Source organism: Ambystoma mexicanum, chromosome 7q, assembly GCF_040938575.1.
Source record: "Ambystoma mexicanum isolate Mex_15411 chromosome 7q, UKY_AmexF1_1, whole genome shotgun sequence".
NCBI lineage: Eukaryota > Metazoa > Chordata > Amphibia > Caudata > Ambystomatidae > Ambystoma > Ambystoma mexicanum.
Genome location: NC_090941.1, coordinates 665,195,384 through 665,267,472, shown reverse-complemented (window position 1 = coordinate 665,267,472; position 72,089 = coordinate 665,195,384).

The window sequence follows — 72,089 nt, the reverse complement described above, 5'->3', positions numbered from 1 at the left end:
TTTGGCGGCAATGATGGGCACATCGGCCTGCACATCTACTACCCTTGATATGTACACACTCCCCAGCCCATCACTGTGACTGTGGCGGCAATGATGGCCACATGGGACTGCATATCTACTACCCTTGCCACGTACACTCCCCAGCCCATCACTGCGACTTTGGCGGCAATGATGGCCACATCGGACTGCATATCTACTACCCTTGCCATGTACACACTCCCCAGCCCATCACTGTGACGGCAATGATGGTCACATAAGACTGCATATCTACTACCCTTGCCATGTACACTCACCAGCCCATCACTGCGACTTTGGCGGCAATGATGGCCACTTCGGACTGCATATCTACTACCCTTGTCATGTACACACTCCCCAGCCCATCACTGCGAATGTGACGGCACTGATGGTCACAGCGGACTGCGTATCTACTACCCTTGCCATGTGCACACTCCCCAGCCCATCACTGCGACTGTGGCGGAAATGAGGGGCACATCAGCCTGCGTATCTACTACCCTTGCCATGTACACACTCCCGAGTCCATCACTGCGACTGTGGCGGCAAAGAGGGGCATATCGTCCTGCATATCTACTACCTTTGCCATGTACCCACTCCCGAGCCCATCACTGTGACTGTGGCAGCAATGAGGGCCACATCGGCCTGCATATCTACTACCCTTGCCATGTACACACTCCCCAGCCCATCACTGCGACTGTGGCGGCAATGATGGCCACATCGGCCTGCATATCTACTACCGTTGCCATGTACACACTCCGTAGCCCATCACTGTGGCGACAATGATGGCCAAATCGGACTGCATATCTACTACCCTTGCCATGTACACACTCCCCAGCCCATCACTGCGACTGTGACGGCAAAGATGGTCACATCGGACTGCATATCTACTACCCTTGCCATGTACACACTCCTGGGTCCATCACTGCAACTGTGGCGGCAATGAGGGGCATATCGGCATGCATATCTACTACCCTTGCCATGTACACACTCCCGAGCCCATCACTGTGACTGTGGCGGCAATGAGGGCCACATCGGCCTGCATATCTACTACCCTTGCCATGTACACACTCCCCAGCCCATCACTGCGACTGTGACGGCAATGATGGTCAAATCGGACTGCATATCTACTACCCTTGCCATGTACACTCCCCAGCCCATCACTGCGACTGTGGCGGCAATGATGGCTACATCGGACTGCGTATCTACTGCCCTTGCCATGTACACACTCCCGAGTCCATCACTGCGACTGTGGCGGCAATGAGGGCCACATCGGCCTGCATATCTACTACCCTTGCCATGTACACATTCCCCAGCTCATCACTGCGACTGTGGCGGCAAAGATGGCCACATCGGCCTGGATATCTACTACCCTTGCCATGTACACACTCCCCAGCCCATCACTGTGACTGTGGTGGCAATGATGGCCACATCGGCCTGCATATCTACTATCCTTGCCATGTACACACTCCCCAGCCCATCACTGCAACTGTGGCGGCAATGATGGCCACATCAGCCTGCATATCTACTACCCTTGCCATGTACACACTCCCGAGCCCATCACTGTGACTGTGGCAGCAATGACGGCCACATCGGCCTGCATATCTACTACCCTTGCCATGTACACACTCACCAGCCCATCACTGCGACTGTGGCGGCAATGATGGCCACATCGGCCTGCATATCTACTACCGTTGCCATGTACACACTCCCCAGCCCATCACTGTGACTGTGGCGGCAATGATGGCCACATCGGACTGCATTTGTACTACCCTTGCCATGTACACTCCCCAGCCCATCACTGTGACTTTGGCGACAATGATGGCCACATCGGACTGCATATCTACTACCCTTGCCATGTACACACTCCCCAGCCCATCACTGCGACTGTGACGGCAATGATGGTCACATCGGACTGCATATCTACTACCCTTGCCATGTACACTCCCCAGACCATCACTGCGACTGTGGCGGCAATGAGGGCCACATCGGACAGCGTAACTACTACCCTTGCCATGTACACACTCCCCATCCCATCACTCCGACTGTGGCAGAAATGAGGGGCACATCGGCCTGCACATCTACTACCCTTGATATGTACATACTCCCCAGCCCATCACAGCGACTGTGGCGGCAATGATGGCCACATCAGCCTGCACATCTACTACCCTTGATATGTACACACTCCCCAGGCAATCACTGTGACTATGGCGGCAATGATGGACACATCGGCCTGCAAATCTACTACCGTTGATATGTACACACTCCCCAGCGCATCACTGTGACTGTGGCGACAATGATGGCCACATGGGACTGCATATCTACTACCCTTGCCACGTACACTCCCCAGCCCATCACTGCGACTTTGGCGGCAATGATGGCCACATCGGACTGCATATCTACTACCCTTGCCATGTACACACTCCCCAGCCCATCACTGTGACGGCAACGATGGTCACATCGGACTGCATATCTACTACCCTTGCCATGTACACTCACCAGCCCATCACTGCGACTTTGGCGGCAATGATGGCCACATCAGACTGCATATCTACTACCCTTGCCATGTACACACTCCCCAGCCCATCACTTCGAATGTGACGGCAATGATGGTCACATCGGACTGTGTATCTATTACCCTTGCCATGTGCACACTCCCCAGCCCATCATTGTGACTGTGGCGGAAATGAGGGCCACATCGGCCTGCGTATCTACTACCCTTGCCATGTACACACTCCCGAGTCCATCACTGCGACTGTGGCGGCAAAGAGGGGCATATCGGCCTGCATATCTACTACCTTTGCCATGTACCTACTCCCGAGCCCATCACTGTGACTGTGGCGGCAATGAGGGCCACATCGGCCTGCATATCTACTACCCTTGCCATGTACACACTCCCAGCCCATCACTGCGACTGTGGCAGCAATGATGGCCACATCGGCCTGCATATCTACTACCGTTGCCATGTACACACTCCCCAGCCCATTACTGTGAATGTGGCGACAATGATGGCCACATCGGACTGCATATCTACTACCCTTGCCATGTACACACTCCCCATCCCATCACTGCGACTGTGACGGCAAAGATGGTCACATCGGACTGCATATCTACTACCCTTGCCATGTAAACTCCCCAGACCATCACTGCGAATGTGGCGGCAATGAGGGCCACATCGGACTGCATATCTACTACCCTTGCCATGTACACTCCCCAGACCATCACTGCGACTGTGGAGGCAATGAGGGCCACATCGGACTGCATAACTACTACCCTTTCCATGTACACACTCCCCAGCCCATCACTGCGACTGTCGCAGAAATGAGGGGCACATCGGCCTGCGTATCTACTACCCTTGCCATGTACACACTCCAGAGTCTATCACTGCGACTGTGGTGGCAATGAGGGGCACATCGGCCTGCATATCTACTACCCTTGCCATGTACACTCCCCAGCCCATCAATGTGACTTTGGCGGCAATGATGGCCACATCGGCCTGCATATCTATTACCCTTGCCATGTACACACTCCCCAGCCCATCACTGTGACTGTGGCGGCAATGATGGCCACATCGGCCTGCATATCTACTACCCTTGCCATGTACACACTCCCGAGCCCATCACTGTGACTGTGGCAGCAATGAAGGCAACATCGGCCTGCATATCTACTACCCTTGCCATGTACACACTCCCCAGCCCATCACTGTGACTGTGGCGCCAATGATGGCCACATCGGCCTGCATGTCTACTACCGTTGCCATGTACACTCCCCAGCCCATCACTGCGACTTTGGCGACAATGATGGCCACATCGGTCTGCATATCTACTACCCTTGCCATGTACACACTCCCCAGCCCATCACTGCGACTGTGACGGCAATGATGGTCACATCGGACTGTATATCTACAACCCTTGCCATGTACACTCCCCAGACCATCCCTGTGACTGTGGCGGAAATGAGGGCCACATCGGACTGCGTAACTACTACCCTTGCCATACACACACTCCCCATCCCATCACTCCGACTGTGGAGGAAATGAGGGGCACATCGGCCTGCATATCTACTACCATTGCCATGTATACACTCCCGAGTCCATCACTGCGACTGTGGCGGCAATGAGGGGCACATCGGCCTGCATATCTACTACCCTTGCCATGTACACTCCCCAGCCCATCACTGTGACTTTGGCGGCAATGATGGCCACATCGGACTGCATATCTACTACCCTTACCATGTGCACACTCCCCAGCCCATCACTGCGACTGTGACGGCAATGATTGTCACATCGGCCTGCATATCTACTACCCTTGCCATGTACACTCCCCAGCCCATCACTGTGACTGTGGCGGCAATGATGGCTACATCGGACTGCATATCTACTACCCTTGCCATGTACACACCCCCGAGTCCATCACTGCGACTGTGGCGGCAATGAGGGCCACATCGGTCTGCATATCTACTACCCTTGCCATGTACACACTCCCCAGCTAATCACTGCGACTGTGGCGGCAAAGATGTCCACATCGGCCTGGATATCTACTACCCTTGCCATGTACGCACTCCCCAGCCCATCACTGCGACTGTGGTGGCAATGATGGCCACATCGGCCTGCATATCTACTTCCCTTGCCATGTACACACTCCCGAGTCCATCTCTGCGACTGTGGCGGTAATGAGGGGCACATTGGCCTGCACATATACTACCCTTGCCATGTACACTCCCCAGCCCATCACTTTGACTTTGGCGGCAATAATGGCCACATCGGACTGCATATCTACTACCCTTGCCATGTGCACACTCCCCAGCCCATCACTGAGACTGTAACGGCAATGATGGTCACATCGGATTGCATATCTACGACCCTTGCCATGTACACTCCCCAGCCCATCACTGCGACTGTGGTGGCAATATTGGCCACATTTGACTGCATGTCTACTACCGTTGCCATGTACACACTCCCCAGCCCATCACTGTGACTGTGGTGGAAATGATGGCCACATCGGACTGCATATCTACTACCCTTGCCATGTACACTCCCCAGCCCATCACTGCGACTTTGGCGACAATGATGGCCACATCGGTCTGCATATCTACTACCCTTGCCATGTACACACTCCCCAGCCCATCACTGCGACTGTGACGGCAATGATGGTCACATCGGACTGTATATCTACTACCCTTGCCATGTACACTCCCCAGACCATCCCTGTGACTGTGGCGGAAATGAGGGCCACATCGGACTGCGTAACTACTACCCTTGCCATACACACACTCCCCATCCCATCACTCCGACTGTGGAGGAAATGAGGGGCACATCGGCCTGCATATCTAGTACCCTTGCCATGTGCACACTCCCCAGCCCATCACTGCGACTGTGACGGCAATGATGGTCACATCGGCCTGCATATCTACTACCCTTGCCATGTACACTCCCCAGCCCATCACTGTGACTGTGGCGGCAATGATGGCTACATCAGACTGCATATCTACTACCCTTGCCATGTACACACTCCCGAGTCCATCACTGCGACTGTGGCGGCAATGAGGGCCACATCGGTCTGCATATCTACTACCCTTGCCATGTACACACTCCCCAGCTAATCACTGCGACTGTGGCGGCAAAGATGTCCACATCGGCCTGGATATCTACTACCCTTGCCATGTACGCACTCCCCAGCCCATCACTGCGACTGTGGTGGCAATGATGGCCACATCGGCCTGCATATCTACTTCCCTTGCCATGTACACACTCCCGAGTCCATCTCTGCGACTGTGGCGGTAATGAGGGGCACATTGGCCTGCACATATACTACCCTTGCCATGTACACTCCCCAGCCCATCACTTTGACTTTGGCGGCAATGATGGCCACATCAGACTGCATATCTACTACCCTTGCCATGTCCACACTCCCCAGCCCATCACTGAGACTGTAACGGCAATGATGGTCACATCGGATTGCATATCTACGACCCTTGCCATGTACACTCCCCAGCCCATCACTGCGACTGTGGTGGCAATATTGGCCACATCGGACTGCGTATCTACTACCCTTGCCATGTGCACACTCCCGAGTCCATCACTGCGACTGTGGCGGCAATGAGGGCCACATCGGCCTACATATATACTACCCTTGCCATGTACACACTCCCGAGCCCATCACTGTGACTGTGGTGGCAATGATGGCCACATCGGCCTGCATATCTACTACCCTTGCCATGTACACACTCCCCAGCCCATCACTGCGACTGTGGCGGCAGTGATGGCCACATCGGCCTGCATATCTACTACCGTTGCCATGAAAAACCCTCCCCAGCCCATCACTGTGACTGTGGCGGCAATGATGGCCACATCGGACTGCATTTGTACTACCCTTGCCATGTACACTCCCCAGCCCATCACTGTGACTTTGGCGACAATGATGGCCACATCGAACTGCATATCTACTACCCTTGCCATGTACACACTCCCCAGCCCATCACTGCGACTGTGACGGCAATGATGGTCACATCGGACTGCATATCTACTACCCTTGCCATGTACACTCCCCAGACCATCACTGCGACTGTGGCGGCAATGAGGGCCACATCGGACTGCGTAACTACTACCCTTTGTCATGATCTCTGCTTCCAAAAGGTCAGGGTTTTCCCAACTCCCTTGGAAGCAGATCCATAACCCAGGTTCCGAGTGCCAACCAGTCCCAATTGGGACCTTTTGGACCCAGTCCTGGCGCCAGTGGCACCAGGCTCATAAATATGCCCAGTTCCAGCGCGGAAGCGCCGGGCTCATAATGCTTGGGTGGACTTACCTGCAGCAGGAAGCCCCTCAATATCAAGTAGGGGATCAAGTCTGGTTATCCACCAAATATCTACCTCTAAAAGGGCCACGCACATTCAACCCAAGATACCTTGGTCCCTATTCCATCACTACCATAGTAAACCCAGTAGCGGTCAAGTTGGACTTGCCTCCGCACATGAAGATACATCCGGTCTTCCACGTCTCTCTATTAAAACCTGTGCAACCTCAAACCCGACTAACTAAATCTCCAAAACCTATCCTAGTTGATAGAGAACTCGAGTTTGAAGTCAAAAGCATTCTGGACTCCAAGATCTCCAAATCTAAACTATTTTACCTAATTGACTGGAAAGGCTACGGCCCCCAAGAGAGATCCTGGGAACCTGCTGAATATGTCCACGCTCCTCGCCTAATCAAAAGATTTCACCGAACATTTCCTGACAAGCCAAAACCCCCGGAGAAGCCCGGTTTGGGAGGGGCCTTGAGGGGGGGTACTGTTATGATCTCTGCTTCCAAAAGGTCAGGGTTTTCCCAACTCCCTTGGAAGCAGATCCATAACCCAGGTTCCGAGTGCCAACCCTTCCCAATTGGGACCTTTTGGACCCAGTCCTGGCGCCAGTGGCACCAGGCTCATAAATATGCCCAGTCCCAGCGCTGGAAGCGCCGGGCTCATAATGCTTGGGTGGACTTACCTGCAGCAGACCATGCTGCTTACTTGCCTGCCAGTTGAGCCTCTGATCCTCTTCTGTTTGGAACTACTTTTCCTGTTGGGTGGGGCAGGAGCCACTCCCTAGATTCAGAACACTGGAACTCTTCTGGAAAGCAGGAACTCTTTTCTTACCTAGGCGTGGCTGTGGAAGGAGACACCTAAGCACTACAGGAGGCTATTTAAACCACACCCGATGGATGAATCTTGCTTTGCGTTATTCTGCTTCCTCTGCAGCAGAACGCTCATCGTGTCTTCTGCATCTGATCCTGGGCCTAAGGAAAAAGGCTTACCATCCTGAATCCAGTCTTCAGCAACACCTATAAAGACAAGAAAGAACAGGTTAGCATTACGGTCTTCAGTGACAGCGCTTCACTTACCTGGTCCATCGGCTGTCACCAACGCCTCGCACTGCATTCCGGCATCTGAAAGACAAAAGCTTACCAACTCTTCGCACGCTCCGGAGGCCTTCGGCGCTGCATCCCGCATCTGAAAGACAAAACAAGGTGCGTTTAAAGACATTGGGGAACTTTAATACTCACGTGCCATTACTGCTTTCCACATCTAACCCAGTGGGTATTCCGGCACCCTGCAGCCGCTCCGAACTTGTACCTGCAAAATAAAAAGACAGTTAGAGCGCATCGTGAAGCAGGCAACAAGCGCTTACTTACGTGCTTCCAGGCGCTTCTATTCATCACACGGGCTCCATCTTCAACTCACTTCAGCCCGTCATCCGCCATCGCCGGAACCCTGCAAAACAAGAAACATCATTACTAAAGACTTTAAAGACATTAGAATTACTCGAAACTTACCGTTCGTGCAGTAAACGACGGACAGCAGTCCTCTGAAGTCAAGAGGCCTGCTCCCCTTATCCAGTGAAGAAACTGGTTACAGCACCCTGCCCCGAGGCAGATGGAGAGCACGGCGTTCACTTACCTAAGGTGAGAGCGTTAACCTTTGGGGTTCTACAGGAGAAGAGAAAGGGAAGAAGAGAGAGACATTCAATAACCCAGTTCCTTAATCCCATATTTTCTATCTGCAGACATCTTACCCTTCAAGTCAGACATACAGTGCACAGAGGTCCAGCCCAAAGAGCCAGCCGTGTGTTACACATCACCTTTGCAGATACGGTATACGCCCAGTCAAGACCGGCGCCTCTACGGGAATCAGGTGAGCGTTACAGAACGCAAAGCCTACCACAAAACTCCCGTCCAGGCGCTATGGAAACCTCGGATACCGACCAGCTAGCCCAGTTACTTGGGGAACTAAGGGCAGAAGTGCATGCAGCCCGTCAGGAAACGAACGCTCTAAGAAGGGAACTGATTATTTCCAAGGAGCGAACAGAAGATCTCGCTAGACAATTGCTACAGTCACAAGCCGGACAGACCCCGTTACCCGCATCTGGGGGAAATCTTCCTTCTACATCCTCTGTGAATCCAGTGCAGATCAACCTACCTGGGAATGTACCTCTGGCTCCGCCCGAACGATTTTCTGGTGACCCAAAGAGGTTTGCAGTATTTATCAATCAGTGCCGGTTGCATTTCTTATGCCGGCCAGCAGCCTTTCCAACTGATCAAGCTAAAGTAGCTTTCGTGCTTTCGTACCTTAGTGGCAAGGCGGCAGACTGGTCGATCCCTCTAGTAAATCAAGATGATCCGGTCCTCCATGATTTTCAAGCTTTTCAGCTCAGTATGGAAAAACTGTTCGCAAGACATTCACAGGGGCAGGCCTTGGACAATGAGCTTCTTTGGTTGCGACAAGGTAATCAAGACCTTTTGGCTTATATTGCGTCTTTCAACAGACTGATAGTGGAAACTCAATGGCCTGAGGACAAAAGGATTACGCTGTTTTATAGAGGTCTACGTGGAGAGCTCAAAGATGTGTTAGCCCAAGTAGTGAATCCCCCACAAGATTGTTCGGACTATATAGACTTAGTCGTTCAAATAGATCACAGACTGCAGAACAGGAAGGCCGATCGTTCCAAGTTTGATGCTGGAGTATTTTCCAAACCGCCAACTCCTTCCAACGGAGTAGACCCCGGGGAACCCATGCAAATAGGGGGTCTGAAAGGTCCTCTAACACAAAAGGAGCGGGAAAGGAGAAAACAGTTGCAATTATGCCTCTATTGCGGAAACTCAGGGCACTTTCTTCGAAACTGTCCGGTGAAACCTGCCAAGAAGGCAGTAGGAGCTGCAGTTACCAAAGTTACAAACTCTGAGCAGGGAAACGACCTCGCCCGACAAGAATAGAGGTCCTCTTGCCGAGCGTGAAAACCAGTTCCGTGACCCGTCATTTCGTGATACCTATGGTCCTCATTAGCCCTGATAATCCGGATCGATTACATGCAATTGAAGCTTACGTCGACAGCGGTGCCATCGGCAATTATGTGGATCATGAAATGGTTTTGAGGATGAATCTAACTCTTTGTCCCAAGGCTGTAAAGGACGTCATTACTACGGTGGATGGTACGGAGATAGCCTCCGGGCCAGTAACGCATACCACTCAAGAGGTGACGCTAGTAAGTCAAGATGGACACCATGAGAAGATCGTGTTCGATGTGATCAATGCCCCTCAGTTTCAGATTAGTCTAGGAATACCTTGGTTAGAGAAACACAATCCTCTGATCGATTGGCGAGCAAGAACGGTCCAGTTTCCAGAATGTGTCTCTACTTGTCACCCTCCACCTGGCAGCAATTTCTTCAGAGACTCCCCAGTTACCTCCCGAATACCTAGAATACCAAGATGTTTTCCGGAAGGATCAGGCTAACTCTCTACCTCCTCATAGGTCTTATGACTGCCAGATAGACCTGATACCTGGATCTACTCCTCCTTGTAGTAGAATTTATGCCCTCACCGAGCCTGAGAACCTTCACCTTCGACAATACCTGGATCAATACCTGGCAAACGGGTTTATTCATCCTTCCAAGTCCCCTGCTTCTTCAGCTTTGTTCTTCGTTCCAAAAAAGGAAGGAGACCTTAGAACTTGTATAGATTATCGCTCCCTGAACCAGATCACCGTTAAGAATAGATATCCGTTACCTTTGATCCCTGAACTCCTGGACCAAGTCAGAAAAGCATGCATATATACAAAGCTGGATCTTAGAGGAGCTTACCAATTGGTACGAGTAAAAGAGGGTGATGAATGGAAGACGGCCTTCCGCACCAACTATGGACTATTTGAATATCAGGTCATGCCCTTCGGACTTTGCAATGCCCCGGCCGCCTTTCAATATTTTATGAACGATGTCCTCAGAGAGCTCATAGATGTGTGTGTTGTTGTTTACATTGACGACATCCTCGTTTATTCTTCATCGGAATCTGAACATCGGAAACACGTGAAAATGGTCCTCGAAAGATTGCGTCAACACAAACTTTTCGCTAAGTTGGAAAAATGTGTGTTCAACGTGACTGAAGTTGAATTCTTGGGATTCATATTATCACCTGGCGGAGTGCGTATGGATTCAAAGAAGGTCGATGCAGTTCTCAAATGGCCATCACCATCCTCCGTAAAAGGTGTGCAAAGCATGTTAGGCTTCGCTAACTTTTACCGCAGGTTTATCCCCGAATTCTCTCGAATAGTCCAGCCCATCACTGCCTTGTTAAAGAAAAACAAACGTTTTGAATGGTCTACCGAGGCGGAACAAGCTTTCCAGGATTTGAAGACTAAATTTATCTCTGCACCAATCTTAAAACACCCTCGCCCCGAACTTCCCTACATCGTGGAAACTGATGCTTCAAGCCTTGCCATGGGGGCAGTTCTATCACAAAAGGACCCGGTAACCAATCAGTTGCATCCCGTGGCATTTTGGTCCCGCAAATTCTCGCCTCCTGAAATCAATTACACGATTACTGACAAGGAACTTCTGGCTATCAAGTCTGCCTTTAAGGCTTGGCGGCATTATCTGCTGGGGGCCCGACACACCGTTACTGTGATTACGGATCACCGAAACCTGCAATATTTGAAAACCGCAAAAGCCCAATCCTCTAGACAACTCCGTTGGGCATTATTCTTTGCCGAGTTTGACTTCATAATTACCTATCGACCTGGTACAAAGAACGGTAAAGCTGATGCCCTTTCTCGGATGGGTGTGGAAAAACACTTGATCAACCCTAAACCTGTACCAATCATTCCCGAACAAAGAATTCTGGGTGTAATCGCCACAGAATCCATAGAGGAAGTTAAGGATAAGGCCAGGCAACTTGTAACTCCAGCAGACATACAGAATTGGCATCTGCAGGGAAAGGACTTTGCAGTAAAGGACAACTTATTGTATTTCCAAGAACGATTATACCTACCCAGCACAGATTTACAGAAAAAAGTAATCTCTTGTTATCACGATTCTTTAATGGAAGGACATCCCGGTATGGCCAAGACCTCAGAAAAGATCAAGCGCTACTTCTGGTGGCCGTCTTGGAAAAAAGATATCAGAGACTTTGTAATGTCCTGTGGAGTATGCGCCCAAAACAAGAGTCAAAAGGAAAGACCAGCAGGCCTCTTACGCCCTATTGACATCCCACCTCGCCCTTGGCATACGCTTTCTATGGACTTCATCACCGATCTACCTCCATGCTCCGGATACAATACGATTCTAGTAATCGTGGACTTATTCTCCAAGATGGCGCATTTCATTCCGCTCAAAGGCTTGCCAACAGCAGCAACTCTGGCCCGAGAATTTCTCGAAAACATCGTCCGACTGCACGGTTTTCCTTCGGTTCTAATTTCGGATCGAGGTAGTCAATTTATTTCGCATTTTTGGCGAAGTTGCTGTCGGTCGGCTCAAATTGATGTGAGACTATCGACCAGTCACCACCCTCAGACCGACGGACAAACCGAGAGGACCAATCAAACTCTGGAACAGTATTTACGCTGCATGCTGCAACAAACTGAAAAAACTTGGAAAGACATCCTTTGGATAGCCGAATATGCCTACAATAACTCTGTCCATTCGGGAACTGGGAAAACCCCGTTTTTTCTTTTGTACGGCAGTCACCCTCGAACCTCGGTGTTGGATCCCCTCCAAGATCTTGAAACACCAGCAGGAGACTACCTGCATTCTACAATCACCCAAGCCTTTAAGGAAGCTGTTTCTCACCTTCAAAGGGCTAAAGAACAATACAAGAAAGGAGCAGATCAACATCGGAAGGAAGCCCCTCAATATCAAGTAGGGGATCAAGTCTGGTTATCCACCAAATATCTACCTCTAAAAGGGCCAAGCACATTCAACCCAAGATACCTTGGTCCCTATTCCATCACTACCATAGTAAACCCAGTAGCGGTCAAGTTGGACTTGCCTCCGCACATGAAGATACATCCGGTCTTCCACGTCTCTCTATTAAAACCCGTGCAACCTCAAACCCGACTAACTAAATCTCCTAAACCTATCCTAGTTGATGGAGAACTCGAGTTTGAAGTCAAAAGCATTCTGGACTCCAAGATCTCCAAATCTAAACTATTTTACCTAATTGACTGGAAAGGCTACGGCCCCCAAGAGAGATCCTGGGAACCTGCTGAATATGTCCACGCTCCTCGCCTAATCAAAAGATTTCACCGAACATTTCCTGACAAGCCAAAACCCCCGGAGAAGCCCGGTTTGGGAGGGGCCTTGAGGGGGGGTACTGTCATGATCTCTGCTTCCAAAAGGTCAGGGTTTTCCCAACTCCCTTGGAAGCAGATCCATAACCCAGGTTCCGAGTGCCAACCAGTCCCAATTGGGACCTTTTGGACCCAGTCCTGGCGCCAGTGGCACCAGGCTCATAAATATGCCCAGTCCCAGCGCTGGAAGCGCCGGGTTCATAATGCTTGGGTGGACTTACCTGCAGCAGACCATGCTGCTTACTTGCCTGCCAGTTGAGCCTCTGATCCTCTTCTGTTTGGAACTATTTTTCCTGTTGGGTGGGGCAGGAGCCACTCCCTAGATTCAGAACACTGGAACTCTTCTGGAAAGCAGGAACTCTTTTCTTACCTAGGCGTGGCTGTGGAAGGAGACACCTAAGCACTACAGGAGGCTATTTAAACCACACCCGATGGATGAATCTTGCTTTGCGTTATTCTGCATCCTCTGCAGCAGAACGCTCATCGTGTCTTCTGCATCTGATCCTGGGCCTAAGGAAAAAGGCTTACCATCCTGAATCCAGTCTTCAGCAACACCTATAAAGACAAGAAAGAACAGGTTAGCATTACGGTCTTCAGTGACAGCTCTTCACTTACCTGGTCCATCGGCTGTCACCAACGCCTCGCGCTGCATTCCGGCATCTGAAAGACAAAGGCTTACCTACTCTTTGTGCGCTCCGGAGGTCTTCACACTGCATTCCGGCATCTGAAAGACAAAAACTTACCAACTCTTCACACGCTCCGGAGGCCTTCGGCGCTGCATCCCGCATCTGAAAGACAAAACAAGGTGCGTTTAAAGACATTGGGGAACTTTAATACTCACGTGCCATTACTCCTTTCCACATCTAACCCAGTGGGTATTCCGGCACCCTGCAGCCGCTCCGAACTTGTACCTGCAAAATAAAAAGACAGTTAGAGCGCATCGTGAAGCAGGCAACAAGCGCTTACTTACGTGCTTCCAGGCGCTTCTATTCATCACACGGGCTCCATCTTCAACTCACTTCAGCCCATCATCCGCCATCGCCGGAACCCTGCAAAACAAGAAACATCATTACTAAAGACTTTAAAGACATTAGAATTACTCGAAACTTACAGTTCGTGCAGTAAACGACGGACAGCAGTCCTCTGAAGTCAAGAGGCCTGCTCCCCTTATCCAGTGAAGAAACTGGTTACAGCACCCTGCCCCGAGGCAGATGGAGAGCACAGCGTTCACTTACCTAAGGTGAGAGCGTTAACCTTTGGGGTTCTACAGGAGAAGAGAAAGGGAAGAAGAGAGAGACATTCAATAACCCAGTTCCTTAATCCCATATTTTCTATCTGCAGACATCTTACCCTTCAAGTCAGACATACAGTGCACAGAGGTCCAGCCCAAAGAGCCAGCCGTGTGTTACACATCACCTTTGCAGATACGGTATACGCCCAGTCAAGACCGGCGCCTCTACGGGAATCAGGTGAGCGTTACACCCTTGCCATGTACACACTCCCCATCCCATCACTCCGAATGGTGCAGAAATGAGGGGCACATCGGCCTGCACATCTACTACCCTTGATATGTACACACTCCCCAGCCCATCACAGCGACTGTGGCGGCAATGATGGCCACATCGGCCTGCACATCTACTACCCTTGATATGTACACACTCCCCAGACCATCCCTGTGACTGTGGCGGCAATGAGGGACACATCGGACTGTGTAACTACTACCCTTGCCATACACACACTCCCCATCCCATCACTCCGACTGTGGAGGAAATGAGGGGCACATCGGCCTGCATATCTACTACCCTTGCCATGTATACACTCCCAAGTCCATCACTGCGACTGTGGCGGCAATGAGGGGCACATCGGCCTGCATATCTACTACCCTTGCCATGTACACTCCCCAGCCCATCACTGTGACTTTGGCGGCAATGATGGCCACATCGGACTGCATATCTACTACCCTTACCATGTGCACACTCCCCAGCCCATCACTGCGACTGTGACGGCAATGATGGTCACATCGGCCTGCATATCTACTACCCTTGCCATGTACACTCCCCAGCCCATCACTGTGACTGTGGCGGCAATGATGGCTACATCGGACTGCGTATCTACTACCCTTGCCATGTACACACTCCCGAGTCCATCACTGCGACTGTGGCGGCAATGAGGGCCACATCGGTCTGCATATCTACTACCCTTGCCATGTACACACTCCCCAGCTAATCACTGCGACTGTGGCGGCAAAGATGTCCACATCGGCCTGGATATCTACTACCCTTGCCATGTACGCACTCCCCAGCCCATCACTGCGACTGTGGTGGCAATGATGGCCACATCGGCCTGCATATCTACTACCCTTGCCATGTACACACTCCCGAGTCCATCACTGCGACTGTGGCGGTAATGAGGGGCACATTGGCCTGCACATATACTACCCTTGCCATGTACACTCCCCAGCCCATCACTTTGACTTTGGCGGAAATGATGGCCACATCGGACTGCATATCTACTACCCTTGCCATGTGCACACTCCCCAGCCCATCACTGAGACTGTAACGGCAATGATGGTCACATCGGATTGCATATCTACGACCCTTGCCATGTACACTCCCCAGCCCATCACTGCGACTGTGGTGGCAATGATGGCCACATCGGACTGCGTATCTACTACCCTTGCCATGTACACACTCCCGAGTCCATCACTGCGACTGTGGCGGCAATGAGGGCCACATCGGCCTGCATATCTACTACCCTTGCCATGTACACACTCCCCAGCCCATCACTGCGACTGTGGTGGCAATGATGGCCGCATCGGCCTGCATATCTACTACCCTTGCCATGTACACACTCCCGAGTCCATCACTGCGACTGTGGCGGTAATGAGGGTCACATTGGCCTGCACATATACTACCCTTGCCATGTACACTCCCCAGCCCATCACTTTGACTTTGGCGGCAATGATGGCCACATCGGACTGCATTTCTATTACCCTTGCCATGTGCACACTCCCCAGTCCATCACTGCGACTGTAACGGCAATGATGGTCACATCGGATTGCATATCTACGACCCTTGCCATGTACACTCCCCAGCCCATCACTGCGACGGTGGTGGCAATGATGGCCACATCGGACTGCGTATCTACTACCCTTGCCATGTACACACTCCCGAGTCCATCACTGCGACTGTGGCGGAAATGATAGCCACATCGGCCTGCATATCTACTACCCTTGCCATGTACAAACTTCTGAGCCCATCACTGTGACTGTGGCAAAAATGAGGGCCACATCGGCCTGCATATCTACTACCCTTGCCATGTACACTCCCCAGACCATCACTGCGACTGTTGCGGCAATGAGGGCCACATCGGACTGCATAACTACTACCCTTGCCATGTACACACTCCCCAGCCCATCACTGCGACTGTCGCAGAAATGAGGGGCACATCGGCCTGCTTATCTACTACCTTTGCCATGTACACTCCCAAGCCCATCAATGTGACTTTGGCGGCAATGATGGCCACATCGGACTGCATGTCTACTACCCTTGCCATGTGCACACTCCCCAGCCTATCACTGCGACGGTGACGGCAATGATGGTCACATTGGATTGCATATCTACTACCCTTGCCATGTACACTCCCCAGCCCATCACTGCGACTGTGGCGGTAAATGATGGCCACATCGGACTGCGTATCTACTACCGTTGCCATACACACACTCCCGAGTCCATCACTGCGACTGTGTGCGGCAATGAGGGCCACATCGGCCTGCATATCTACTACCCTTGCCATGTACACATTCCCCAGCTCATCATTGCGACTGTGGCGGCAAAGATGGCCACATCGGCCTGGATATCTACTACCCTTGCCATGTACACACTCCCCAGCCCATCACTGTGACTGTGGTGGCAATGATGGCCACATCGGCCTGCATATCTACTATCCTTGCCATGTACACACTCCCCAGCCCATCACTGCAACTGTGGCGGCAATGATGGCCACATCAGCCTGCATATCTACTACCCTTGCCATGTACACACTCCCGAGCCCATCACTGTGACTGTGGCGGCAATGACGGCCACATCGGCCTGCATATCTACTACCCTTGCCATGTACACACTCCCCAGCCCATCACTGCGACTGTGGCGGCAATGATGGCCACATCGGCCTGCATATCTACTACCGTTGCCATGTAAACACTCCCCAGCCCATCACTGTGACTGTGGCGGCAATGATGGCCACATCGGACTGCATCTGTACTACCCTTGCCATGTACACTCCCCAGCCCATCACTGTGACTTTGGCGACAATGATGGCCACATCGGACTGCATATCTACTACCCTTGCCATGTACACACTCCCCAGCCCATCACTGCGACTGTGACGGCAATGATGGTCACAACGGACTGCATATCTACTACCCTTGCCATGTACACTCCCCAGACCATCACTGCGACTGTGGCGGCAATGAGGGCCACATCGGACTGCGTAACTACTACCCTTGCCATGTACACACTCCCCATCCCATCACTCCGACTGTGGCAGAAATGAGGGGCACATCGGCCTGCACATCTACTACCCTTGATATGTACACACTCCCCAGCCCATCACAGCGACTGTGGCGGCAATGATGGCCACATCGGCCTGCACATCTACTACCCTTGATATGTACACACTCCCCAGGCAATCACTGTGACTATGGCGGCAATGATGGACACATCGGCCTGCACATCAATTACCGTTGATATGTACACACTCTCCAGCGCATCACTGTGACTGTGGCGACAATGATGGCCACATGGGACTGCATATCTACTACCCTTGCCACGTACACTCCCGAGCCCATCACTGCGACTTTGGCGGCAATGATGGCCACATCGGACTGCATATCTACTACCCTTGCCATGTACACACTCCCCAGCCCATCACTGTGATTGCAATGATGGTCACATCGGACTGCATATCTACTACCCTTGCCATGTACACTCACCAGCCCATCACTGCGACTTTGGCGGCAATGATGGCCACATCAGACTGCATATCTGCTACCCTTGCCATGTACACACTCCCCAGCCCATCACTGTGAATGTGACGGCAATGATGGTCACATCGGACTGCGTATCTACTACCCTTGCCATGTGCACACTCCCCAGCCCATCACTGTGACTGTGGCGGAAATGAGGGGCACATCGGCCTGCGTATCTACTACCCTTGCCATGTACACACTCCCGGGTCCATCACTGCGACTGTGGCGGCAAAGAGGGGCATATCGGCCTGCATATCTACTACCTTTGCCATGTACCCACTCCCGAGCCCATCACTGTGACTGTGGCAGCAATGAGGGCCACATCGGCCTGCATATCTACTACCCTTGCCATGTACACACTCCCCAGCCCATCACTGCGACTGTGGCAGCAATGATGGCCACATCGGCCTGCATATCTACTACCGTTGCCATGTACACACTCCCCAGCCCATCACTGTGAATGTGGCGACAATGATGGCCACATCGGACTGCATATCTACTACCCTTGCCATGTACACACTCCCCATCCCATCACTGCGACTGTGACGGCAAAGATGGTCACATCGGACTGCATATCTACTACCCTTGCCATGTAAACTCCCCAGACCATCACTGCGAATGTGGCGGCAATGAGGGCCACATCGGACTGCATATCTACTACCCTTGCCATGTACACTCCCCAGACCATCACTGCGACTGTGGCGGCAATGAGGGCCACATCGGACTGCATAACTACTACCCTTGCCATGCACACACTCCCCAGCCCATCACTGCGACTGTCGCAGAAATGAGGGGCACATCGGCCTGCGTATCTACTACCCTTGCCATGTACACACTCCAGAGTCTATCACTGCGACTGTGGTGGCAATGAGGGGCACATCAGCCTGCATATCTACTACCCTTGCCATGTACACTCCCCAGCCCATCAATGTGACTTTGGCGGCAATGATGGCCACATCGGCCTGCATATCTACTACCCTTGCCATGTACACACTCCCCAGCTCATCACTGCGACTGTGGCGGCAAAGATGGCCACATCGGCCTGGATATCTACTACCCTTGCCATGTACACACTCCCCAGCCCATCACTGTGACTGTGGCGGCAATGATGGCCACATCGGCCTGCATATCTACTACCCTTGCCATGTACACACTCCCGAGCCCATCACTGTGACTGTGGCAGCAATGAAGGCCACATCGGCCTGCATATCTACTACCCTTGCCATGTACACACTCCCCAGCCCATCACTGCGACTGTGGCGGCAATGATGGCCACATCGGCCTGCACGTCTACTACCGTTGCCATGTACACACTCCCCAGCCCATCACTGTGACTGTGGCGGAAATGATGGCCACATCGGACTGCATATCTACTACCCTTGCCATGTACACTCCCCAGCCCATCACTGCGACTTTGGCGACAATGATGGCCACATCGGTCTGCATATCTACTACCCTTGCCATGTACACACTCCCCAGCCCATCACTGCGACTGTGACGGCAATGATGGTCACATCGGACTGTATATCTACAACCCTTGCCATGTACACTCCCCAGACCATCCCTGTGACTGTGGCGGCAATGATGGCCACATCGGTCTGCATATCTACTACCCTTGCCATGTACACACTCCCCAGCCCATCACTGCGACTTTGGCGACAATGATGGCCACATCGGTCTGCATATCTACTACCCTTGCCATGTACACTCCCGAGTCCATCACTGCGACTGTGGCGGCAATGAGGGGCACATCGGCCTGCATATCTACGACCCTTGCCATGTACACTCCCCAGCCCATCACTGTGACTTTGGCGGCAATGATGGCCACATCGGACTACATATCTACTACCCTTACCATGTGCACACTCCCCAGCCCATCACTGCGACTGTGATGGCAATGATGGTCACATCGGCCTGCATATCTACTACCCTTGCCATGTAGACTCCCCAGCCCATCACTGTGACTGTGGCAGCAATGATGGCTACATCGGACTGCATATCTACTACCCTTGCCATGTACACACTCCCGAGTCCATCACTACGACTGTGGCAGCAATGAGGGCCACATCGGTCTGCATATCTACTACCCTTGCCATGTACACACTCCCCAGCTAATCAATGAGACTGTGGCGGCAAAGATGTCCACATCGGCCTGGATATCTACTACCCTTGCCAGGTACGCACTCCCCAGCCCATCACTGCGACTGTGGTAGCAATGATGGCCACATCGGCCTGCATATCTACTACCCTTGCCATGTACACACTCCCGATTCCATCACTGCGACTGTGGCGGTAATGAGGGGCACATTGGCCTGCACATATACTACCCTTGCCATGTACACTCCCCAGCCCATCACTTTGACTTTGGCGGCAATGATGGCCACATCGGACTGCATATCTACTACCCTTGCCATGTGCACACTCCCCAGCCCATCACTGAGACTGTAACGGCAATGATGGTCACATCGGATTGCATATCTACGACCCTTGCCATGTACACTCCCCAGCCCATCACTGCGACTGTGGTGGCAATGATGGCCACATCGGACTCCGTATCTACTACCCTTGCCATGTACACACTCCCGAGTCCATCACTGCGACTGTGGCGACAATGAGGGCCACATTGGCCTGCATATCTACTACCCTTGCCATGTACACACTCCCCAGCCCATCACTGCGACTGTGGTGGCAATGATGGACACATCGGCCTGCATATCTACTACCCTTGCCATGTACACACTCCCGAGTCCATCACTGCGACTGTGGCGGTAATGAGGGGCACATTGGCCTGCACATATACTACCCTTGCCATGTACACTCCCCAGCCCATCACTTTGACTTTGGCGGCAATGATGGCGACATCGGACTGCATATCTACTACCCTTGCCATGTGCACACTCCCCAGTCCATCACTGCGACTGTAACGGCAATGATGGTCAAATCGGATTGCATATCTACGACCCTTGCCATGTACACTCCCCAGCCCATCACTGCAACTGTGGTGGCAATGATGGCCACATCGGACTGCGTATCTACTACCCTTGCCATGTACACACTCCCGAGTCCATCACTGCGACTGTGGCGGAAATGATAGCCACATCGGCCTGCATATCTACTACCCTTGCCATGTACACACTTCCGAGCCTATCACTGTGACTGTGGCAACAATGAGGGCCACATCGGCCTGCATATCTACTACCCTTGCCATGTACACACTCCCCAGCCCATCACTGCGACTGTGGCAGCAATGATGGCCACATCGGCCCGCATATCTACTACCCTTGCCATGTACACCCTCCCCAGCCCATCACTGCGACTGTGGCGGCAATAAGGGGCATATCGGCCTGCATATCTACTACCCTTGCCATGTACACACTCCCGAGCCCATCACTGTGACTGTGGCCGCAATGAGGGCCACATCGGCCTGCATATCTACTACCCTTGCCATGTACACACTCCCCAGCCCATCACTGTGACTGTGGCGGCAATGATGGCCACATCGCCTGCATATCTACTACCGTTGCCATGTACACACTCCCCAGCTCATCATTGCGACTGTGGCGGCAAAGATGGCCACATCGGCCTGGATATCTACTACCCTTGCCATGTACACACTCCCCAGCCCATCACTGTGACTGTGGTGGCAATGATGGCCACATCGGCCTGCATATCTACTATCCTTGCCATGTACACACTCCCCAGCCCATCACTGCAACTGTGGCGGCAATGATGGCCACATCAGCCTGCATATCTACTACCCTTGCCATGTACACACTCCCGAGCCCATCACTGTGACTGTGGCGGCAATGACGGCCACATCGGCCTGCATATCTACTACCCTTGCCATGTACACACTCCCCAGCCCATCACTGCGACTGTGGCGGCAATGATGGCCACATCGGCCTGCATATCTACTACCGTTGTCATGTAAACACTCCCCAGCCCATCACTGTGACTGTGGCGGCAATGATGGCCACATCGGACTGCATCTGTACTACCCTTGCCATGTACACTCCCCAGCCCATCACTGTGACTTTGGCGACAATGATGGCCACATCGGACTGCATATCTACTACCCTTGCCATGTACACACTCCCCAGCCCATCACTGCGACTGTGACGGCAATGATGGTCACAACGGACTGCATATCTACTACCCTTGCCATGTACACTCCCCAGACCATCACTGCGACTGTGGCGGCAATGAGGGCCACATCGGACTGCGTAACTACTACCCTTGCCATGTACACACTCCCCATCCCATCACTCCGACTGTGGCAGAAATGAGGGGCACATCGGCCTGCACATCTACTACCCTTGATATGTACACACTCCCCAGCCCATCACAGCGACTGTGGCGGCAATGATGGCCACATCGGCCTGCACATCTACTACCCTTGATATGTACACACTCCCCAGGCAATCACTGTGACTATGGCGGCAATGATGGACACATCGGCCTGCACATCAATTACCGTTGATATGTACACACTCCCCAGCGCATCACTGTGACTGTGGCGACAATGATGGCCACATGGGACTGCATATCTACTACCCTTGCCACGTACACTCCCGAGCCCATCACTGTGACTTTGGCGGCAATGATGGCCAAATCGGACTGCATATCTACTACCCTTGCCATGTACACACTCCCCAGCCCATCACTGTGATTGCAATGATGGTCACATCGGACTGCATATCTACTACCCTTGCCATGTACACTCACCAGCCCATCACTGCGACTTTGGCGGCAATGATGGCCACATCAGACTGCATATCTGCTACCCTTGCCATGTACACACTCCCCAGCCCATCACTGCGAATGTGACGGCAATGATGGTCACATCGGACTGCGTATCTACTACCCTTGCCATGTGCACACTCCCCAGCCCATCACTGTGACTGTGGCGGAAATGAGGGGCACATCAGCCTGCGTATCTACTACCCTTGCCATGTACACACTCCCGGGTCCATCACTGCGACTGTGGCGGCAAAGAGGGGCATATCGGCCTGCATATCTACTACCTTTGTCATGTACCCACTCCCGAGCCCATCACTGTGACTGTGGCAGCAATGAGGGCCACATCGGCCTGCATATCTACTACCCTTGCCATGTACACACTCCCCAGCCCATCACTGCGACTGTGGCAGCAATGATGGCCACATCGGCCTGCATATCTACTACCGTTGCCATGTACACACTCCCCAGCCCATCACTGTGAATGTGGCGACAATGATGGCCACATCGGACTGCATATCTACTACCCTTGCCATGTACACACTCCCCAGCCCATCACTGCGACTGTGACGGCAAAGATGGTCACATCGGACTGCATATCTACTACCCTTGCCATGTAAACTCCCCAGACCATCACTGCGAATGTGGCGGCAATGAGGGCCACATCGGACTGCATATCTACTACCCTTGCCATGTACACTCCCCAGACCATCACTGCGACTGTGGCGGCAATGAGGGCCACATCGGACTGCATAACTACTACCCTTGCCATGCACACACTCCCCAGCCCATCACTGCGACTGTCGCAGAAATGAGGGGCACATCGGCCTGCGTATCTACTACCCTTGCCATGTACACACTCCAGAGTCTATCACTGCGACTGTGGTGGCAATGAGGGGCACATCAGCCTGCATATCTACTACCCTTGCCATGTACACTCCCCAGCCCATCAATGTGACTTTGGCGGCAATGATGGCCACATCGGCCTGCATATCTACTACCCTTGCCATGTACACACTCCCCAGCTCATCACTGTGACTGTGGCGGCAAAGATGGCCACATCGGCCTGGATATCTACTACCCTTGCCATGTACACACTCCCCAGCCCATCACTGTGACTGTGGCGGCAATGATGGCCACATCGGCCTGCATATCTACTACCCTTGCCATGTACACACTCCCGAGCCCATCACTGTGACTGTGGCAGCAAAGAAGGCCACATCGGCCTGCATATCTACTACCCTTGCCATGTACACACTCCCCAGCCCATCACTGCGACTGTGGCGGCAATGATGGCCACATCGGCCTGCACGTCTACTACCGTTGCCATGTACACACTCCCCAGCCCATCACTGTGACTGTGGCGGAAATGATGGCCACATCGGACTGCATATCTACTACCCTTGCCATGTACACTCCCCAGCCCATCACTGCGACTTTGGCGACAATGATGGCCACATCAGACTGCATATCTGCTACCCTTGCCATGTACACACTCCCCAGCCCATCACTGCGAATGTGACGGCAATGATGGTCACATCGGACTGCGTATCTACTACCCTTGCCATGTGCACACTCCCCAGCCCATCACTGTGACTGTGGCGGAAATGAGGGGCACATCAGCCTGCGTATCTACTACCCTTGCCATGTACACACTCCCGGGTCCATCACTGCGACTGTGGCGGCAAAGAGGGGCATATCGGCCTGCATATCTACTACCTTTGTCATGTACCCACTCCCGAGCCCATCACTGTGACTGTGGCAGCAATGAGGGCCACATCGGCCTGCATATCTACTACCCTTGCCATGTACACACTCCCCAGCCCATCACTGCGACTGTGGCAGCAATGATGGCCACATCGGCCTGCATATCTACTACCGTTGCCATGTACACACTCCCCAGCCCATCACTGTGAATGTGGCGACAATGATGGCCACATCGGACTGCATATCTACTACCCTTGCCATGTACACACTCCCCAGCCCATCACTGCGACTGTGACGGCAAAGATGGTCACATCGGACTGCATATCTACTACCCTTGCCATGTAAACTCCCCAGACCATCACTGCGAATGTGGCGGCAATGAGGGCCACATCGGACTGCATATCTACTACCCTTGCCATGTACACTCCCCAGACCATCACTGCGACTGTGGCGGCAATGAGGGCCACATCGGACTGCATAACTACTACCCTTGTCATGCACACACTCCCCAGCCCATCACTGCGACTGTCGCAGAAATGAGGGGCACATCGGCCTGCGTATCTACTACCCTTGCCATGTACACACTCCAGAGTCTATCACTGTGACTGTGGTGGCAATGAGGGGCACATCAGCCTGCATATCTACTACCCTTGCCATGTACACTCCCCAGCCCATCAATGTGACTTTGGCGGCAATGATGGCCACATCGGCCTGCATATCTACTACCCTTGCCATGTACACACTCCCCAGCTCATCACTGCGACTGTGGCGGCAAAGATGGCCACATCGGCCTGGATATCTACTACCCTTGCCATGTACACACTCCCCAGCCCATCACTGTGACTGTGGCGGCAATGATGGCCACATCGGCCTGCATATCTACTACCCTTGCCATGTACACACTCCCGAGCCCATCACTGTGACTGTGGCAGCAAAGAAGGCCACATCGGCCTGCATATCTACTACCCTTGCCATGTACACACTCCCCAGCCCATCACTGCGACTGTGGCGGCAATGATGGCCACATCGGCCTGCACGTCTACTACCGTTGCCATGTACACACTCCCCAGCCCATCACTGTGACTGTGGCGGAAATGATGGCCACATCGGACTGCATATCTACTACCCTTGCCATGTACACTCCCCAGCCCATCACTGCGACTTTGGCGACAATGATGGCCACATCGGTCTGCATATCTACTACCCTTGCCATGTACACACTCCCCAGCCCATCACTGCGACTGTGACGGCAATGATGGTCACATCGGACTGTATATCTACAACCCTTGCCATGTACACTCCCCAGACAATCCCTGTGACTGTGGCGGCAATAATGGCCACATCGGTCTGCATATCTACTACCCTTGCCATGTACACACTCCCCAGCCCATCACTGCGACTTTGGCGACAATGATGGCCACATCGGTCTGCATATCTACTAGCCTTGCCATGTACACTCCCGAGTCCATCACTGCGACTGTGGCGGCAATGAGGGGCACATCGGCCTGTATATCTACGACCCTTGCCATGTACACTCCCCAGCCCATCACTGTGACTTTGGCGGCAATGATGGCCACATCGGACTACATATCTACTACCCTTACCATGTGCACACTCCCGAGCCCATCACTGCGACTGTGATGGCAATGATGGTCACATCGGCCTGCATATCTACTACCCTTGCCATGTAGACTCCCCAGCCCATCACTGTGACTGTGGCAGCAATGATGGCTACATCGGACTGCATATCTACTACCCTTGCCATGTACACACTCCCGAGTCCATCACTACGACTGTGGCAGCAATGAGGGCCACATCGGTCTGCATATCTACTACCCTTGCCATGTACACACTCCCCAGCTAATCAATGAGACTGTGGCGGCAAAGATGTCCACATCGGCCTGGATATCTACTACCCTTGCCAGGTACGCACTCCCCAGCCCATCACTGCGACTGTGGTAGCAATGATGGCCACATCGGCCTGCATATCTACTACCCTTGCCATGTACACACTCCTGAGTCCATCACTGCGACTGTGGCGGTAATGAGGGGCACATTGGCCTGCACATATACTACCCTTGCCATGTACACTCCCCAGCCCATCACTTTGACTTTGGCGGCAATGATGGCCACATCGGACTGCATATCTACTACCCTTGCCATGTGCACACTCCCCAGCCCATCACTGAGACTGTAACGGCAATGATGGTCACATCGGATTGCATATCTACGACCCTTGCCATGTACACTCCCCAGCCCATCACTGCGACTGCGGTGGCAATGATGGCCACATCGGACTCCGTATCTACTACCCTTGCCATGTACACACTCCCGAGTCCATCACTGCGACTGTGGCGACAATGAGGGCCACATTGGCCTGCATATCTACTACCCTTGCCATGTACACACTCCCCAGCCCATCACTGCGACTGTGGTGGCAATGATGGACACATCGGCCTGCATATCTACTACCCTTGCCATGTACACACTCCCGAGTCCATCACTGCGAATGTGGCGGTAATGAGGGGCACATTGGCCTGCACATATACTACCCTTGCCATGTACACTCCCCAGCCCATCACTTTGACTTTGGCGGCAATGATGGCCACATCGGACTGCATATCTACTACCCTTGCCATGTGCACACTCCCCAGTCCATCACTGCGACTGTAACGGCAATGATGGTCAAATCGGATTGCATATCTACGACCCTTGCCATGTACACTCCCCAGCCCATCACTGCAACTGTGGTGGCAATGATGGCCACATCGGACTGCGTATCTACTACCCTTGCCATGTACACACTCCCGAGTCCATCACTGCGACTGTGGCGGAAATGATAGCCACATCGGCCTGCATATCTACTACCCTTGCCATGTACACACTTCCGAGCCTATCACTGTGACTGTGGCAACAATGAGGGCCACATCGGCCTGCATATCTACTACCCTTGCCATGTACACACTCCCCAGCCCATCACTGCGACTGTGGCAGCAATGATGGCCACATCGGCCCGCATATCTACTACCCTTGCCATGTACACCCTCCCCAGCCCATCACTGCGACTGTGGCGGCAATAAGGGGCATATCGGCCTGCATATCTACTACCCTTGCCATGTACACACTCCCGAGCCCATCACTGTGACTGTGGCCGCAATGAGGGCCACATCGGCCTGCATATCTACTACCCTTGCCATGTACACACTCCCCAGCCCATCACTGTGACTGTGGCGGCAATGATGGCCACATCGCCTGCATATCTACTACCGTTGCAATGTACACACTCCCCAGCTCATCATTGCGACTGTGGCGGCAAAGATGGCCACATCGGCCTGGATATCTACTACCCTTGCCATGTACACACTCCCCAGCCCATCACTGTGACTGTGGTGGCAATGATGGCCACATCGGCCTGCATATCTACTATCCTTGCCATGTACACACTCCCCAGCCCATCACTGCAACTGTGGCGGCAATGATGGCCACATCAGCCTGCATATCTACTACCCTTGCCATGTACACACTCCCGAGCCCATCACTGTGACTGTGGCGGCAATGACGGCCACATCGGCCTGCATATCTACTACCCTTGCCATGTACACACTCCCCAGCCCATCACTGCGACTGTGGCGGCAATGATGGCCACATCGGCCTGCATATCTACTACCGTTGCCATGTAAACACTCCCCAGCCCATCACTGTGACTGTGGCGGCAATGATGGCCACATCGGACTGCATCTGTACTACCCTTGCCATGTACACTCCCCAGCCCATCACTGTGACTTTGGCGACAATGATGGCCACATCGGACTGCATATCTACTACCCTTGCCATGTACACACTCCCCAGCCCATCACTGCGACTGTGACGGCAATGATGGTCACAACGGACTGCATATCTACTACCCTTGCAATGTACACTCCCCAGACCATCACTGCAACTGTGGCGGCAATGAGGGCCACATCGGACTGCGTAACTACTACCCTTGCCATGTACACACTCCCCATCCCATCACTCCGACTGTGGCAGAAATGAGGGGCACATCGGCCTGCACATCTACTACTCTTGATATGTACACACTCCCCAGCCCATCACAGCGACTGTGGCGGCAATGATGGCCACATCGGCCTGCACATCTACTACCCTTGATATGTACACACTCCCCAGGCAATCACTGTGACTATGGCGGCAATGATGGACACATCGGCCTGCACATCAATTACCGTTGATATGTACACACTCCCCAGCGCATCACTGTGACTGTGGCGACAATGATGGCCACATGGGACTGCATATCTACTACCCTTGCCACGTACACTCCCGAGCCCATCACTGCGACTTTGGCGGCAATGATGGCCACATCGGACTGCATATCTACTACCCTTGCCATGTACACACTCCCCAGCCCATCACTGTGATTGCAATGATGGTCACATCGGACTGCATATCTACTACCCTTGCCATGTAAACTCACCAGCCCATCACTGCGACTTTGGCGGCAATGATGGCCACATCAGACTGCATATCTGCTACCCTTGCCATGTACACACTCCCCAGCCCATCACTGCGAATGTGACGGCAATGATGGTCACATCGGACTGCGTATCTACTACCCTTGCCATGTGCACACTCCCCAGCCCATCACTGTGACTGTGGCGGAAATGAGGGGCACATCGGCCTGCGTATCTACTACCCTTGCCATGTACACACTCCCGGGTCCATCACTGCGACTGTGGCGGCAAAGAGGGGCATATCGGCCTGCATATCTACTACCTTTGCCATGTACCCACTCCCGAGCCCATCACTGTGACTGTGGCAGCAATGAGGGCCACATCGGCCTGCATATCTACTACCCTTGCCATGTACACACTCCCCAGCCCATCACTGCGACTGTGGCAGCAATGATGGCCACATCGGCCTGCATATCTACTACCGTTGCCATGTACACACTCCCCAGCCCATCACTGTGAATGTGGCGACAATGATGGCCACATCGGACTGCATATCTACTACCCTTGCCATGTACACACTCCCGAGCCCATCACTGTGACTGTGGCGGCAATGACGGCCACATCGGCCTGCATATCTACTACCCTTGCCATGTACACACTCCCCAGCCCATCACTGCGACTGTGGCGGCAATGATGGCCACATCGGCCTGCATATCTACTACCCTTGCCATGTAAACACTCCCCAGCCCATCACTGTGACTGTGGCGGCAATGATGGCCACATCGGACTGCATCTGTACTACCCTTGCCATGTACACTCCCCAGCCCATCACTGTGACTTTGGCGACAATGATGGCCACATCGGACTGCATATCTACTACCCTTGCCATGTACACACTCCCCAGCCCATCACTGCGACTGTGACGGCAATGATGGTCACAACGGACTGCATATCTACTACCCTTGCCATGTACACTCCCCAGACCATCACTGCGACTGTGGCGGCAATGAGGGCCACATCGGACTGCGTAACTACTACCCTTGCCATGTACACACTCCCCATCCCATCACTCCGACTGTGGCAGAAATGAGGGGCACATCGGCCTGCACATCTACTACCCTTGATATGTACACACTCCCCAGCCCATCACAGCGACTGTGGCGGCAATGATGGCCACATCGGCCTGCACATCTACTACCCTTGATATGTACACACTCCCCAGGCAATCACTGTGACTATGGCGGCAATGATGGACACATCGGCCTGCACATCAATTACCGTTGATATGTACACACTCCCCAGCGCATCACTGTGACTGTGGCGACAATGATGGCCACATGGGACTGCATATCTATTACCCTTGCCACGTACACTCCCGAGCCCATCACTGCGACTTTGGCGGCAATGATGGCCACATCGGACTGCATATCTACTACCCTTGCCATGTACACACTCCCCAGCCCATCACTGTGATTGCAATGATGGTCACATCGGACTGCATATCTACTACCCTTGCCATGTACACTCACCAGCCCATCACTGCGACTTTGGCGGCAATGATGGCCACATCAGACTGCATATCTGCTACCCTTGCCTTGTACACACTCCCCAGCCCATCACTGCGAATGTGACGGCAATGATGGTCACATCGGACTGCGTATCTACTACCCTTGCCATGTACACACTCCCGGGTCCATCACTGCGACTGTGGCGGCAAAGAGGGGCATATCGGCCTGCATATCTACTACCTTTGCCATGTACCCACTCCCGAGCCCATCACTGTGACTGTGGCAGCAATGAGGGCCACATCGGCCTGCATATCTACTACCCTTGCCATGTACACACTCCCCAGCCCATCACTGCGACTGTGGCAGCAATGATGGCCACATCGGCCTGCATATCTACTACCGTTGCCATGTACACACTCCCCAGCCCATCACTGTGAATGTGGCGACAATGATGGCCACATCGGACTGCATATCTACTACCCTTGCCATGTACACACTCCCCAGCCCATCACTGCGACTGTGACGGCAAAGATGGTCACATCGGACTGCATATCTACTACCCTTGCCATGCACACACTCCCCAGCCCATCACTGCGACTGTCGCAGAAATGAGGGCCACATCGGACTGCATAACTACTACCCTTGCCATGCACACACTCCCCAGCCCATCACTGCGACTGTCGCAGAAATGAGGGGCACATCGGCCTGCATATCTACTACCCTTGCCATGTACACACTCCAGAGTCTATCACTGCGACTGTGGTGGCAATGAGGGGCACATCAGCCTGCATATCTACTACCCTTGCCATGTACACTCCCCAGCCCATCAATGTGACTTTGGCGGCAATGATGGCCACATCGGCCTGCATATCTACTACCCTTGCCATGTACACACTCCCCAGCTCATCACTGCGACTGTGGCGGCAAAGATGGCCACATCGGCCTGGATATCTACTACCCTTGCCATGTACACACTCCCCAGCCCCTCACTGTGACTGTGGCGGCAATGATGGCCACATCGGCCTGCATATCTACTACCCTTGCCATGTACACACTCCCGAGCCCATCACTGTGACTGTGGCAGCAAAGAAGGCCACATCGGCCTGCATATCTACTACCCTTGCCATGTACACACTCCCCAGCCCATCACTGCGACTGTGGCGGCAATGATGGCCACATCGGCCTGCACGTCTACTACCGTTGCCATGTACACACTCCCCAGCCCATCACTGTGACTGTGGCGGAAATGATGGCCACATCGGACTGCATATCTACTACCCTTGCCATGTACACTCCCCAGCCCATCACTGCGACTTTGGCGACAATGATGGCCACATCGGTCTGCATATCTACTACCCTTGCCATGTACACACTCCCCAGCCCATCACTGCGACTGTGATGGCAATGATGGTCACATCGGCCTGCATATCTACTACCCTTGCCATGTAGACTCCCCAGCCCATCACTGTGACTGTGGCAGCAATGATGGCTACATCGGACTGCATATCTACTACCCTTGCCATGTACACACTCCCGAGTCCATCACTACGACTGTGGCAGCAATGAGGGCCACATCGGTCTGCATATCTACTACCCTTGCCATGTACACACTCCCCAGCTAATCAATGAGACTGTGGCGGCAAAGATGTCCACATCGGCCTGGATATCTACTACCCTTGCCAGGTACGCACTCCCCAGCCCATCACTGCGACTGTGGTAGCAATGATGGCCACATCGGCCTGCATATCTACTACCCTTGCCATGTACACACTCCCGAGTCCATCACTGCGACTGTGGCGGTAATGAGGGGCACATTGGCCTGCACATATACTACCCTTGCCATGTACACTCCCCAGCCCATCACTTTGACTTTGGCGGCAATGATGGCCACATTGGACTGCATATCTACTACCCTTGCCATGTGCACACTCCCCAGCCCATCACTGAGACTGTAACGGCAATGATGGTCACATCGGACTCCGTATCTACTACCCTTGCCATGTACACACTCCCGAGTCCATCACTGCGACTGTGGCGACAATGAGGGCCACATTGGCCTGCATATCTACTACCCTTGCCATGTACACACTCCCCAGCCCATCACTGCGACTGTGGTGGCAATGATGGACACATCGGCCTGCATATCTACTACCCTTGCCATGTACACACTCCCGAGTCCATCACTGCGACTGTGGCGGTAATGAGGGGCACATTGGCCTGCACATATACTACCCTTGCCATGTACACTCCCCAGCCCATCACTTTGACTTTGGCGGCAATGATGGCCACATCGGACTGCATATCTACTACCCTTGCCATGTGCACACTCCCCAGTCCATCACTGCGACTGTAACGGCAATGATGGTCAAATCGGATTGCATATCTACGACCCTTGCCATGTACACTCCCCAGCCCATCACTGCAACTGTGGTGGCAATGATGGCCACATCGGACTGCGTATCTACTACCCTTGCCATGTACACACTCCCGAGTCCATCACTGCGACTGTGGCGGAAATGATAGCCACATCGGCCTGCATATCTACTACCCTTGCCATGTACACACTTCCGAGCCTATCACTGTGACTGTGGCAACAATGAGGGCCACATCGGCCTGCATATCTACTACCCTTGCCATGTACACACTCCCCAGCCCATCACTGCGACTGTGGCAGCAATGATGGCCACATCGGCACGCATATCTACTACCCTTGCCATGTACACCCTCCCCAGCCCATCACTGCGACTGTGGCGGCAATAAGGGGCATATCGGCCTGCATATCTACTACCCTTGCCATGTACACACTCCCGAGCCCATCACTGTGACTGTGGCCGCAATGAGGGCCACATCGGCCTGCATATCTACTACCCTTGCCATGTACACACTCCCCAGCCCATCACTGTGACTGTGGCGCAATGATGGCCACATCGCCTGCATATCTACTACCGTTGCCATGTACACACTCCCCAGCTCATCATTGCGACTGTGGCGGCAAAGATGGCCACATCGGCCTGGATATCTACTACCCTTGCCATGTACACACTCCCCAGCCCATCACTGTGACTGTGGTGGCAATGATGGCCACATCGGCCTGCATATCTACTATCCTTGCCATGTACACACTCCCCAGCCCATCACTGCAACTGTGGCGGCAATGATGGCCACATCAGCCTGCATATCTACTACCCTTGCCATGTACACACTCCCGAGCCCATCACTGTGACTGTGGCGGCAATGACGGCCACATCGGCCTGCATATCTACTACCCTTGCCATGTACACACTCCCCAGCCCATCACTGCGACTGTGGCGGCAATGATGGCCACATCGGCCTGCATATCTACTACCGTTGCCATGTAAACACTCCCCAGCCCATCACTGTGACTGTGGCGGCAATGATGGCCACATCGGACTGCATCTGTACTACCCTTGCCATGTACATTCCCCAGCCCATAACTGTGACTTTGGCGACAATGATGGCCACATCGGACTGCATATCTACTACCCTTGCCATGTACACACTCCCCAGCCCATCACTGCGACTGTGACGGCAATGATGGTCACAACAGACTGCATATCTACTACCCTTGCCATGTACACTCCCCAGACCATCACTGCAACTGTGGCGGCAATGAGGGCCACATCGGACTGCGTAACTACTACCCTTGCCATGTACACACTCCCCATCCCATCACTCCGACTGTGGCAGAAATGAGGGGCACATCGGCCTGCACATCTACTACCCTTGATATGTACACACTCCCCAGCCCATCACAGCGACTGTGGCGGCAATGATGGCCACATCGGCCTGCACATCTACTACCCTTGATATGTACACACTCCCCAGGCAATCACTGTGACTATGGCGGCAATGATGGACACATCGGCCTGCACATCAATTACCGTTGATATGTACACACTCCCCAGCGCATCACTGTGACTGTGGCGACAATGATGGCCACATGGGACTGCATATCTACTACCCTTGCCACGTACACTCCCGAGCCCATCACTGCGACTTTGGCGGCAATGATGGCCACATCGGACTGCATATCTACTACCCTTGCCATGTACACACTCCCCAGCCCATCACTGTGATTGCAATGATGGTCACATCGGACTGCATATCTACTACCCTTGCCATGTAAACTCACCAGCCCATCACTGCGACTTTGGCGGCAATGATGGCCACATCAGACTGCATATCTGCTACCCTTGCCATGTACACACTCCCCAGCCCATCACTGCGAATGTGACGGCAATGATGGTCACATCGGACTGCGTATCTACTACCCTTGCCATGTGCACACTCCCCAGCCCATCACTGTGACAGTGGCGGAAATGAGGGGCACATCGGCCTGCGTATCTACTACCCTTGCCATGTACACACTCCCGGGTCCATCACTGCGACTGTGGCGGCAAAGAGGGGCATATCGGCCTGCATATCTACTACCTTTGCCATGTACCCACTCCCGAGCCCATCACTGTGACTGTGGCAGCAATGAGGGCCACATCGGCCTGCATATCTACTACCCTTGCCATGTACACACTCCCCAGCCCATCACTGCGACTGTGGCAGCAATGATGGCCACATCGGCCTGCATATCTACTACCGTTGCCATGTACACACTCCCCAGCCCATCACTGTGAATGTGGCGACAATGATGGCCACATCGGACTGCATATCTACTACCCTTGCCATGTACACACTCCCCAGCCCATCACTGCGACTGTGACGGCAAAGATGGTCACATCGGACTGCATATCTACTACCCTTGCCATGTAAACTCCCCAGACCATCACTGCGAATGTGGCGGCAATGAGGGCCACATCGGACTGCATATCTACTACCCTTGCCATGTACACTCCCCAGACCATCACTGCGACTGTGGCGGCAATGAGGGCCACATCGGACTGCATAACTACTACCCTTGCCATGCACACACTCCCCAGCCCATCACTGCGACTGTCGCAGAAATGAGGGGCACATCGGCCTGCATATCTACTACCCTTGCCATGTACACACTCCCCAGCTCATCACTGCGACTGTGGCGGCAAAGATGGCCACATCGGCCTGGATATCTACTACCCTTGCCATGTACACACTCCCCAGCCCATCACTGTGACTGTGGCGGCAATGATGGCCACATCGGCCTGCATAACTACTACCCTTGCCATGTACACACTCCCGAGCCCATCACTGTGACTGTGGCAGCAATGAAGGCCACATCGGCCTGCATATCTACTACCCTTGCCATGTACACACTCCCCAGCCCATCACTGCGACTGTGGCGGCAATGATGGCCACATCGGCCTGCACGTCTATTACCGTTGCCATGTACACACTCCCCAGCCCATCACTGTGACTGTGGCGGAAATGATGGCCACATCGGACTGCATGTCTACTACCCTTGCCATGTACACTCCCCAGCCCATCACTGCGACTTTGGCGACAATGATGGCCACATCGGTCTGCATATCTACTACCCTTGCCATGTACACACTCCCCAGCCCATCACTGCGACTGTGACGGCAATGATGGTCACATCGGACTGTATATCTACAACCCTTGCCATGTACACTCCCCAGACCATCCCTGTGACTGTGGCGGCAATGATGGCCACATCGGTCTGCATATCTACTACCCTTGCCATGTACACACTCCCCAGCCCATCACTGCGACTTTGGCGACAATGATGGCCACATCGGTCTGCATATCTACTACCCTTGCCATGTACACTCCCGAGTCCATCACTGCGACTGTGGCGGCAATGAGGGGCACATCGGCCTGCATATTTACGACCCTTGCCATGTACACTCCCCAGCCCATCACTGTGACTTTGGCGGCAATGATGGCCACATCGGACTACATATCTACTACCCTTACCATGTGCACACTCCCCAGCCCATCACTGCGACTGTGATGGCAATGATGGTCACATCGGCCTGCATATCTACTACCCTTGCCATGTAGACTCCCCAGCCCATCACTGTGACTGTGGCAGCAATGATGGCTACATCGGACTGCATATCTACTACCCTTGCCATGTACACACTCCCGAGTCCATCACTACGACTGTGGCAGCAATGAGGGCCACATCGGTCTGCATATCTACTACCCTTGCCATGTACACACTCCCCAGCTAATCAATGAGACTGTGGCGGCAAAGATGTCCACATCGGCCTGGATATCTACTACCCTTGCCAGGTACGCACTCCCCAGCCCATCACTGCGACTGTGGTAGCAATGATGGCCACATCGGCCTGCATATCTACTACCCTTGCCATGTACACACTCCCGAGTCCATCACTGCGACTGTGGCGGTAATGAGGGGCACATTGGCCTGCACATATACTACCCTTGCCATGTACACTCCCCAGCCCATCACTTTGACTTTGGCGGCAATGATGGCCACATCGGACTGCATATCTACTACCCTTGCCATGTGCACACTCCCCAGCCCATCACTGAGACAGTAACAGCAATGATGGTCACATCGGATTGCATATCTACGACCCTTGCCATGTACACTCCCCAGCCCATCACTGCGACTGTGGTGGCAATGATGGCCACATCGGACTCCGTATCTACTACCCTTGCCATGTACACACTCCCGAGTCCATCACTGCGACTGTGGCGACAATGAGGGCCACATTGGCCTGCATATCTACTACCCTTGCCATGTACACACTCCCCAGCCCATCACTGCGACTGTGGTGGCAATGATGGACACATCGGCCTGCATATCTACTACCCTTGCCATGTATACACTCCCGAGTCCATCACTGCGACTGTGGCGGTAATGAGGGGCACATTGGCCTGCACATATACTACCCTTGCCATGTACACGCCCCAGCCCATCACTTTGACTTTGGCGGCAATGATGGCCACATCGGACTGCATATCTACTACCCTTGCCATGTGCACACTCCCCAGTCCATCACTGCGACTGTAACGGCAATGATGGTCAAATCGGATTGCATATCTACGACCCTTGCCATGTACACTCCCCAGCCCATCACTGCAACTGTGGTGGCAATGATGGCCACATCGGACTGCGTATCTACTACCCTTGCCATGTACACACTCCCGAGTCCATCACTGCGACTGTGGCGGAAATGATAGCCACATCGGCCTGCATATCTACTACCCTTGCCATGTACACACTTCCGAGCCTATCACTGTGACTGTGGCAACAATGAGGGCCACATCGGCCTGCATATCTACTACCCTTGCCATGTACACACTCCCCAGCCCATCACTGCGACTGTGGCAGCAATGATGGCCACATCGGCCTGCATATCTACTACCCTTGCCATGTACACCCTCCCCAGCCGATCACTGCGACTGTGGCGGCAATAAGGGGCATATCGGCCTGCATATCTACTACCCTTGCCATGTACACACTCCCGAGCCCATCACTGTGACTGTGGCCGCAATGAGGGCCACATCGGCCTGCATATCTACTACCCTTGCCATGTACACACTCCCCAGCCCATCACTGTGACTGTGGCGGCAATGATGGCCACATCACCTGCATATCTACTACCGTTGCCATGTACACACTCCCCAGCCCATCACTGTGACTGTGGCGGCAATGATGGCCACATCGGACTGCATATCTACTACCCTTGCCATGTACACTCCCCACCCCATCACTGCGATTTTGGCGACAATGATGGCCACATCGGACTGCATATCTACTACCCTTGCCATGTACACACTCCCCAGCCCATCACTGCGAAAGTGACGGCAATGATGGTCACATCGGACTGCATATCTACTACCCTTGCCATGTACACTCCCCAGACCATCACTGCGACTGTGGCGGCAATGAGGGCCACATCGGACTGCGTAACTACTACCTTTGCCATCTACACACTCCCCAGCCCATAACTGCAACTGTGGCGGAAATGAGGGGCACATCGGCCTGCGTATCTACTACCCTTGCCATGTACACACTCCCGAGTCCATCACTGCGACTGCAACGGCAACGAGGGGCACATCGGCCTGCATATCTACTACCCTTGCCATGTACACGCCCCAGCCCATCACTGTGACTTTGGCGGCAATGATGGCCACATCGGACTGCATATCTACAACCCTTGCCATGTGCACACTCCCCAGCCCATCACTGCGACTGTGACGGCAATGATGGTCACATCGGACTGCATATCTACTACCCTTGCCATGTACTCTTCCCAGCCCATCACTGTGACTGTGGCCGCAATGATGGCTACATCGGACTGCGTATCTACTACCCTTGCCATGTACACACTCCCGAGTCCATCACTGCGACTGTGGCGGCAATGAGGGACACATCGACCTGCATATCTACTACCCTTGCCATGTACACACTCCCCAGCTCATCACTGCGACTGTGGCGGCAAAGATAGCCACATCGGCCTGGATATCTGCTACCCTTACCATGTAAACACTCCAGAGCTCATCACTGTGACTGTGGCGGCAATGAGGGCCACATCGGCCTGCATATCTACTACCCTTGCCATGTACACACTCCCCAGTCCATCACTGCGACTGTGGCGGCAATGATGGCCACATCCGCCTGCATATCTACTACCCTTGCCATGTACACCCTCCCCACCCATCACTGTGACTGTGGCGGCAATGAGGGCCACATCGGCCTGCATATCTACTACCCTTGCCATGTACACACTCCCCAGCCCATCACTGTGACTGTGGCGGCAATGATGACCACATCGGCCTGCACGTCTATTACCGTTGCCATGTACACACTCCCCAGCCCATCACTGTGACTGTGGCGGAAATGATGGCCACATCGGACTGCATGTCTACTACCCTTGCCATGTACACTCCCCAGCCCATCACTGCGACTTTGGCGACAATGATGGCCACATCGGTCTGCATATCTACTACCCTTGCCATGTACACACTCCCCAGCCCATCACTGCGACTGTGACGGCAATGATGGTCACATCGGACTGTATATCTACAACCCTTGCCATGTACACTCCCCAGACCATCCCTGTGACTGTGGCGGCAATGATGGCCACATCGGTCTGCATATCTACTACCCTTGCCATGTACACACTCCCCAGCCCATCACTGCGACTTTGGCGACAATGATGGCCACATCGGTCTGCATATCTACTACCCTTGCCATGTACACTCCCGAGTCCATCACTGCGACTGTGGCGGCAATGAGGGGCACATCGGCCTGCATATTTACGACCCTTGCCATGTACACTCCCCAGCCCATCACTGTGACTTTGGCGGCAATGATGGCCACATCGGACTACATATCTACTACCCTTACCATGTGCACACTCCCCAGCCCATCACTGCGACTGTGATGGCAATGATGGTCACATCGGCCTGCATATCTACTACCCTTGCCATGTAGACTCCCCAGCCCATCACTGTGACTGTGGCAGCAATGATGGCTACATCGGACTGCATATCTACTACCCTTGCCATGTACACACTCCCGAGTCCATCACTACGACTGTGGCAGCAATGAGGGCCACATCGGTCTGCATATCTACTACCCTTGCCATGTACACACTCCCCAGCTAATCAATGAGACTGTGGCGGCAAAGATGTCCACATCGGCCTGGATATCTACTACCCTTGCCAGGTACGCACTCCCCAGCCCATCACTGCGACTGTGGTAGCAATGATGGCCACATCGGCCTGCATATCTACTACCCTTGCCATGTACACACTCCCGAGTCCATCACTGCGACTGTGGCGGTAATGAGGGGCACATTGGCCTGCACATATACTACCCTTGCCATGTACACTCCCCAGCCCATCACTTTGACTTTGGCGGCAATGATGGCCACATCGGACTGCATATCTACTACCCTTGCCATGTGCACACTCCCCAGCCCATCACTGAGACAGTAACAGCAATGATGGTCACATCGGATTGCATATCTACGACCCTTGCCATGTACACTCCCCAGCCCATCACTGCGACTGTGGTGGCAATGATGGCCACATCGGACTCCGTATCTACTACCCTTGCCATGTACACACTCCCGAGTCCATCACTGCGACTGTGGCGACAATGAGGGCCACATTGGCCTGCATATCTACTACCCTTGCCATGTACACACTCCCCAGCCCATCACTGCGACTGTGGTGGCAATGATGGACACATCGGCCTGCATATCTACTACCCTTGCCATGTATACACTCCCGAGTCCATCACTGCGACTGTGGCGGTAATGAGGGGCACATTGGCCTGCACATATACTACCCTTGCCATGTACACGCCCCAGCCCATCACTTTGACTTTGGCGGCAATGATGGCCACATCGGACTGCATATCTACTACCCTTGCCATGTGCACACTCCCCAGTCCATCACTGCGACTGTAACGGCAATGATGGTCAAATCGGATTGCATATCTACGACCCTTGCCATGTACACTCCCCAGCCCATCACTGCAACTGTGGTGGCAATGATGGCCACATCGGACTGCGTATCTACTACCCTTGCCATGTACACACTCCCGAGTCCATCACTGCGACTGTGGCGGAAATGATAGCCACATCGGCCTGCATATCTACTACCCTTGCCATGTACACACTTCCGAGCCTATCACTGTGACTGTGGCAACAATGAGGGCCACATCGGCCTGCATATCTACTACCCTTGCCATGTACACACTCCCCAGCCCATCACTGCGACTGTGGCAGCAATGATGGCCACATCGGCCTGCATATCTACTACCCTTGCCATGTACACCCTCCCCAGCCGATCACTGCGACTGTGGCGGCAATAAGGGGCATATCGGCCTGCATATCTACTACCCTTGCCATGTACACACTCCCGAGCCCATCACTGTGACTGTGGCCGCAATGAGGGCCACATCGGCCTGCATATCTACTACCCTTGCCATGTACACACTCCCCAGCCCATCACTGTGACTGTGGCGGCAATGATGGCCACATCACCTGCATATCTACTACCGTTGCCATGTACACACTCCCCAGCCCATCACTGTGACTGTGGCGGCAATGATGGCCACATCGGACTGCATATCTACTACCCTTGCCATGTACACTCCCCACCCCATCACTGCGATTTTGGCGACAATGATGGCCACATCGGACTGCATATCTACTACCCTTGCCATGTACACACTCCCCAGCCCATCACTGCGAAAGTGACGGCAATGATGGTCACATCGGACTGCATATCTACTACCCTTGCCATGTACACTCCCCAGACCATCACTGCGACTGTGGCGGCAATGAGGGCCACATCGGACTGCGTAACTACTACCTTTGCCATCTACACACTCCCCAGCCCATAACTGCAACTGTGGCGGAAATGAGGGGCACATCGGCCTGCGTATCTACTACCCTTGCCATGTACACACTCCCGAGTCCATCACTGCGACTGCAACGGCAACGAGGGGCACATCGGCCTGCATATCTACTACCCTTGCCATGTACACGCCCCAGCCCATCACTGTGACTTTGGCGGCAATGATGGCCACATCGGACTGCATATCTACAACCCTTGCCATGTGCACACTCCCCAGCCCATCACTGCGACTGTGACGGCAATGATGGTCACATCGGACTGCATATCTACTACCCTTGCCATGTACTCTTCCCAGCCCATCACTGTGACTGTGGCCGCAATGATGGCTACATCGGACTGCGTATCTACTACCCTTGCCATGTACACACTCCCGAGTCCATCACTGCGACTGTGGCGGCAATGAGGGACACATCGACCTGCATATCTACTACCCTTGCCATGTACACACTCCCCAGCTCATCACTGCGACTGTGGCGGCAAAGATAGCCACATCGGCCTGGATATCTGCTACCCTTACCATGTAAACACTCCAGAGCTCATCACTGTGACTGTGGCGGCAATGAGGGCCACATCGGCCTGCATATCTACTACCCTTGCCATGTACACACTCCCCAGTCCATCACTGCGACTGTGGCGGCAATGATGGCCACATCCGCCTGCATATCTACTACCCTTGCCATGTACACCCTCCCCACCCATCACTGTGACTGTGGCGGCAATGAGGGCCACATCGGCCTGCATATCTACTACCCTTGCCATGTACACACTCCCCAGCCCATCACTGTGACTGTGGCGGCAATGATGACCACATCGGCCTGCATATCTGCTACCGTTGCCATGTACACACTCCCCAGCCCATCACTGTGACTGTGGCGGCAATGATGGCCACATCGGACTGCATATCTACTACCCTTGCCATGTACACTCCCCAGCCCATCACTGCGACTTTGGCGACAATGATGGCCACATCGGAATGCATATCTACTACCATTGCCATGTACACTCCCCAGACCATCACTGCGACTGTGGCGGCAATGAGGGCCACATCGGACGGCGTAACTAGTACCCTTGCCATGTACGCACTCCCCAGCCCATCACTGCGACTGTGGCGGCAATGATGGCCACATCGGACTGCATATCTACTATCCTTGCCATGTACGCACTCCCCAGCCCATCACTGCGACTGTGGCGGAAATGAGGGGCACATCGGTCTGCGTATCTCCTACCCTTGCCATGTACACACTCCCGAGTCCATCACTGCGACTGTGGTGGCAACGAGGGGTACATCGGCCTGCATATCTACTACCCTTGCCATGTACACTCCCCAGCCCATCACTGTGACTTTGGCAGCAATGATGGCCACATCGGACTGCATATCTACTACCCTTGCCATGTGCACACTCCCCAGCTGATCACTGCGACTGTGACGGCAATGATGATCACATCGGACTGCATATCTTCTACCCTTGCCATGTACACTCCCCAGCCCATCACTGCGACTGTGGCGGCAATGATGGCTACATCGGACTGAGTATCTACTACCCTTGCCATGTACACACTCCCGAGTCCATCACTGCGACTGTGGCGGCAATGAGGGCCACATCGGACTGCATATCTACTACCCTTGTCATGTACACACTCCCCAGCTCATCACTGCAACTGTGGCGGCAAAGATAGCCACATCGGCCTGGATATCTGCTACCCTTGCCATGTAAACACTCCCGAGCTCATCACTGTGACTGTGGCGGCAATGATGGCCACATCGGCCTGCATATCTACTACCCTTGCCATGTACACCCTCCCCACCCATCACTGCGACTGTGGCGGCAATGAGGGGCATATCGGCCTGCATATCTACTACCCTTGCCATGTACACACTCCCGAGCCCATCACTGTGACTGTGGCGGCAATGAGGGCCACATCGGCCTGCATATCTACTACCCTTGCCATGTACACACTCCCCAGCCCATCACTGTGACTGTGGCGGCAATGATGGCCACATCGGCCTGCATATCTGCTACCGTTGCCATGTACACACTCCCCAGCCCATCACTGTGACTGTGGCGGCAATGATGGCCACATCGCCTGCATATCTACTACCGTTGCCATGTACACACTCCCCAGCCCATCACTGTGACTGTGGCGGCAATGATGGCCACATCCGACTGCATATCTACTACCCTTTCCATGTGCACTCCCCAGCCCATCACTGCGACTTTGGCGACAATGATGGCCACATTGGACTGCATATCTACTACCCTTGCCATGTACACACTCCCCAGCCCATCACTGCGAATGTGACGGCAATGATTGTCACATCGGAATACATATCTACTACTCTTGCCATGTACACTCCCCAGACCAATACTGCAACTGTGGCGGCAATGAGGGCCACATCGGACTGCGTAACTACTACCCTTGCCATCTACACACTCCCCAGCCCATCACTGCAACTGTGGCAGAAATGAGGGGCACATCGGCCTCCGTATCTACTACCCTTGCCATGTACACATTCCCGAGTCCATCACTGCGACTGCATCGGCAACGAGGGGCACATCGGCCTGCATATCTACTACCCTTGCCATTTACACGCCCAGCCCATCACTGTGACTTTGGCGGCAATGATGGCCACATCGGACTGCATATCTACAACCCTTGCCATGTGCACACTCCCCAGCCCATCACTGCGACTGTGACGGCAATGATGGTCACATCGGACTGCATATCTACTACCCTTGCCATGTACTCTCCCCAGCCCATCACTGCGACTGTGGCGGCAATGATGTCTACATCGGACTGCGTATCTACTACCTTGCCATGTACACACTCCCGAGTCCATCACTGCGACTGTGGCGGCAATGAGGGCCACATCGGCCTGCATATCTACTACCCTTGCCATGTACACACTCCCTAGCTCATCACTGCGACTGTGGTGGCAAAGATAGCCACATCGGCCATGTAAACACTCCCGAGCTCATCACTGTGACTGTGGCGGCAATGAGGGCCACATCGGCCTGCATATCTACTACCCTTGCCATGTACACACTCCCCAGTCCATCACTGCGACTGTGGCGGCAATGATGGCCACATCGGCCTGCATATCTGCTACCGTTGCCATGTACACACTCCCCAGCCCATCACTGCGACTGTGGCGGCAATGATGGCCACATCGGCCTGCATATCTACTACCCTTGCCATGTACACACTCCCGAGCCCATCACTGTGACTGTGGCGGCAATGAGGGCCACATCGGCCTGCATATCTACTACCCTTGCCATGTACACACTCCCCAGCCCATCACTGTGACTGTGGCGGCAATGATGGCCACATCGGCCTGCATATTTGCTACCGTTGCCATGTACACACTCCCCAGCCCATCACTGTGACTGTGGCGGCAATGATGGCCACATCGGACTGCATATCTACTACCCTTGCCATGTGCACTCCCCAGCCTATCACTGCGACTTTGGCGACAATGATGGCACATCGGAATGCATATCTACTACCCTTCCCATGTACACTCCCCAGACCATCACTGCGACTGTGGCGGCAATGAGGACCACATCGGACGGCGTAACTACTACCCTTGCCATGTACGCACTCCCGAGCCCATCACTGCGACTGTGGCAGCAATGATGGCCACATCGGACTGCATATCTACTACCCTTGCCATGTACACTCCCCAGACCATCAGTGCGACTGTGGCAGCAATGATGGCCACATCGGACGGCATAACTACTACCCTTGCCATGTACGCACTCCCCAGCCCATCACTGCGACTTTGCAGCAATGATGGCCACATCGGACTGCATATCTACTACCCTTGCCATGTGCACACTCCCCAGCCAATCACTGCGACTGTGACGGCAATGATGATCACATCGGACTGCATATCTACTACCCTTGCCATGTACACTCCCTAGCCCATCACTGCGACTGTGGCGGCAATGATGGCTACATCGGACTGAGTATCTACTACCCTTGCCTTGTACACACTCCCGAGTCCATCACTGCGACTGTGGCGGCAATGAGGGCCACATCGGCCTGCATATCTACTACCCTTGCCATGTACACACTCCCCAGCTCATCACTGCGACTGTGGCAGCAAAGATGGCCACATCACCTGGATATCTACTACCCTTGCCATGTGCACTCCCCAGCCTATCACTGCGACTTTGGCGACAATGATGGCACATCGGAATGCATATCTACTACCCTTCACATGTACACTCCCCAGACCATCACTGCGACTGTGGCGGCAATGAGGACCACATCGGATGGCGTAACTACTACCCTTGCCATGTACGCACTCCCGAGCCCATCACTGCGACTGTGGCAGCAATGATGGCCACATCGGACTGCATATCTACTACCCTTGCCATGTACACTCCCCAGACCATCAGTGCGACTGTGGCGGCAATGATGGCCACATCGGACGGCATAACTACTACCCTTGCCATGTACGCACTCCCCAGCCCATCACTGCGACTTTGGCAGCAATGATGGCCACATCGGACTGCATATCTACTACCCTTGCCATGTGCACACTCCCCAGCCGATCACTGCGACTGTGACGGCAATGATGATCACATCGGACTGCATATCTACTACCCTTGCCATGTACACTTCCTAGCCCATCACTGCGACTGTGGCGGCAATGATGGCTACATCGGACTGAGTATCTACTACCCTTGCCTTGTACACACTCCCGAGTCTATCACTGCGACTGTGGCGGCAATGAGGGCCACATCGGCCTGCATATCTACTACCCTTGCCATGTACACACTCCCCAGCCCATCACTTCGACTGTGGCGGCAATGATGGCCACATCTGCCTGCATATCTACTACCCTTGCCAAGAACACACTCCACAGCCCATCACTGCAACTGTGGCGGCAATGATGGCCACATCGGCCTGCATATCTACTACCCTTGCCATGTGCACACTCCCCAGCCCATCACTGCGACTGTGGCGGCAATGATGGCCACATCGGCCTGCATATCTACTACCCTTGCCATGTACACCCTCACCAGCCCATCACTGCGACTGTGGTGGCAATGAGGGGGATATCGGGCTGCATATCTACTACCCTTGCCCTGTACACACTCCCGAGCCCATCACTGTGACTGTGGCGGCAATGAGGGCCACATCGGCCTGCATATCTACCACCCTTGCCATGTACACACTCCTCAGCCCATCACTGTGAGTGTGGCGGCAATGATGGCCACATCGGCCTGCATATCTACTACCCTTGCCATGTACACTCCCCAGACCATCACTGCGACTTTGGTGGCAATGAGGGCCACATCGGACAGCGTAACTACTACCCTTGCCATGTACGCACTCCCCAGCCCATCACTGTGAATGTGGCAGAAATGAGGGGCACATTGGCCTGCGTATCTACTACCCTTGCCATGTACACACTCCCGAGTCCATCACTGCGACTGTGGCGGCAACAAGGGGCACATCGGCCTGCATATCTACTACCCTTGCCATGTACACTCCCCAGCCCATCACTGTGACTTTGGCAGCAATGATGGCCACATCGGACTGCATATCTACTACCCTTGCCATGTGCACACTCCCCAGCCGTTCACTGCGACTGTGACGGCAATGATGATCACATCGGACTGCATATCTACTACCCTTGCCATGTACACTCCCCTGCCCATCACTGCGACTTTGGCGGCAATGATGGCTACATCGGACTGAGTATCTACTACCCTTGCCATGTACACACTCCCGAGTCCATCACTGCGACTGTGGCGGCAATGAGGGCCACATCGGCCTGCATATCTACTACCCTTGCCATGTACACACTCCCCAGCTCATCACTGCGACTGTGGCGGCAAAGATAGCCACATCGGCCTGGATATCTGCTACCCTTGCCATGTAAACACTCCCGAGCTCATCACTGTGACTGTGGCGGCAATGATGGCCACATCGGCCTGCATATCTACTACCCTTGCCATGTACACCCTCCCCACCCATCACTGCGACTGTGGCGGCAATGAGGGGCATATCGGCCTGCATATCTACTACCCTTGCCATGTACACACTCCCGAGCCCATCACTGTGACTGTGGCGGCAATGAGGGCCACATCGGCCTGCATATCTTCTACCCTTACCATGTACACACTCCCCAGCCCATCACTGTGACTGTGGCGGCAATGATGGCCACATCGGCCTGCATATCTGCTACCGTTGCCATGTACACACTCCCCAGCCCATCACTGTGACTGTGGCGGCAATGATGGCCACATCGCCTGCATATCTACTACCCTTGCCATGTACACACTCCCCAGCCCATCACTGTGAGTGTGGCGGCAATGATGGCCACATCGGACTGCATATCTACTACCCTTGCCGTGTACACTCCCCAGCCCATTACTGCGACTTTGGCGACAATGATGGCCACATCGGACTGCGTAACTACTACCCTTGCCATCTACAAACTCCCCAGCCCATCACTGCAACTGTGGCGGAAATGAGGGGCACATCGGCCTGCGTATCTACTACCCTTGCCATGTACACACTCCCGAGTCCATCACTGCGACTGCAGCGGCAACGAGGGGCACATCGGCCTCCATATCTACTACACTTGCCATGTACACGCCCCAGCCCATCACTGTGACTTTGGCGGCAATGATGGCCACATCGGACTGCATATCTACAACCCTTGCCATGTGCACACTCCACAGCCCATCACTGCGACTGTGACGGCAATGATGGTCACATCGGACTGCATATCTACTACCCTTGCCATGTACTCTCCCCAGCCCATCACTGCGACTGTGGCGGCAATGATGTCTACATCGGACTGCGTATCTACTACCCTTGCCATGTACACACTCCCGAGTCCATCACTGCGACTTTGGCGGCAATGAGGGCCACATCGGCCTGCATATCTACTACCCTTTCCATGTACACACTCCCTAGCTCATCACTGCGACTGTGGTGGCAAAGATAGCCACATCGGCCTGGATATCTGCTAACCTTGCCATGTAAACACTCCCGAGCTCATCACTGTGACTGTGGCGGCAATGAGGGCCACATCGGCCTGCATATCTACTACCCTTGCCATGTACACACTCCCCAGTCCGTCACTGCGACTGTGGCGGCAATGATGGCCACATCTGCCTGCATATCTAATACCCTTGCCAAGAAGACACTCCCCAGCCCATCACTGCAACTGTGGCGGCAATGATGGCCACATCGGCCTGCATATCTACTACCCTTGCCATGTGCACACTCCCCAGCCCATCACTGCGACTGTGGCGGCAATGATGGCCACATCGGCCTGCATATCTACTACCCTTGCCATGTACACCCTCCCCATCCCATCACTGCGACTGTGGTGACAATGAGGGGGATATCGGCCTGCATATCTACTACCCTTGCCATGTACACACTCCCGAGCCCATCACTGTGACTGTGGCGGCAATGAGGGCCACATCGGCCTGCATATCTACTACCCTTGCCATGTACACACTCCTCAGCCCATCACTGTGAGTGTGGCGGCAATGATGGCCACATCGGCCTGCATATCTACTACCCTTGCCATGTACACTCCCCAGACCATCACTGCGACTGTGGTGGCAATGAGGGCCACATCGGACGGCGTAACTACTACCCTTGCCGTGTACGCACTCCCCAGCCTATCACTGCGAATGTGGCGGAAATGAGGGGCACATTGGCCTGCGTATCTACTACCCTTGCCATGTACACACTCCCGAGTCCATCACTGCGACTGTGGCGGCAACGAGGGGCACATCGGCCTGCATATCTACTACCCTTGCCATGTACACTCCCCAGCCCATCACTGTGACTTTGGAAGCAATGATGGCCACATCGGACTGCATATCTACTACCCTTGCCATGTGCACACTCCCCAGCCGTTCACTGCGACTGTGACGGCAATGATGATCACATCGGACTGCATATCTACTACCCTTGCCATGTACACTCCGAGCCCATCACTGGGACTGTGGCGGCAATGATGGCTACATCGGACTGAGTATCTACTACCCTTGCCATGTACACACTCCCGAGTCCATCACTGCGACTGTGGCAGCAAAGATGGGCACATCGGCCTGCATATCTACTACCCTTGCCATGTACACCCTCCCCAGCCCATCACTGCGACTGTGACGGCAATGAGGGGGATATCGGCCTGCATATCTACTACCCTTGCCATGTACACACTCCCGAGCCCATCACTGTGACTGTGGCGGAAATGACGGCCACATCGGCCTGCATATCTACTACCCTTGCCATGTACACTCTCCCCAGCCCATAACTACGACTGTGGTGGCAATGATGGCCACATCGGACTGCATATCTACTACCCTTGCCATGTACACTCCCCAGCCCATCACTGCGACTGTGGCGGCAATGATGGCTACATCAGACTGCGTATCTACTACTCTTGCCATGTATACACTCCCGAGTCCATCACTGCGACTGTGGCGGCAATGAGGGCCACATCGGCCTGCATATCTACTACCCTTGCCATGTACACACTCCCCAGCTCATCACTGCGACTGTGGCGGCATAGATGGCCACATCGGCTTGGATATCTACTACCCTTGCCATGTACAAACTCCCCATCCCATCACTGCAACTGTGGCAGCAATGATGGCCACATCGGCCTGCATATCTACTTCCCTTGCCATGTGCACACTCCCCAGCCCATCACTGTGACTGTGGCGGCAATGATGACCACATCGGACTGCATATCTACTACCCTTGCCATGTACACTCCCCAGCCCATCACTGCGACTTTGTCGACAATGATGGCCACATCGGACTGCATATCTACTACCCTTGTCATGTACACACTCCCCAGCCCATCACTGCGACTGTGACGGCAATGATGGTCACAATGGACTGCATATCTACTACCCTTGCCATGTACACTCCCCAGACCATCATGCGACTGTGGCGGAAATGAGGGGCACATCGGCCAGCATATCTACTACCCTTGCCATGTGTACACTCCCCAGCCCATCACTGCGACTGTGACGGCAATGATGGTCACATTGGACTGCATATCTACTACCCTTGCCATTTACACTCCCCAGCCCATCATTGCGACTGTGGTGTCAATGATGGCCACATCGGCCTGCATATCTACTACCCTTGCCATGTACACACTCCCCAGCTCATCACTGGGACTGTGGCGGCAAAGATGGCCACATCGGCCTGGATATCTACTACCCTTGCCATGTACACACTCCCCAGCCCATCACTGCGACTGTGGCGGCAATGATGGCCACATCGGCCTGCATATCTACTACCCTTGCCATGTACACACTCCCCAGCCCATCACTGCAACTGTGGCGGCAATGATGGCCACATCGGCCTGCATATCTACTACCCTTGCCATGTGCACATTCCACTGCCCATCACTGTGACTGTGGCAGCAATGATGGCCACATCGGCCTGCATATCTATTACCCTTGCCATTTACACTCCCCAGCCCATCACTGCGACTTTGGCGGCAATGATGGCCACATCAGACTGCATATCTACTACCCCTGTCATGTACACACTCCCCGGCCCATCACTGCAACTGTGGCAGCAAGGATGGTCACATCGGACTGCATATCTACTACCCTTGCCATGTACACTCCCCAGCCCATCACTGTGATTGTGGCGGCAATGATGGCCACATAGGACTGCAAATCTTCTACCCTTGCCATGTACACAATCCCCAGCCCATCACTGTGACTGTGGTGGCAATGAGGGCCACATCGGCCTGCATATCTACTACCCTTGCCATGTACACACTCCCCAGCCCACCACTGCGACTCTGGCTCAATGAGAGCCACATCGGCCTGCGTGTCTACAACCCTTGCCATGTACACACTCCCGAGCCCATCACTGCGACAGTGGCGGCAATGAGGGCCACATCGCCCTGCATAGCTACTACCCTTGCCAGGTACACATTCCCCAGCTCATGGCCTGCATATCTACTACCCTTGCCATGTACACACTCCCCTGCCCATCACTGCGACTGTGGCGCCAATGATGGCCACATCGGCCTGCATATCTACTACCCTTCCCATGTACACACTCCCCAGCCTATCACTGTGACTGTGGCAGCAATGATGGCCACATCGGCCTGCATATCTACTACCCTTGCCATGTACACTCCCCAGCCCATCACTGCGACTTTGGCGGCAATGATGGCCACATCGGACTGCATATCTTCTACCCCTGCTATGTACACTCCCCAGTCCTTCACTGCAACATTGGCAGCAATGATGGCAACATCGGCCTGCATACCTTTGCCATGTACACACTCCCCAGCTGCGACTGTGGCGGCAATGATGGCCACATCGGCCTGCATATCTGCTACCCTTGCCATATACACACTCCCCAGCCCATCACTGCGACTGTGGCAGCAATGATGGCCACATCGGCCTGTATATCTACTACCCTTGCCATGTACACACTCCCCAGCCCATCTCTGCGACTGTGGCACCAATGATGGGCACACCGGCCTGCACATCTACTACCCTTGCCATATACACACTCCCCAGCCCATCACTGCGACTGTGGCAGCAATGATGGCCACATCGGCCTGTATATCTACTACCCTTGCCATGTACACACTCCCCAGCCCATCTCTGCGACTGTGGCAGCAATGATGGGCACACCGGCCTGCATATCTACTACCCTTGCCATGTACACTCCCCATCCCTTCACTGCCACTATGGCAGCAACGATGGCCACATCGGCCTGCATACCCTTGACATGTACACACTCCCCAGCTGTGACTGTGGCGGCAATGATGGCCACATTGGCCTGCATATCTGCTACCCTTGCCATGTACACACTCCCCAGCCCATCACTGCGGCTGTGGCGGCAATGATGGCCACATCAGCCTGCATATCTACTACCCTTGCCATGTACACACTCCCCAGCCCATCACTGTGAATGTGGCGGCAATGATGGCCACATCGGCCTGCATATCTACTACCCTTGCCATGTACACACTCCCCTGCCCATCACTGCGACTGTGACGGCAATGATGGTCACATCGGACTGCATATCTACTAGGCTTGCCATGTACTCTCCCCAGCCCATCACTGTGACTGTGGCGGCAATGATGGCCACATCAGACTGCATATCTTCTACCGTTGCCATGTACACACTCCCCAGCCCATCACTGCGACTGTGGCTCAATGAGGGCCACATCGGCCTGCGTATCTACTACCCTTGCCATGTACACACTGCCGAGCCCATCACTGCGACTGTGGTGGAAATGAGGGCCATATCGCCCTGCGTATCTACTACCCTTGCCATGTACACACTCCCGATCCCATCACTGCGACTGTGGCGGAAATGATGGGCACACCGGCCTGCATATCTACTTCCCTTGCCATGTACACTCCCCAGCCGTTCACTGCCACTATGGCGGCAATGATGGCCACATCGGCCTGCATACCCTTGCATTTACACACTCCCTAGCTGCGACTGTGGCGGCAATGATGGCCACATTGGCCTGCATATCTGCTACCCATGCCATGTACACACTCCCCAGCCCATCACTGCGGCTGTGGCGGCAATGATGGCCACATCGGCCTGCATATCTACTACCTTTGGCACGTACACACTCCCCAGCCCATCACTGTGACTGTGGCGGCAATGATGGCCACATCGGCCTGCATATCTACTACCCTTGCCATGTACACACTTCCCTGCCCATCACTGTGCAACTGTGATGGCAGTGATGGTCACACCGGACTGCATATCTACTAGCCTTGCCATGTACACTCCCCAGCCCATCACTGTGACTGTGGTGGCAATGATGGCCACACCAGACTGCATATCTTCGACCCTTGCCATGTGCACACTCCCCAGCCCATCACTGTGGTGGCAATGAGGGCCACATCGGCCTGCATATCTACTACCCTTGCCATGTACACACTCCCCAGCCCATCACTGCGACTCTGGCTCAATGAGGGCCACATCGGCCTGCGTATCTACTACCCTTGCCATGTACACACTTCCGAGACTATCACTGCGACTGTGGCGGAAATGAGGGGCACATCGGCCTGCATATCTACTATCCTTGCCATGTACACACTCCTGGGTCCATCACTGCAACTGTGGCGGCAATGAGGGGCATATCGGCATGCATATCTACTACCCTTGCCATGTACACACTCCCGAGCCCATCACTGTGACTGTGGCGGCAATGAGGGCCACATCGGCCTGCATATCTACGACCCTTGCCATGTACACACTCCCCAGCCCATCACTGCGACTGTGACGGCAATGATGGTCAAATCGGACTGCATATCTACTACCCTTGCCATGTACACTCCCCAGCCCATCACTGTGACTGTGGCGGCAATGATGGCTACATCGGACTGCGTATCTACTGCCCTTGCCATGTACACACTCCCGAGTCCATCACTGCGACTGTGGCGGCAATGAGGGCCACATCGGCCTGCATATCTACTACCCTTGCCATGTACACTCCCCAGCCCATCACTGAAACTGTGGCGGGAATGATGGCCACATCAGCCTGCATATCTACTACCCTTGCCATGTGCACACTGCCCAGCCCATCTCTGTGACTGTGGCGGCAATGATGGCCACATCGGACTGCATATCTACTACAATTGCCATCTACACTCCCCAGCCCATCCCTGCGACTTTGGCGACAATGATGGCCACATCGGACTGCATATCTACTACCCTTGCCATGTACACTCCCCAGACCATCACTGCGACTGTGGCGGCAATGAGGGCCACATCGGACTGCGTAACTACTACCCTTGCCATGTACACACTCCCCAGCCGATCACTACGACTGTGGCGGAAATGAGGGGCACATCGGCCTGCATATCTACTACCCTTGCCATGTACACACTCCCCAGCCCATCACTGCCACTGTGACGGCAATGATGGTCACATCAGACTGCATATCTACTACCCCTGCTATGTACACTCCCCAGTCCTTCACTGCAACATTGGCAGCAATGATGGCAACATCGGCCTGCATACCGTTGCCATGTACACACTCCCCAGCTGCGACTGTGGCGGCAATGATGGCCACATCGGCCTGCATATCTACTACCCTTGCCATGTACACACTCCCCAGCCCATCACTGCCACTGTGACGACAATGATGGTCACATCGGACTGCATATCTACTACCCCTGCTATGTACACTCCCCAGTCCTTCACTGCAACATTGGCAGCAATGATGGCAACATCGGCCTGCATACCCTTGCCATGTACACACTCCCCAGCTGCGACTGTGGCGGCAATGATGGCCACAACGGCCTGCACATCTACTACCCTTGCCATATACACACTCCCCAGCCCATCACTGCGACTGTGGCAGCAATGATGGCCACATCGGCCTGTATATCTACTACCCTTGCCATGTACACACTCCCCAGCCCATCTCTGCGACTGTGGCAGCAATGATGGGCACACCGGCCTGCATATCTACTACCCTTGCCATGTACACACCCCAGCCCTTCACTACCACTATGGCGGCAACGATGGCCACATCGGCCTGCATACCCTTGCCATGTACACACTCCCCAGCTGCGACTGTGGCGGCAATGATGGCCACATTGGCCTGCATATCTGCTACCCTTGCCATGTACACACTCCCCAGCCCATCACTGTGACTGTGGCGGCAATGATGGCCACATCGGCCTGCATATCTACTACCCTTGCCATGTACACACTCCCCTGCCCATCACTGCGACTGTGACGGCAATGATGGTCACATCGGACTGCATATCTACTAGCCTTGCCATGTACTCTCCCCAGCCCATCACTGTGACTGTGGCGGCAATGATGGCCACATCAGACTGCATATCTTCTACCCTTGCCATGTACACACTCCCCAGCCCATCACTGCGACTCTGGCTCAATGAGGGCCACATCGGCCTGCGTATCTACTACCCTTGCCATGTACACACTCCCGAGCCCATCACTGCGACTGTGGCGGAAATGAGGGGCACATCGGCCTGCGTATCTACTACCCTTGCCATGTACACACTCCTGGGTCCATCAATGCAACTGTGGCGGCAATGAGGGGCATATCGGCATGCATATCTACTAACCTTGCCATGTACACACTCCCGAGCCCATCACTGCAACTGTGGCGGCAATGAGGGGTATATCAGCATGCATATCTACTACCCTTGCCATGTACACACTCCCGAGCCCATCACTGTGACTGTGGTGGCAATGAGGGCCACATCGGCCTGCATATCTACTACCCTTGCCATGTACACACTCCCCAGCCCATCACTGCGACTGTGACGGCAATGATGGCCAAATCGGACTGCATATCTACTACCCTTGCCATGTACACTCCCCAGCCCATCACTGCGACTGTGGTGGCAATGATGGCTACATTGGACTGCGTATCTACTGCCCTTGCCATGTACACACTCCCGAGTCCATCACTGCAACTGTGGTGGCAATGAGGGCCACATCGGCCTGCATATCTACTACCCTTGCCATGTACACTCCCCAGCCCATCACTGCAACTGTGGCGGCAATGATGGCCACATCAGCCTGCATATCTACTACCCTTGCCATGTGCACACTGCCCAGCCCATCACTGTGACTGTGGCGGCAATGATGGCCACATCGGACTGCATATCTACTACAATTGCCATCTACACTCCCCAGCCCATCACTGTGACTTTGGCGACAATGATGGCCACATCAGACTGCATATCTACTACACTTGTCATGTACACACTCCCCAGCCCATCACTGCGATTGTGACGGCAATGATGGTCACATCGGACTGCATATCTACTACCCATGCCATGTAGACTCCCCAGACCATCACTGCGACTGTGGCGGCAATGAGGGCCACATCGGACTGCGTAACTACTACCCTTGCCATGTACACACTCCCCAGCCGATCACTGCGACTGTGGCGGAAATGAGGGGCACATCGGCCTGCATATCTACTACCCTTGCCATGTTCACACTCCCCAGCCCATCACTGCCACTGTGACGGCAATGATGGTCACATCGGACTGCATATCTACTACCCCTGCTATGTACACCCCCCAGTCCTTCACTGCAACATTGGCAGCAATGATGGCAACATCGGCCTGCATACCCTTGCCATGTACACACTCCCCAGCTGCGACTGTGGCAGCAATGATGGCCACATCGGCCTGTATATCTACTACCCTTGCCATGTACACACTCCCCAGCCCATCTCTGCGACTGTGGCACCAATGATGGGCACACCGGCCTGCACATCTACTACCCTTGCCATATACACACTCCCCAGCCCATCACTGCGACTGTGGCAGCAATGATGGCCACATCGGCCTGTATATCTACTACCCTTGCCATGTACACACTCCCCAGCCCATCTCTGCGACTGTGGCAGCAATGATGGGCACACCGGCCTGCATATCTACTACCCTTGCCATGTACACTCCCCATCCCTTCACTGCCACTATGGCAGCAACGATGGCCACATCGGCCTGCATACCCTTGACATGTACACACTCCCCAGCTGTGACTGTGGCGGCAATGATGGCCACATTGGCCTGCATATCTGCTACCCTTGCCATGTACACACTCCCCAGCCCATCACTGCGGCTGTGGCGGCAATGATGGCCACATCAGCCTGCATATCTACTACCCTTGCCATGTACACACTCCCCAGCCCATCACTGTGAATGTGGCGGCAATGATGGCCACATCGGCCTGCATATCTACTACCCTTGCCATGTACACACTCCCCTGCCCATCACTGCGACTGTGACGGCAATGATGGTCACATCGGACTGCATATCTACTAGGCTTGCCATGTACTCTCCCCAGCCCATCACTGTGACTGTGGCGGCAATGATGGCCACATCAGACTGCATATCTTCTACCGTTGCCATGTACACACTCCCCAGCCCATCACTGCGACTGTGGCTCAATGAGGGCCACATCGGCCTGCGTATCTACTACCCTTGCCATGTACACACTGCCGAGCCCATCACTGCGACTGTGGTGGAAATGAGGGCCATATCGCCCTGCGTATCTACTACCCTTGCCATGTACACACTCCCGATCCCATCACTGCGACTGTGGCGGAAATGATGGGCACACCGGCCTGCATATCTACTTCCCTTGCCATGTACACTCCCCAGCCGTTCACTGCCACTATGGCGGCAATGATGGCCACATCGGCCTGCATACCCTTGCATTTACACACTCCCTAGCTGCGACTGTGGCGGCAATGATGGCCACATTGGCCTGCATATCTGCTACCCATGCCATGTACACACTCCCCAGCCCATCACTGCGGCTGTGGCGGCAATGATGGCCACATCGGCCTGCATATCTACTACCTTTGGCACGTACACACTCCCCAGCCCATCACTGTGACTGTGGCGGCAATGATGGCCACATCGGCCTGCATATCTACTACCCTTGCCATGTACACACTCCCCTGCCCATCACTGTGCAACTGTGATGGCAGTGATGGTCACACCGGACTGCATATCTACTAGCCTTGCCATGTACACTCCCCAGCCCATCACTGTGACTGTGGTGGCAATGATGGCCACACCAGACTGCATATCTTCGACCCTTGCCATGTGCACACTCCCCAGCCCATCACTGTGGTGGCAATGAGGGCCACATCGGCCTGCATATCTACTACCCTTGCCATGTACACACTCCCCAGCCCATCACTGCGACTCTGGCTCAATGAGGGCCACATCGGCCTGCGTATCTACTACCCTTGCCATGTACACACTTCCGAGACTATCACTGCGACTGTGGCGGAAATGAGGGGCACATCGGCCTGCATATCTACTATCCTTGCCATGTACACACTCCTGGGTCCATCACTGCAACTGTGGCGGCAATGAGGGGCATATCGGCATGCATATCTACTACCCTTGCCATGTACACACTCCCGAGCCCATCACTGTGACTGTGGCGGCAATGAGGGCCACATCGGCCTGCATATCTACGACCCTTGCCATGTACACACTCCCCAGCCCATCACTGCGACTGTGACGGCAATGATGGTCAAATCGGACTGCATATCTACTACCCTTGCCATGTACACTCCCCAGCCCATCACTGTGACTGTGGCGGCAATGATGGCTACATCGGACTGCGTATCTACTGCCCTTGCCATGTACACACTCCCGAGTCCATCACTGCGACTGTGGCGGCAATGAGGGCCACATCGGCCTGCATATCTACTACCCTTGCCATGTACACTCCCCAGCCCATCACTGAAACTGTGGCGGGAATGATGGCCACATCAGCCTGCATATCTACTACCCTTGCCATGTGCACACTGCCCAGCCCATCTCTGTGACTGTGGCGGCAATGATGGCCACATCGGACTGCATATCTACTACAATTGCCATCTACACTCCCCAGCCCATCCCTGCGACTTTGGCGACAATGATGGCCACATCGGACTGCATATCTACTACCCTTGCCATGTACACTCCCCAGACCATCACTGCGACTGTGGCGGCAATGAGGGCCACATCGGACTGCGTAACTACTACCCTTGCCATGTACACACTCCCCAGCCGATCACTACGACTGTGGCGGAAATGAGGGGCACATCGGCCTGCATATCTACTACCCTTGCCATGTACACACTCCCCAGCCCATCACTGCCACTGTGACGGCAATGATGGTCACATCAGACTGCATATCTACTACCCCTGCTATGTACACTCCCCAGTCCTTCACTGCAACATTGGCAGCAATGATGGCAACATCGGCCTGCATACCCTTGCCATGTACACACTCCCCAGCTGCGACTGTGGCGGCAATGATGGCCACATCGGCCTGCATATCTACTACCCTTGCCATGTACACACTCCCCAGCCCATCACTGCCACTGTGACGACAATGATGGTCACATCGGACTGCATATCTACTACCCCTGCTATGTACACTCCCCAGTCCTTCACTGCAACATTGGCAGCAATGATGGCAACATCGGCCTGCATACCCTTGCCATGTACACACTCCCCAGCTGCGACTGTGGCGGCAATGATGGCCACAACGGCCTGCACATCTACTACCCTTGCCATATACACACTCCCCAGCCCATCACTGCGACTGTGGCAGCAATGATGGCCACATCGGCCTGTATATCTACTACCCTTGCCATGTACACACTCCCCAGCCCATCTCTGCGACTGTGGCAGCAATGATGGGCACACCGGCCTGCATATCTACTACCCTTGCCATGTACACACCCCAGCCCTTCACTACCACTATGGCGGCAACGATGGCCACATCGGCCTGCATACCCTTGCCATGTACACACTCCCCAGCTGCGACTGTGGCGGCAATGATGGCCACATTGGCCTGCATATCTGCTACCCTTGCCATGTACACACTCCCCAGCCCATCACTGTGACTGTGGCGGCAATGATGGCCACATCGGCCTGCATATCTACTACCCTTGCCATGTACACACTCCCCTGCCCATCACTGCGACTGTGACGGCAATGATGGTCACATCGGACTGCATATCTACTAGCCTTGCCATGTACTCTCCCCAGCCCATCACTGTGACTGTGGCGGCAATGATGGCCACATCAGACTGCATATCTTCTACCCTTGCCATGTACACACTCCCCAGCCCATCACTGCGACTCTGGCTCAATGAGGGCCACATCGGCCTGCGTATCTACTACCCTTGCCATGTACACACTCCCGAGCCCATCACTGCGACTGTGGCGGAAATGAGGGGCACATCGGCCTGCGTATCTACTACCCTTGCCATGTACACACTCCTGGGTCCATCAATGCAACTGTGGCGGCAATGAGGGGCATATCGGCATGCATATCTACTAACCTTGCCATGTACACACTCCCGAGCCCATCACTGCAACTGTGGCGGCAATGAGGGGTATATCAGCATGCATATCTACTACCCTTGCCATGTACACACTCCCGAGCCCATCACTGTGACTGTGGTGGCAATGAGGGCCACATCGGCCTGCATATCTACTACCCTTGCCATGTACACACTCCCCAGCCCATCACTGCGACTGTGACGGCAATGATGGCCAAATCGGACTGCATATCTACTACCCTTGCCATGTACACTCCCCAGCCCATCACTGCGACTGTGGTGGCAATGATGGCTACATTGGACTGCGTATCTACTGCCCTTGCCATGTACACACTCCCGAGTCCATCACTGCAACTGTGGTGGCAATGAGGGCCACATCGGCCTGCATATCTACTACCCTTGCCATGTACACTCCCCAGCCCATCACTGCAACTGTGGCGGCAATGATGGCCACATCAGCCTGCATATCTACTACCCTTGCCATGTGCACACTGCCCAGCCCATCACTGTGACTGTGGCGGCAATGATGGCCACATCGGACTGCATATCTACTACAATTGCCATCTACACTCCCCAGCCCATCACTGTGACTTTGGCGACAATGATGGCCACATCAGACTGCATATCTACTACACTTGTCATGTACACACTCCCCAGCCCATCACTGCGATTGTGACGGCAATGATGGTCACATCGGACTGCATATCTACTACCCATGCCATGTAGACTCCCCAGACCATCACTGCGACTGTGGCGGCAATGAGGGCCACATCGGACTGCGTAACTACTACCCTTGCCATGTACACACTCCCCAGCCGATCACTGCGACTGTGGCGGAAATGAGGGGCACATCGGCCTGCATATCTACTACCCTTGCCATGTTCACACTCCCCAGCCCATCACTGCCACTGTGACGGCAATGATGGTCACATCGGACTGCATATCTACTACCCCTGCTATGTACACCCCCCAGTCCTTCACTGCAACATTGGCAGCAATGATGGCAACATCGGCCTGCATACCCTTGCCATGTACACACTCCCCAGCTGCGACTGTGGCAGCAATGATGGCCACATCGGCCTGCATATCTACTACCCTTGCCATGTACACTCCCCAGCCAATCACTGCGACTGTGGCGGCAATGATGGCCACAACGGCCTGCACATCTACTACCCTTGCCATATACACACTCCCCAGCCCATCACTGCGACTGTGGCAGCAATGATGGCCACATCGGCCTGTATATCTACTACCCTTGCCATGTACACACTCCCCAGCCCATCTCTGCGACTGTGGCAGCAATGATGGGCACACCGGCCTGCATATCTACTACCCTTGCCATGTACACTCCCCAGCCCTTCACTGCCACTATGGCGGCAACGATGGCCACATAGGCCTGCATACCCTTGCCATGTACACACTCCCCAGCTGCGACTGTGGCGGCAATGATGGCCAGATTGGCCTGCATATCTGCTACCCTTGCCATGTACACACTCCCCAGCCCATCAGTGTGACTGTGGCAGCAATGATGGCCACATCGGCCTGCATATCTACTACCCTTGCCATGTACACACTCCCCTGCCCATCACTGCGACTGTGGCGGCAATGATGGTCACATCGGACTGCATATCTACTAGCCTTGCCATGTACTCTCCCCAGCCCATCACTGTGACTGTGGAGGCAATGATGGCCACATCAGACTGCATATCTTCTACCCTTGCCATGTACACACTCCCCAGCCCATCACTGCGACTCTGGCTCAATGAGGGCCACATCGGCCTGCGTATCTACTACCCTTGCCATGTACACACTCCCGAGCCCATCACTGCGACTGTGGCGGAAATGAGGGGCACATCGGCCTGCGTATCTACTACCCTTGCCATGTACACACTCCTGGGTCCATCAATGCAACTGTGGCGGCAATGAGGGGCATATCGGCATGCATATCTACTACCCTTGCCATGTACACACCCCCGAGCCCATCACTGTGGCGGCAATGAGGGCCACATCGGCCTGCATATCTACTACCCTTGCCATGTACACACTCCCCAGCTCATCACTGTGACTGTGGCGGCAATGATGGCCACATCGGACTGCATATCTACCACCCTTGCCATGTACACTCCCCAGCCCATCACTGCGACTTTGACGACAATGATGGCCACATTGGACTGCATATCTACTACCCTTGCCATGTGCACACTCCCCAGCCATTCACTGCGACTGTGACGGCAATGATGATCACATCGGACTGCATATCTACTACCCTTGCCATGTACACTCCCCTGCCCATCACTGCGACTTTGGCGGCAATGATGGCTACATCGGACTGAGTATCTACTACCCTTGCCATGTACACACTCCCGAGACCATCACTGCGACTGTGGCGGCAATGAGGGCCACATCGGCCTGCATAGCTACTACCCTTGCCATGTACACACTCCCCAGCTCATCACTGCGACTGTGGCGGCAAAGATAGCCACATCGGCCTGGATATCTGCTACCCTTGCCATGTAAACACTCCCGAGCTCATCACTGTGACTGTGGCGGCAATGATGGCCACATCGGCCTGCATATCTACTACCCTTGCCATGTACACCCTCCCCACCCATCACTGCGACTGTGGCGGCAATGAGGGGCATATCGGCCTGCATATCTACTACCCTTGCCATGTACACACTCCCGAGCCCATCACTGTGACTGTGGCGGCAATGAGGGCCACATCGGCTTGCATATCTACTACCCTTACCATGTACACACTCCCCAGCCCATCACTGTGACTGTGGCGGCAATGATGGCCACATCGGCCTGCATATCTGCTACCGTTGCCATGTACACACTCCCCAGCCCATCACTGTGACTGTGGCGGCAATGATGGCCACATCGCCTGCATATCTACTACCCTTGCCATGTACACACTCCCCAGCCCATCACTGTGAGTGTGGCGGCAATGATGGCCACATCGGACTGCATATCTACTACCCTTGCCATGTACACTCCCCAGCCCATTACTGCGACTTTGGCGAAAATGATGGCCACATCGGACTGCGTAACTACTACCCTTGCCATCTACACACTCCCCAGCCCATCACTGCAACTGTGGCGGAAATGAGGGGCACATCGGCCTGCGTATTTACTACCCTTGCCATGTACACACTCCCGAGTCCATCACTGCGACTGCAGCGGCAACGAGGGGCACATCGGCCTCCATATCTACTACCCTTGCCATGTACACGCCCCAGCCCATCACTGTGACTTTGGCGGCAATGATGGCCACATCGGACTGCATATCTACAACCCTTGCCATGTGCACACTCCACAGCCCATCACTGCGACTGTGACGGCAATGATGGTCACATCGGACTGCATATCTACTACCCTTGCCATGTACTCTCCCCAGCCCATCACTGCGACTGTGGCGGCAATGATGTCTACATCGGACTGCGTATCTACTACCCTTGCCATGTACACACTCCCGAGTCCATCACTGCGACTGTGGCGGCAATGAGGGCCACATCGGCCTGCATATCTACTACCCTTTCCATGTACACACTCCCTAGCTCATCACTGCGACTGTGGTGGCAAAGATAGCCACATCGGCCTGGATATCTGCTAACCTTGCCATGTAAACACTCCCGAGCTCATCACTGTGACTGTGGCGGCAATGAGGGCCACATCGGCCTGCATATCTACTACCCTTGCCATGTACACACTCCCCAGTCCGTCACTGCGACTGTGGCGGCAATGATGGCCACATCGGCCTGCATATCTACTACCCTTGCCATGTACACCCTCCCCACCCATCACTGCGACTGTGGCGGCAATGAGGGGCATATCGGCCTGCATATCTACTACCCTTGCCATGTACACACTCCCGAGCCCATCACTGTGACTGTGGCGGCAATAAGGGCCACATCGGCCTGCATATCTACTACCCTTGCCATGTACACACTCCCCAGCCCATCACTGTGACTGTGGCGGCAATGATGGCCACATCTGCCTGCATATCTAATACCCTTGCCAAGAAGACACTCCCCAGCCCATCACTGCAACTGTGGCGGCAATGATGGCCACATCGGCCTGCATATCTACTACCATTGCCATGTGCACACTCCCCAGCCCATCACTGCGACTGTGGCGGCAATGATGGCCACATCGGCCTGCATATCTACTACCCTTGCCATGTACACCCTCCCCATCGCATCACTGCGACTGTGGTGACAATGAGGGGGATATCGGCCTGCATATCTACTACCCTTGCCATGTACACACTCCCGAGCCCATCACTGTGACTGTGGCGGCAATGAGGGCCACATCGGCCTGCATATCTACTACCCTTGCCATGTACACACTCCTCAGCCCATCACTGTGAGTGTGGCGGCAATGATGGCCACATCGGCCTGCATATCTACTACCCTTGCCATGTACACTCCCCAGACCATCACTGCGACTGTGGCGGCAATGAGGGCCACATCGGACGGCGTAACTACTACCCTTGCCGTGTTCGCACTCCCCAGCCTATCACTGCGAATGTGGCGGAAATGAGGGGCACATTGGCCTGCGTATCTACTACCCTTGCCATGTACACACTCCCGAGTCCATCACTGCGACTGTGGCGGCAACGAGGGGCACATCGGCCTGCATATCTACTACCCTTGCCATGTACACTCCCCAGCCCATCACTGTGACTTTGGAAGCAATGATGGCCACATCGGACTGCATATCTACTACCCTTGCCATGTGCACACTCCCCAGCCGTTCACTGCGACTGTGACGGCAATGATGATCACATCGGACTGCATATCAACTACCCTTGCCATGTACACTCCGAGCACATCACTGGGACTGTGGCGGCAATGATGGATACATCGGACTGAGTATCTACTACCCTTGCCATGTACACACTCCCGAGTCCATCACTGTGACTGTGGCAGCAAAGATGGGCACATCGGCCTGCATATCTACTACCCTTGCCATGTACACCCTCCCCAGCCCATCACTGCGACTGTGACGGCAATGAGGGGGATATCGGCCTGCATATCTACTACCCTTGCCATGTACACACTCCCGAGCCCATCACTGTGACTGTGGCGGAAATGACGGCCACATCGGCCTGCATATCTACTACCCTTGCCATGTACACTCTCCCCAGCCCATAACTACGACTGTGGTGGCAATGATGGCCACATCGGACTGCATATCTACTACCCTTGCCATGTACACTCCCCAGCCCATCACTGCGACTGTGGCGGCAATTATGGCTACATCAGACTGCGTATCTACTACTCTTGCCATGTATACACTCCCGAGTCCATCACTGCGACTGTGGCGGCAATGAGGGCCACATCGGCCTGCATATCTACTACCCTTGCCATGTACACACTCCCCAGCTCATCACTGTTACTGTGGCGGCATAGATGGCCACATCGGCCTGGATATCTACTACCCTTGCCATGTACACACTCCCCATCCCATCACTGCAACTGTGGCGGCAATGATGGCCACATCGGCCTGCATATCTACTACTCTTGCCATGTGCACACTCCCCAGCCCATCACTGTGACTGTGGCGGCAATGATGGCCACATCGGACTGCATATCTACTACCCTTGCCATGTACACTCCCCAGCCCATCACTGCGACTTTGATGACAATGATGGCCACATCGGACTGCATATCTACTACCCTTGTCATGTACACACTCCCCAGCCCATCACTGCGACTGTGACGGCAATGATGGTCACAATGGACTGCATATCTACTACCCTTGCCATGTACACTCCCCAGACCATCATGCGACTGTGGCGGAAATGAGGGGCACATCGGCCTGCATATCTACTACCCTTGCCATGTGTACACTCCCCAGCCCATCACTGCGACTGTGACGGCAATGATGGTCACATTGGACTGCATATCTACTACCCTTGCCATTTACACTCCCCAGCCCATCATTGCGACTGTGGTGTCAATGATGGCCACATCGGCCTGCATATCTACTACCCTTGCCATGTACACACTCCCCAGCTCATCACTGGGACTGTGGCGGCAAAGATGGCCACATCGGCCTGGATATCTACTACCCTTGCCATGTACACACTCCCCAGCCCATCACTGCGACTGTGGCGGCAATGATGGCCACATCGGCCTGCATATCTTCTACCCTTGCCATGTACACACTCCCCAGCCCATCACTGCAACTGTGGCTGCAATGATGGCCACATCGGCCTGCATATCTACTACCCTTGCCATGTGCACATTCCACTGCCCATCACTGTGACTGTGGCAGCAATGATGGCCACATCGGCCTGCATATCTATTACTCTTGCCATTTACACTCCCCAGCCCATCACTGCGACTTTGGCGGCAATGATGGCCACATCAGACTGCATATCTACTACCCCTGTCATGTACACACTCCCCGGCCCATCACTGAAACTGTGGCAGCAAGGATGGTCACATCGGACTGCATATCTACTACCCTTGCCATGTACACTCCCCAGCCCATCACTGTGACTGTGGCGGCAATGATGGCCACATAGGACTGCATATCTTCTACCCTTGCCATGTACACAATCCCCAGCCCATCACTGTGACTGTGGCGGCAATGAGGGCCACATCGGCCTGCATATCTACTACCCTTGCCATGTACACACTCCCCAGCCCACCACTGCGACTCTGGCTCAATGAGAGCCACATCGGCCTGCGTGTCTACAACCCTTGCCATGTACACACTCCCGAGCCCATCACTGCGACAGTGGCAGCAATGAGGGCCACATCGCCCTGCATAGCTACTACCCTTGCCAGGTACACATTCACCAGCTCATGGCCTGCATATCTACTACCCTTGCCATGTACACACTCCACTGCCCATCACTGCGACTGTGGCGCCAATGATGGCCACATCGGCCTGCATATCTACTACCCTTCCCATGTACACACTCCCCAGCCTATCACTGTGACTGTGGAAGCAATGATGGCCACATCGGCCTGCATATCTACTACCCTTGCCATGTACACTCCCCAGCCCATCACTGCGACTTTGGCGGCAATGATGGCCACATCGGACTGCATATCTTCTACCCCTGCTATGTACACTCCCCAGTCCTTCACTGCAACATTGGCAGCAATGATGGCAACATCGGCCTGCATACCCTTGCCATGTACACACTCCCCAGCTGCGACTGTGGCGGCAATGATGGCCACATCGGCCTGCATATCTGCTACCCTTGCCATATACACACTCCCCAGCCCATCACTGCGACTGTGGCAGCAATGATGGGCACACCGGCCTGCACATCTACTACCCTTGCCATATACACACTCCCCAGCCCATCACTGCGACTGTGGCAGCAATGATGGCCACATCGGCCTGTATATCTACTACCCTTGCCATGTACACACTCCCCAGCCCATCTCTGCGACTGTGGCAGCAATGATGGGCACACCGGCCTGCATATCTACTACCCTTGCCATGTACACTCCCCATCCCTTCACTGCCACTATGGCAGCAACGATGGCCACATCGGCCTGCATACCCTTGACATGTACACACTCCCCAGCTGTGACTGTGGCGGCAATGATGGCCACATTGGCCTGAATATCTGCTACCCTTGCCATGTACACACTCCCCAGCCCATCACTGCGGCTGTGGCGGCAATGATGGCCACTTCAGCCTGCATATCTACTACCGTTGCCATGTACACACTCCCCAGCCCATCACTGTGAATGTGGCGGCAATGATGGCCACATCGGCCTGCATATCTACTACCCTTGCCATGTACACACTCCCCTGCCCATCACTGCGACTGTGACGGCAATGATGGTCACATCGGACTGCATATCTACTAGCCTTGCCATGTATTCTCCCCAGCCCATCACTGTGACTGTGGCGGCAATGATGGCCACATCAGACTGCATATCTTCTACCCTTGCCATGTACACACTCCCCAGCCCATCACTGCGACTGTGGCTCAATGAGGGCCACATCGGCCTGCGTATCTACTACCCTTGCCATGTACACACTGCCGAGCCCATCACTGCGACTGTGGTGGAAATCAGGGCCATGTCTCCCTGCGTATCTACTACCCTTGCCATGTACACACTCCCGATCCCATCACTGCGACTGTGGCGGAAATGATGGGCACACCGGCCTGCATATCTACTTCCCTTGCCATGTACACTCCCCAGCCGTTCACTGCCACTATGGCGGCAATGATGGCCACATCGGCCTGCATACCCTTGCCATGTACACACTCCCCAGCTGCGACTGTGGCGGCAATGATGGCCACATTGGCCTGCATATCTGCTACCCATGCCATGTACACACTCCCCAGCCCATCACTGCGGCTGTGGCGGCAATGATGGCCACATCGGCCTGCATATCTACTACCTTTGGCACGTACACACTCCCCAGCCCATCACTGTGACTGTGGCGGCATCGATGGCCACATCGGCCTGCATATCTACTACCCTTGCCATGTACACACTCCCCTGCCCATCACTGCAACTGTGATGGCAGTGATGGTCACACCGGACTGCATATCTACTAGCCTTGCCATGTACACTCCCCAGCCCATCACTGTGACTGTGGCGGCAATGATGGCCACACCAGACTGCATATCTTCGACCCTTGCCATGTGCACACTCCCCAGCCCATCACTGTGGTGGCAATGAGGGCCACATCGGCCTGCATATCTACTACCCTTGCCATGTACACACTCCCCAGCCCATCACTGCGACTCTGGCTCAATGAGGGCCACATCGGCCTGCGTATCTACTACCCTTGCCATGTACACACTTCCGAGACTATCACTGCGACTGTGGCGGAAATGAGGGGCACATCGGCCTGCATATCTACTATCCTTGCCATGTACACACTCCTGGGTCCATCACTGCAACTGTGGCGGCAATGAGGGGCATATCGGCATGCATATCTACTACCCTTGCCATGTACACACTCCCGAGCCCATCACTGTGACTGTGGCGGCAATGAGGGCCACATCGGCCTGCATATCTACTACCCTTGCCATGTACACACTCCCCAGCCCATCACTGCGACTGTGACGGCAATGATGGTCAAATCGGACTGCATATCTACTACCCTTGCCATGTACACTCCCCAGCCCATCACTGCGACTGTGGCGGCAATGATGGCTACATCGGACTGCGTATCTACTGCCCTTGCCATGTACACACTCCCGAGTCCATCACTGCGACTGTGGCGGCAATGAGGGCCACATCGGCCTGCATATCTACTACCCTTGCCATGTACACTCCCCAGCCCATCACTGAAACTGTGGCGGCAATGATGGCCACATCAGCCTGCATATCTACTACCCTTGCCATGTGCACACTGCCCAGCCCATCACTGTGACTGTGGCGGCAATGATGGCCACATCGGACTGCATATCTACTACAATTGCCATCTACACTCCCCAGCCCATCCCTGTGACTTTGGCGACAATGATGGCCACATCGGACTGCATATCTACTACCCTTGCCATGTACACTCCCCAGACCATCACTGCGACTGTGGCGGCAATGAGGGCCACATCGGACTGCGTAACTACTACCCTTGCCATGTACACACTCCCCAGCCGATCACTGCGACTGTGGCGGAAATGAGGGGCACATCGGCCTGCATATCTACTACCCTTGCCATGTACACACTCCCCAGCCCATCACTGCCACTGTGACGGCAATGATGGTCACATCGGACTGCATATCTACTACCCCTGCTATGTACACTCCCCAGTCCTTCACTGCAACATTGGCAGCAATGATGGCAACATCGGCCTGCATACCCTTGCCATGTACACACTCCCCAGCTGCGACTGTGGCGGCAATGATGGCCACATCGGCCTGCATATCTACTACCCTTGCCATGTACACACTCCCCAGCCCATCACTGCCACTGTGACGACAATGATGGTCACATCGGACTGCATATCTACTACCCCTGCTATGTACACTCCCCAGTCCTTCACTGCAACATTGGCAGCAATGATGGCAACATCGGCCTGCATACCCTTGCCATGTACACACTCCCCAGCTGCGACTGTGGCGGCAATGATGGCCACAACGGCCTGCACATCTACTACCCTTGCCATATACACACTCCCCAGCCCATCACTGCGACTGTGGCAGCAATGATGGCCACATCGGCCTGTATATCTACTACCCTTGCCATGTACACACTCCCCAGCCCATCTCTGCGACTGTGGCAGCAATGATGGGCACACCGGCCTGCATATCTACTACCCTTGCCATGTACACACCCCAGCCCTTCACTGCCACTATGGCGGCAACGATGGCCACATCGGCCTGCATACCCTTGCCATGTACACACTCCCCAGCTGCGACTGTGGCGGCAATGATGGCCACATTGGCCTGCATATCTGCTACCCTTGCCATGTACACACTCCCCAGCCCATCACTGTGACTGTGGCGGCAATGATGGCCACATCGGCCTGCATATCTACTACCCTTGCCATGTACACACTCCCCTGCCCATCACTGCGACTGTGACGGCAATGATGGTCACATCGGACTGCATATCTACTAGCCTTGCCATGTACTCTCCCCAGCCCATCACTGTGACTGTGGCGGCAATGATGGCCACATCAGACTGCATATCTTCTACCCTTGCCATGTACACACTCCCCAGCCCATGACTGCGACTCTGGCTCAATGAGGGCCACATCGCCCTGCGTATCTACTACCCTTGCCAAGTACACACTCCCGAGCCCATCACTGCGACTGTGGCGGAAATGAGGGGCACATCGGCCTGCGTATCTACTACCCTTGCCATGTACACACTCCCGAGCCCATCACTGTGGCGGCACTGAGGGCCACATCGGCCTGCATATCTACTACCCTTGCCATGTACACACTCCCCAGCCCATCACTGCAACTGTGGCGGCAATGAGGGGCATATCAGCATGCATATCTACTACCCTTGCCATGTACACACTCCCGAGCCCATCACTGTGACTGTGGTGGCAATGAGGGCCACATCGGCCTGCATATCTACTACCCTTGCCATGTACACACTCCCCAGCCCATCACTGCGACTGTGACGGCAATGATGGCCAAATCGGACTGCATATCTACTACCCTTGCCATGTACACTCCCCAGCCCATCACTGCGACTGTGGTGGCAATGATGGCTACATTGGACTGCGTATCTACTGCCCTTGCCATGTACACACTCCCGAGTCCATCACTGCAACTGTGGCGGCAATGAGGGCCACATCGGCCTGCATATCTACTACCCTTGCCATGTACACTCCCCAGCCCATCACTGCAACTGTGGCGGCAATGATGGCCACATCAGCCTGCATATCTACTACCCTTGCCATGTGCACACTGCCCAGC